The sequence below is a fragment of the Vidua macroura genome, chromosome Z, assembly GCF_024509145.1.
Source record: "Vidua macroura isolate BioBank_ID:100142 chromosome Z, ASM2450914v1, whole genome shotgun sequence".
Taxonomy (NCBI): Eukaryota; Metazoa; Chordata; class Aves; order Passeriformes; family Viduidae; genus Vidua; species Vidua macroura.
Window position 1 is genome coordinate 76585151 of NC_071611.1, and position 70267 is coordinate 76655417.

At 44.6% G+C, this 70267-nt stretch overlaps 3 protein-coding genes across 3 annotated transcripts in view; 1 reads left to right on the forward strand and 2 right to left on the reverse strand.

Moving 5' to 3' along the window:
• The first annotated feature begins 16799 nt into the window (after window positions 1-16799).
• LOC128822391 (serine/threonine-protein kinase PAK 3-like) lies at window positions 16800-29412 on the forward strand. The gene is made up of 7 exons (XM_054004089.1): window positions 16800-16835; window positions 17174-17283; window positions 17683-17827; window positions 18657-18756; window positions 19188-19384; window positions 19715-19849; window positions 29371-29412. Exons 1-7 carry the CDS (start codon window positions 16800-16802, stop codon window positions 29410-29412), a joined length of 765 nt encoding a protein of 254 aa, XP_053860064.1.
• A 387-nt stretch (window positions 29413-29799) lies between these two features.
• On the reverse strand, window positions 29800-53945 carry LOC128822392 (3'-5' RNA helicase YTHDC2-like). The gene is made up of 27 exons (XM_054004090.1): window positions 53758-53945; window positions 53023-53113; window positions 52460-52653; window positions 50644-50843; window positions 49899-50065; window positions 48053-48155; window positions 46696-46852; window positions 44409-44516; window positions 43158-43306; window positions 42641-42776; window positions 42158-42284; window positions 41124-41189; window positions 40176-40354; window positions 39928-40024; window positions 39764-39851; window positions 39583-39663; window positions 38544-38626; window positions 37554-37659; window positions 37299-37418; window positions 36672-36944; window positions 36046-36172; window positions 35393-35598; window positions 34512-34707; window positions 33296-33405; window positions 31553-31842; window positions 30976-31153; window positions 29800-29838 (listed from the first exon to the last, which is right to left on the reverse strand). Exons 1-27 carry the CDS (start codon window positions 53930-53932, stop codon window positions 29800-29802), a joined length of 3846 nt encoding a protein of 1281 aa, XP_053860065.1. The 5' UTR covers window positions 53933-53945.
• A 9216-nt stretch (window positions 53946-63161) lies between these two features.
• Window positions 63162-70267, reverse strand: part of LOC128821610 (serine/threonine-protein kinase PAK 3-like) — an 8355-nt gene continuing 1249 nt past the window's right edge. The window contains exons 4-10 of the mRNA XM_054002803.1: window positions 69741-69789; window positions 68878-68990; window positions 68132-68249; window positions 67188-67287; window positions 66550-66746; window positions 64761-64898; window positions 63162-63389 (exon numbers count right to left, since the gene is read on the reverse strand). Of these exons, the coding sequence (XP_053858778.1) occupies window positions 63297-63389; window positions 64761-64898; window positions 66550-66746; window positions 67188-67287; window positions 68132-68249; window positions 68878-68990; window positions 69741-69789 (808 nt within the window). The 3' untranslated portion in view covers window positions 63162-63296. The remainder of the gene's footprint in view (window positions 63390-64760; window positions 64899-66549; window positions 66747-67187; window positions 67288-68131; window positions 68250-68877; window positions 68991-69740; window positions 69790-70267) is intronic.

Here is a 70267-nt window from a genome sequence, read left to right on the forward strand (position 1 = left end):
CCCCAATCTCTCCTAAATGTACAGCCCTGTCCAAGAAACCCTCGGTTACGTTTAATGTCCCTGATCCCATTTCCCCTCAAAATGGCCCCCGGGGGGCGCAAAATGGCAGGCGCCACGTGGCGTCTCCCGCCACTTGTCCTCCTTCTCCCCATGATCCATCTCCCTGTGATCCTCCCCCTTCTCCTCCCTCTCTTCCCCAAAGCCCCATCCTTTTGGAACCTGACCCCTCCCTATCCTCTAGTTTTCTCACTCCTCCCACCTCTCCTCCCACCGACACCACCCACCCAAAGGTGACATCACCCAATGCCCCTCCCACTGGTCCCATTGTTGTCCCTTCCGGTCCCGCCCCTGATTCCCACGGTTCCCACGACCCCTCTTCCGGTTCCCACGCTTTGGTTTCCGGGGCGGGGGATGGTGGGAACCCAGGCCTGCCTGGTACCCTTTCTACCCTTTCGGCTGCACCGGTGTCGTATGTCCCGCAGCCGGAGGGTAGACTCCTTGCCCAATGGTCACCGATCTCTCAGCAAACCATCAAGGAATTGTGTAAGGCCCAAAAGCAATTTAAAAGAGAGAGTGAATATTTTAGGGGTTTATTAAAGGCCACTTTAACAGCAAGTGAATACACTCCGGCAGACCTAAGGGCTCTCTTCTCATGCCTGCTAACACAGACAGAGTTTATGTTATGGGAGGTGGCATGGGAGAGAGAGGTCCGAGCGGTACTGCCGGAGTTGTGGGCAAATCAAGAAACAACGTTAGATGCTGAGGGACGGATTTTATCACTTGACCAGTTATGTGGGAAGGGAGATTGGGTATCAGGGCAAAAACAGGCCGAGAAGATCCCAAGGGGGGCTCTGCGGCAGAGCTTGAAGGCGGCTGAAAAGGCATTTTTTAGACTCAAGCCTGAAACACCAATAGATGATTATGTATATATTAAACAGTCGCCTTCAGAGTCTTTTGTAAGTTTTGTAGAGCGGTTGCGGAAGGCCATTGACCTGCAGGTGCCGTGTGAAGAGGCCAAGCGGGGAATCCTGACTGAGATGGCGAGGCTCAACGCCAACGAGCCCTGCAAAGCCGCCATCCTCAGTCTGCCCATGGATCCCACTCCCACCCTCCATTCGATGCTGGAGGTCTGCGAGAGGAAGGTCAACATTTCGCAGAGGGAGCCGCAGGACCGCCACCGCTCTACCAGAAAGATCTCTGCTGTAGACGCGGGTAACATCAAGCCGCCTCCCATCCCGTCAGCCGTTCCACCTCGGCGGTTCCAGGGATCATCGTCGAAAGGAACCAACCGGGACCAGTTGTGCCATCTATGTCGACAAAAGGGGCACTGGGTGCAGCATTGCCCCTTGAGAACGGAATTTTTCGATTTCAAAAGGAGACAGGGGCAAAGGGGCTCTCCTGAGGAGGGAAATCAACAAAAAAACTGAGTGGCCAGCGCAGTCCCTCCCTGCGCAAGGACAAAAATGGGGTGGGTCAGACATCATCTGTGGGGAGGGACAAGAACTTAAAGGACCTACCTGGGAATCTCGACACTCCTACACTGGACTTGACTACCATCAAATCAATGGCTAGCACAGGAGAAGTTGGGGGGTTAGAATTCCCTTTAGGAGAACACCCAGACTATCCTAACCCCATTTTAACTATCGATTCTTCTTCTGGCTCTTTTAGGTTGGCCTTGACAGGACCTTTACATCTACGAGACAGCGATTGGCGGTTTGTGTCAGTCGACACTGAGACACCCGGGACCTGGAAGAAATTCCATTGTAAGTACATCGTCCTTGGGGACACCAAACGCACGCCTCTCGACATCACCATTGCCCCGGGTCTGGTAACAGCTGATCCGGGGAGCTTGGTAGTATGGCTGCACTGTACTCACCCTCCGGTATACCTGCCAAAGGGCCAAGTGATCGCCCAAGCTCTCCCAGTACCTGAGCTCCCAGGGGACCCCGATCATCTGGGGTCTGTCCCCACAGTGTGTTGGACTCGGGTGCTGGGGAGGGAGAAACCTAGGATTTCGTGCGGGTTGCGCCGGGGAGGCGAGTACAAGTATATGAAGGGACTACTAGACACAGGGGCAGATGTGACGATCATTCCCTCTCGGGAATGGCCGTCGCATTGGGAGTTGCAGAACGTGGCCGGACATGTGCAAGGTGTAGGGGGTATTCAATTGGCGAAACAATCAAAGAGCATCGTAAAAATTGAGGGGCCGAATGGGCAATTGGCGTCTATACGCCCATTCGTGTTAGACTATTCGGAACCTTTGTGGGGGAGAGACCTGATGGCCCAATGGGGAGTCACAATTGACATCCCGACTCCCCAGGTTTTTCGGGCGGCGGTCACTGATGAGCGCCCTACCCAGAAGCTGAATTGGAAAACTGATGTTCCAGTATGGGTAGAGCAGTGGCCGCTTAGTAAGCAAAAATTAAAGGCGCTTGAGGAGCTCGTGGCGGAGCAATTAGCCAAAGGGAATATCCAGGAAACAGCATCTCCCTGGAATTCCCCCGTCTTTGTCATAAAAAAACCAGGCAGAGACGAGTGGCGGCTTCTTCACGACCTCCGAGAAATTAATAAAGTAATTGAAGATATGGGCTCTCTCCAACCTGGGATGCCGTCCCCTGCGATGCTCCCTGAAAATTGGAATTTGGCAATAGTCGACATAAAAAATTGTTTCTTCCAAATTCCCTTACACCCTGATGATGCTCCACGTTTTGCCTTCTCGGTTCCTACCATCAACCGGGAAGCCCCAAGGAAGAGATACCATTGGAAAGTTCTCCCTCAGGGGATGAAGAACAGTCCATCTATTTGCCAATGGTATGTCTCTTCCTTGCTGTCCCCTGTCCGTGCAGCCGTCGAGGGCGTAATCATACACCATTACATGGATGATATTCTTGTTTGTGCCCCCACCGACGATCTGCTTACCCACGCGCTTGAACTGACAATCAATGCGTTGATTGCTGCAGGGTTCGAGCTTCGTGAGGACAAGGTTCAACGGATGCCGCCTTGGAAATACCTGGGCCTGGAAATTAATAAGCGGACCATTGTGCCGCAGAAATTGGCTATTAAGAATAGTATCAAGACTCTCGCGGATATCCAGCAACTGTGTGGGTCTTTGAATTGGGTAAGACCTTGGCTAGGTATTACCAACGAAGACCTAGCCCCCCTTTTCAATCTATTGAAAGGGGGAGAGGAGCCGAGTTCTCCTAGGGCTCTTACCCCAGAGGCGAAAGCTGCACTGGAAAAGGTTCAGGAGACAATGTCTGCCAGGCAGGCCCACCGTTACCAACCGGGCCTGCCCTTCAAATTTATCATATTGGGTAAGCTGCCACACCTCCACGGGATGATCTTCCAGTGGGAGATCATCCAGGGTAGAAAGAAGGACCAGGACCAGAGGGACCCACTCTCTATAATAGAGTGGGTCTTCCTCAGTCACCAACGGTCCAAGAGAATGACACGGCCACAAGAGCTGGTGGCAGAGCTGATCCGGAAAGCGAGGGTCCGGATCAGGGAGTTAGCAGGTTGTGACTTTACATGTATTCACATCCCTTTAAAATTGGAATCGGGCCAATTTTCAAAAGGAATGTTGGAGCACTTGCTTCAAGAGAACGAAGCCCTACAGTTTGCACTGGACAGCTACACCGGGGAAATCTCTGTTCAGAGACCGGCCCACAAAATTTTCAATTTGGAAGTTCAATTTACATTGTCAGTAAAAAGTATTCAGAGTAAAACACCCCTTAAAGCTCTGACAGTTTTTACCGACGCATCCGGAGCATCCCACAAGTCAGTGGTGACTTGGAGGGATCCTCAGACTCAGCGGTGGGAGGCAGATATTGCCGAGGTAGAGGGATCACCCCAAATAGCTGAGTTGGCTGCAGTCGTCAGAGCTTTTGAGAGGTTCTCTGAACCGTTTAATTTGGTCACAGATTCGGCCTATGTAGCGGGTGTAGTGTCCAGAGCAGAAAATGCAATACTGCAGGAGGTGTCCAACATCCCTCTGTACGACTTGCTCTCAAAATTGGTGAAATTAGTCTCCCACCGAGAGCAACCATACTATGTGATGCATGTAAGGTCACACACAGACCTGCCGGGGTTCATCGCTGAGGGCAATCGGCGTGCCGATGCCCTTGCGGCTGCAGCAGTTAGGATGGCCCCGCTCCCTGACGTGTTCCAGCAAGCCAAGATCAGCCACCAGCTTTTCCATCAGAATGCGCCAGGCCTGGTTCGTCAATTCCATCTTACCCGTGAACAGGCACGGGCAATTGTGGCCACATGTCCTTCATGCCAATCGCATTCCCTACCCTCTTTGAGTGCGGGAGCCAACCCTCGCGGGTTGCACAGCTGTGAGGTGTGGCAGATGGACGTGACTCATGTCGCGTCCTTTGGCAGACTGAAATACGTACACGTCTCCATTGATACCTTCTCTGGTGCAGTGTACGCCTCTGCCCACGCAGGGGAAAAGGCGGCAGATATAAAAAAACATCTAGTACAGGCCTTCTCCATGCTCGGCGTTCCGAGGGTCATCAAAACAGATAATGGCCCAGCGTACAAATCCAAGGAATTCCGAAGCTTCCTGCAGCAATGGGGAGTAGAACATAAGACCGGCATCCCCTACTCCCCGACAGGTCAAGCCGTGGTGGAAAGGGCTCACCAGAGTCTCAAGAGAATTTTACACCAACAACAGCCGACTATGAAGGTGGAGCCCCCCCAGGTCCGGTTGTCAAGAGCATTGTTCACGTTGAATTTCTTAAACTGCTCTTTTGAAAATCTAAACCCGCCGATCGCTAGGCACTTTACAAACAGTGCGCAAACCAGCCTAAAGGCCAGACCTCCTGTGCTAGTCAAGAATCCAGAGACGTGGGAGCAGGAGGGGCCCTATGATATGATAACCTGGGGGCGTGGATACGCTTGCGTGTCCACTCCCTCAGGTTTGAAGTGGGTCCCCTCCAAGTTTGTAAAACCATATATCCCGAAGCTCCCGAAGAACGATAGTAATTCCCAGGTAGGAAATGCGGCGTGGAGGAGGAGACGACGCCGGAGGTCCTCTCTTTAAAAGTTAAAAGTTTTAAGTACCTAACTCTGCTTTGTTTTAGTTTCCCCCGCAGATTTCCTTTGCTGTTGTCCCAACCTATGATAACATCGGGAATGAGCCCCATCCTGTTTGTGATGCTGCTGAACATCATACATCCCCAGCGGGCGTGGATAGTTCCTCAGCCACAGGCCAACGTTTGGACCACCCTGGCCAAAGCAATGGACCAAGATCATATATGCCTATCAACCTCCTCTGCCGCCAATCCTATGCTTTCCTGCCTCGTGGGGATCCCACTGAGATTAAATGAATTTCCTTTTGTTTTTCCTAAAAGTTCAGTTTCCCCTCGAAGGAAGACCCGCTCCTTTGTCATCAAGGAAGTTGACCCTTGGAAGGAGTGGGTCAGAAAATTACCCGTCCTAGAAACCCTTCCCCCAGAATTAGACCTGTTAGGTTCCTCAAAAGCCTTCGTTTGTATCCATTTTGCGGTCAATCCTGACCCCCAAGTCCGTCCCTTCACCGAGATCCGGCAATATAATCTAAATTATACCGCTAAATTTTGGTGCCGAAAGACAATCCACATCCCCTCGAGATCCACCCCCGACAATCGACCCCGCTCCCTTCCTAAAGGCACCTTTTTAATTTGTGGGGATAGGGCTTGGGCAGGCATCCCCCCTCACCTGATCGGAGGCCCCTGTACCTTTGGCCGGTTGGGCTTGTTCACTCCTAATAAGACTCAAATTGCTAATTGGCAAAAGAAGAATGCAACCCATCAATTGGCACGTCCCAAAAGAGAGCTAAAAGATTTGGACCCAAATTGTGACTCAGAAATCATCCATTGGTCGAAACCAAAAGGGGTTGCGGCTATCGCGTTCTTGCCATGGGTAGCTGTAGCCAAAGCATTCGGGGAATTGGCTCACCTCGAGTGCTGGGTAGCTAAGCAAGCGAATTTAACATCAGCCGCGCTATCGGACCTCCTATCAGATGAGGAAATAACGAGGCAGGCCACCCTTCAAAATCGGGCGGCAATTGATTTTCTTCTTCTTTTGCATAATCACCGTTGTGAGGAGTTTGAAGGACTGTGTTGTTTGAATTTAACATCCCATGCTGAGGACGTCCACGCCACGATAAACAAGATGAAAAGCATGATATCAAACATCAAGAAAGAATCAGGAGACTGGCTGGGGAGTGTCTTCGAAGGATGGGGACTCTCTGGTTGGGCACAGACATTACTTCGAATGGGACTTTTAATTTTGTTTATTCTGAGTATTTTAGTTATCGGGTTCAGTGTCCTTAAACGGATGCTGGTCGGCCTAATAAGTACCACGGTTGAGGTGAATCGGGTCTCCATGCCGACACCACCAGAGGGGACCCCAGAGGAGAAGCAACCGTGGCAGGAGACAGCGCCGACACAGCAGCCATGGTTTGGAGACCTGTACCCGGAATCGGAGTTTTTACCCCAGATTGAGTTTACTTCGTTTTGATTCTTAAGTTCTATTTAAGCATTCAGTTACATCCCCTTCTTTTTAAAACAAAAAGGGGGAATTGTTGTATTGTGTTTGCTATTACTATTGTAATTGTCCGTATTATTAAGATGGTTTGCCCCTGTTGCTCCCCCACATCCCTTTGGTTCCTTCCTTGTCACTCTTCCCTTAGATGACCCCTGGACTCAGCAGAACTGCTGAGTCATTCCTGTGTCCCCTCCCTGGTGCCCTGTCCATCACTCGGCAGCCCATTCCCACCACCTGGAAACTTCCATCAGGGGCGTCGAGTGATTGGGTCAGGACCCGGGACCCCTCCCCTACCTTCCCTTAATAGGTTGTTATCCCTGTCTGTTTCCTCGAAAGTTACTCCCCGGTTTATCCCTATTGGTTGTCCTCCCTTTCCACTCCCCCCTTTATAAGTCGCCGCAGAGCCCTTCTCAGAGCTCTCGTTGGCAGGCTGAGTTAGGTACTGTTGCAGCTCTTGGAGCTAACAATAAAACCTGACGTTTGCCCCCGAGGAGAGTCAGCCTCTTTGCTCAGTGTTCTCGCCGTCCCGTCGCTCCTCCAGAGGCACTCCTGGCAAGCCCTTCGGGGAACCCAAAGGGAGTGCCCTCTGCTGTCGCCGTGTCACCGAGCCGGGTCACTCGAGCGACCACTGAGTGGACACGACGGCACCGTGGGAAATGGGATCTGAACTTTCCCATGCAGGCACCATTTTCCTGGCATTCTCACAGGGACTGGGAACTTCCCTTGCTGTGAGATAAGCGCTAGCATGATGTCCCTTAGTGCTACTGGTGCAAAAGTCAGCCCCTTTGTGCACAGAGCCTGTGCAGGCTCCCTGTTGTCAGCAGAGGGAGAGGTCCCAAGGCGCAGTTCACCGCCTTGTGGGCTACGGAGGAGCCACTGTTGCCTGCAGGGACCTACCCCTCTCCATGCCCTGTCTAGGTAGCTACAGTCACTGCTTCGACTACACCCTTAACTGTGACATGAGCCAAGTTTGTTGAGAAGAATCCTGAGCTGCTCTGCATGGCAGAGACAAGGTCTGTCTGTGAAGGGCTGGAATGCAGTTCCTATTGGCTGCTCTCCAAGGCCTGAAATCCTGAGGGGAAGCCAGCTGACCAGAGCTGAGCAGGGAAGTATTCCCTGCTTCTACTCAGACACTTCCAGAGCAACTCAAGGGTTAGTTGGGACATAAACACCACCTAAACACCACCTCAACAGCCCCACACACAACAGATTTTGCCTTCACATGAGCTGTGTCTCTGCTTGCTGCTTCTGCCAGCTCTCAGGAGCCAACTTCCCTGCTCCTTATTGCTGCTTTGTGGTTTTCCCTGCCCATTCCTTGCAGGTCCCTCAAGGAGAGGTCCTCGCCAGTCAGGACTCCTCGGTCCAGGCAGGAGAGGCGGAGCGGCAGGAGAGCACGGATAGAGTGCGCGGCGCTCAGGAGTTCAGGTATGTGTTAAGCTTTCTCGCTTCCTCTGAGCAGGGGTGGGCGTTGCTGGGCTTTCGGAGGCCCAGGGTCGAAGAACAAATTTGGCTTTCTCATAGTTTGATTTGCTCAGCACAGCCAGGAGAAGGCAGCCCAGGGCAGGTCTGGCTGCCGACTGACCTAGAGCATAGCTGCCTCCTGGGACTCACTTCTTGAACCTTGACTAAAAGCATTCTGAACTAGACAAGAGTAAAAACAAGGGAGGTTCAGGCTGAGCTTAAGGAAAGCAAAGCATTGACCTGGAAAGACAATCATGCAGCAGAACAAGTGCCTCAGAGAGCATGTACAGATTCCACCCCTTGAAATTTGGAAGCCCCAGGTGCATAGAGCCTTGAGCAGCCTGTCCAGATGCTGACCCCAATTGCTTGGAGCTGAAGACTAGGCTGGAGGCTTCCTGGGGTCTCTGCCAGCCTAAACCATCTTGGGATCCTGTGATTATTGAATTGGAAAATCGTACCCACCACCTCCCCAAGCTGCAACTTGCAGGCTCTTTCCTTGTTTCACTAGGGAAAGCAAGAGTAATTGTGGGACTACTCATTTGGACTTACCAAGAGGGTCTTAGCCAAAGAAAAGCTTTTGCAAGTCCGGTATCCACTGTATGGGAAAGGAGCGTTAGACCTAGCAAGCAGGAAGCTGTTACGCTGAGAGTACCTGAGCTTTCTGCAAATGTTCTGTGGCTTCTGGAAGCTTGTTTGACTTCCTCAGTGGCGACTCTTTCACCTGCACGAATGACAAAGAGAGATGCTGGTCTAGAGAGGGAATTGCAACATTCTCTTGAGGTGGAAGTAGAGGGCTGTTGGAAAGCCCCGAGACTGCCTTATGTGGGGCATGGTACGTAGTGCTGGTTTTGCAAGGAGACTGTGTTGCAATTAAAGGCTTGTTTGTCCGTCCCCTTGTTGTAGATGGAAGCAGTTGTCTGCATTTGAGGGAAAGCACCATTCCTCACTAGAGAGGGTGTTTGAAGTGGCGGCACAGACAGCGGAGGAATCACAGCCTCAGAGGGATCTGCTGAAGGAAGCAGTTCCTCTGGCAGCGCCAAAGGTACACTCACCTTAATCCTAGGCAGCACCTGTGGGAGAGGGATTGGTCCTAGCCAGGCCCCCCTGAATGCTGCTTCTGGCAGCAAGCTAAGAGCGAGACTGTGTTGTTGTTGTTCCTCTTGAAAAATGGTGCCCCCCCACTTGCAGGTTTGCCGCCCGCAGCGGCCAGCCCACAGGGGTCTGGAGAAGCTGCTCCAGGAGTTCTCTCGCCAAGGGCACGCACTGTCCCAGGTGTGCAGAGAGAAGGCGGTGCTGGCACAAGAGAACGCTGCCCTGGAAGCCCGACTGGCAGCCACGGAGCGGGACCTACGAGGCGTTTCAGAGCAGCTGGCAGAGGCCAGGTAAAGGCAGGGAGGGGACATGATTGAAGGTCTGGAATTACAAAGGTGGTGAGCATTATGTCAGGATTTACTGCCTCCTGTGTGCTCTCTTGATGTTTCTCAGACAGGGAGGCAAAGAGACATGAGAAAAAAGTAAAGGATACTGTGATCTGAATGTTATTTTTCTGCCAACTCAAGCTCTCCAAGCTCTTTTGGGTGCCTGCTTGGGACCTCTTGCACATTCCTGTGAAAAGTGCAAAGCAAACCAACTTGGCACTGAATTGAGTACCACGGAAACCGTGCAGATGTTTCCTGAAACCAGAAGTTTCCCTCTGGTTTTGCTTTCTCCTTCGGTGCATCTAAACATTATTTTTTCTTTGCCAAGTAGTTTGACATGGGATTTTCAGAATTCAAGGCTCTTACATGGGAATGTTGTGAGTAGGGTGCTGATGCTTCAGCTGAAGATGGAAGGAAAAAAATCTTGAGACTCTTCAGAGCTCACTCTTGTGGAGTATGATGCAGGACCTAGAGTAGCTTAATAGCAGCAGCAGCAGCAGCAGCAGGGAAAGGTCTTGTGACTTCTCAACAGTCTCTAGGGATTCTTGCTGAGCACTGAGCCCACTAGTCCACCCACCTCTGTAACCTCTGTCAAGGTCCCTTTGGCTGGTCCTTCTTCCTTTTTAAAGAGTGCCAAGTCATTTGGGCACTACTGGCTTAATTAGCCATAAATAAAGGTAGCAAGTGTTCTTGTTCACAAACTTCCAATGATTTAAATGGCAGGATACCTGTCCATCTCTCCCTTTCCTACACAGTTCTTGTTCAGATAAAAACCTGGTTCTGGTTTCCTACTCATGTTGCTAGAAGCTGGAGGTTTCACTCCAATAATATCGTTTGGTGAATTCCTTCAGTCCCTTTTACTTAGAGAGTGCCTGGCAAACAAAGTACCTATACGTACACCGTGGATAGCATGAAACATTGACGGGTCAGCCAGGAGAACACTGTTCTGTCCCCCTGCAGAGGGACTTGGAAGTGCTGATGAGCTGAGGGCTGTCAGCAGAGGCTGGGCTTTTGCTCGTTGGCAGAGACTTTGTGGGCACAGCCACCCGTGTGTGATAAGTCAGGCAACGGCAATCTGAGCTTTGTCCGCTGAGCTCAAACTCAGCTGGGCTTTCTGTGCTGGGCTAGATCATGAGGAAAGGCTGCCCAGTCACCTGGAGGGGCTTGCTTTGCTATTTGAAGTGGTAAAATTGTCCTGCTGTACCTGAGTTTCCATGCAAGCTGTTTTCCATACTAAGGTGTAGGGTTCTTAAGGCACATCATACTGGAGAAACTGCCCCTGTGTGCCAGGAACAATTGCTCTTCGTCTTCACAACTTGTAGGTCAGAGAAGGAGAGCCTGCAAAGCAGCCTGCTGGAGGCTCAGCAGCACGTATCAGAGCTGGAGATAGCCAGGAGCCGTGTGGAAGCCCAAGTGCGCACAGCCACGCAGGCCAAGGAGGCGATACTGGGTGAGAGGCTGGTGTGCTTTGTTTCTGGGGATCGCCCTGCCTAGTGCAGCTGCTGCGAAGCCAGCTCTGTCTGCAGGGCTTCTGAGGAGTGAAGGAGCTGAGGGCAGGTTCCTCCTGGCCTGAAAGTGAAAGGGCTTAAGGTCAGCAGATTCCTCTGCTTGTGTAGTCTCTGACTGTTGCCGTGTGTCATGTTTGCAGAGGATGTGAGGGGCCTTCGTCGTGAGCTGCTGGCTGTAAGATCTCTCAGCAAGCAGCAATGTGAAGACATGGCTCAACAGCTCCGCTGGGCAGAAGAGCAGTGCAGCAAGGCTCTGAGACTCTGGCAATCTGCTGAGAAAGCGAAGGAAGAACTGGTAAGAACAATACATCCCTGAAGTTTTCAGGCAAGTTTGGAGGGCTGGCTTAGCAGAAGAGCAGCCTGAGTCTGTGACATGGTCGCAAGCATCTGCTGTAGGCTACACGTTGCTGGGCCGGGCAGCAGAGGACTTCAAGGGCTCCTACTTGAAGGCCTGTGAAGACCCAGAGGACAATGCTGGGACAGTATATGCAGCCACAGGTTGAGCACGGGCATAAGCCAAGTTCCCCAGGAGGCTGGGTGGTCGCCACCCAAAGCATGGCAGCGAAGGGGCAGCGTCTTCCCCACAGCCTCGTGCCATGCAGCAGACTGCTGCTGACCTTGCTGCCAAGTGCAGTGCCAGCAACTGGCTTCCTTGCTTTCTGTCCTTCCACAGTGGACAGAAGTCTTCCCTTTGAGCCTGAAGCAGTTGCAACAGGCCCCGTGTTGCTGGTATTTCAGCTGGTGGCCTGTCTTGTGACTGGGTCATCGAGGTGCTGGCCTCGTCCTCGTCCTGCAGTCCATCTGCAGCTTTTCCTTGATCAAAGGGCAGGGGGAATTTGAGAACAGAGTCTCTGAGAACAGACAGAAATCCTGAAGAGAGGGGGGCCAGGAAACAGGCAGCCATCAGAGCAGGGAAGGAAGGTGACCTCTCCTTTCCTTACACGTGTTGGGCCTCCTCCTAGGTTTCTTGTTAGGGCAGGAGTGCTGGAGGGCACAAAGTCACTAGTGTGCACTCTTCAGGTACGGGGGTTGTTGCAGGGATGAAGCTTCCATTTTTTTCTTTGGGGAGCATTGCTGGGACTTCATCTGGAAGTGTGTCTTCCCTCATCAGGCACTGGAAGCACAGAGCCTGGCAGGCTCCAGTGCTGAGCAGCAGGCAGAAGAGCTAGGATGGAAGGGTTAGAGCTGGGTAGAGAAGCAGAAGGAAGTGGCTGAACACAAGTGCTTTTGAGAGTGCAAAAGAGGAAACCTGAGCGAGATTGCAGATGCCAGTAAGATTCCTCTTGACAGAATATCAAGCTGCAGGCAGAGCTGCAGGAAGCTCAGGGGAAGATGAAGGCCATGGAGAAGAGGCACAAAGAAGAAATGGAAAGGATGCATAAGGTCCTGCTGCAGTACAGCCCAGCTGAAGAAAAGCAGGTGAGTGAAAGAGCAGGAGGCACTGCAGTCGTGCAACAAGTGGTCTCTGCCCTTGCTGCCTTTCCCCTGCAGAGCAGCAGGTGGATGGGGGCAATGTCTCTGACCGCCATGCTCTGTGGTCTCCATGGCAGCTGGTCAGAAGGACACTTACTGGGCCGCTGAATCTCAGCTGCTGCCCTGGGCAGCAGGGCTAGTGCTTTGGCCGGTGGGCCAGCAATCCTCTGAATGTATTTCTGCTGGCCTCTTAGTGCTCGCTTTGTTTTTTGAGGGGTTTGCTCAGGTGAGCATGGTGACCCACACAGATTCTGAGCAAGTTGTCCCTGTCCATGGTGAATGCAGTCCTCAGAACGGGGTGAAGTGTGAAGTTGTTCTTTCCCTTTTGCACTCTCTACTACGGCTGACTGTGACAAGCTGTGGTCTCTGACTGCTGGTTTGGGTTTGACTGGAGGTGGAAGAGTTGGCAGCTCAGCTTGCAGCCTAACAGCACCAGTGCTGTTCCTAAGGGCTTGCCTTTGAAATGCTCTGTCTGGGGCATCTCTGCCAGGCACCTTTCTGACACACACAAATTTCTTGTCCCAGATGGACGCAGGATCTGCCATCAAAGCTGCCGCTGCAGCAGCATCCTCCGAAGAAGCCTCCTCTCCGCAGCCCGAAAACCCGAGCGTGAGCAGTTCGGCCCTCTCAAGCCGGGAGAAAGAGAAGCAGTTCCTGAAGCTGCTGAGTATGTCCTGGGGATTTCTTGTGCCATCGAGCAGCGCATTATAGTGTGTGCCTCAGCATGAGCTGTAGCACATGTTCTTCCTCGCTTTGGTGTCAGACAGACCTTTTGGACTCCCTACAGAAGCCATTGTTGTGCTCGGAGGCAGCCAGGGAGCATTTGGGGCGTTCCTTTTGCCTTTGAGGGCAGCTGGGCGTGGGTGGGCTTTGCCTGAGCTTCCCTGTGCAATAAAGACAAAAGCAGGGATTGTGTCCTGAGCCGCAGTAGCCTGCAACCTATGCAGTGACCGAGTGAACATGTGTGTGCTAGTCTGGCCAAACTGATCAGAACAGTTGGCTTCCTAGATTCCCTTTAGACTCCTGACTTGTCACCAGTCATTGGAGACAGAATACATCAGTGAATTTGATTGGCTGTGCGGCTTGTTTAATGCTGGTGTTGTTTTTATGACTCCTAGTACTTCTCCTATTCCTTCTACAGTTGTTTTTGATAAGAATCCTCCATTTTGGTTAGCCTGACCTCCTTGAAATGAACATCAGGCACAATTAAGAGGGGAAGAGGTCTTTTCCCTAAAAGTTAAAAAATGATATTCTTAGAAGAATCTTGAGGAATCAGAGAGGAAGAGTTCTTTTCAAAGTGCCCCAAAAGAAGCAAAACAGGATACTCTTTTTACAGTCCCTCTTTGATATCTTAGTTGTATGCTTAGGAAGATGCATCAAAGAAAAAAGCCTCTGCTGCATGTTCCTCTGGTACCAGGCACGCTGTACTGCTACTGCCTGCTGGTAAATACTCCTGGAATACTAAGCATTGGCCTCAATCCCTGCACAGATCGTACTCTAGGAAAGCACACCAAGGCCTTGCTGATTCTGCAGTACAACTGAGTTGCTTCTTGCCACTGGTAATAGCTGCCAGTGCAGTGCTGTCAGAGAATAAGCGGTCAGGTACAGAACAGAGCCCGGTTTACTCAGCGTCTGCCACCAGCTGTTGGGACAAAAGGTGGATTGATCTACTGCTCCAGGGTCTGAAGTCAAAGACAATCATGTTCTGTCTTGAGTGAGGTCAGCAGCTTGTAACGGGGCTCAGTCTGGCTCTGTCTTCTTCACAGTGGCTGTCAGTGGCCATTTGTGGGCTTTGCCGAGCTTTTTGTCATACCTGCCCTGCCACTGACAGCTGGTGTGACTGCAGAGGCTGGAGCCTTCCTTAGCTGTGAGGTTGCAGCTGCCGTCCTGTTGCTGCAGCTTTGCCTGGACTGATGAAAGGATCAGCATCTCATTTGTGCAGGTGTCTGTGTCACGGCAGCGCCTGAGGAGCGGCGCTGTCCTTGTTCCCCGTCTGGGCTGTGCCCATTTGGGAAGATGGGGCACGTGGGTGGTGTTCAAGGGGCTGAGTCCAGTGCCAGTGACTGCTGCACGCCAGGCTGAAGACAAGGACTTGTAGTTCTTCACTAAAGGGGGAATGGGCAAAGTCATCTTCAGAACTTAGCCTGCTCATCAATGAAGAGGGTCCTAATTCTTAGAGCCACTGTTCTCGGTTATAGCATGAGCTGCTGCTCTCTAAAAATGTCAAGGCATTCTTTAGGCAAAATGCCGAGAGGTCGAGAAGTTGCCCTCCTCTCCCGGAATTCACTTTGCAATATTCTTTCTGCCTTGGTGCCTGTCCTTTTCTGGTCTCTGTCTGCTCTGATGCTTTTTCCATGGGCTTAGTTTCCTCTCAAGGTAACCCTTCAATGGAGTGTGGAGAATCAGGCTCTGTGCAGGCCAGGTGTGCTGCAGAGCTGCCTGTCTTGCTGGGGCTGCTGTTGTTGTTCTTGTTGATGTGAGTGGAACTGAGTTTCATATCTCCTGGAAGTCAGGATCTCTGTTTTGAAGTGTGCTTCTTGCATTTTGTTTTTCAGGGCGTGTGGTGAGTGTGGGAGATCCAGAGAAGAAGTACACTGGATGGAGACCTATTGGCAGTGGGTGAGTGCAGCCACGCTTACTTCTACAGAACCATGGGCCAGGTATTTTGGTGCTGCAATATCACATGGGAAGTCAGGCAAGCTGCAAGCATCTTCAGCCCCTGTCTTTAGTCTGTCCCTGTCTCAGTGCTGAGGCAGTTCAAGGCATCATGAAAGATCACTGGATGCTGACGACATCTTGCCTGCCTCAAGGAGCAGGACCTGGAAGCCTTCCTGTCCCTCAAACATGTGGCGCCAGTTTGCCTATTTTCCCAGGAGACATGGTTTTGTATGATTCAAAGTAATTTGGCCACACTCATGAAGGAAGAAGAACCTGAGAGAGCAATGTCCCACCTGATAGCTGTCAGATAGCAGCTGTCAGTAGCATTTCTTAGTAGTATTTGGCTGAAAACAACATTCCGTGGTCAGGAAAATAAGAAAGGCTGTGTGGTGTTGCCTGAGTTTGGCAGGTAGGATGAAAAGAGAGTGGTGAGAAGGCCCAGCAGGACTGTATGTTTCATTGCCTGGAAAGGCATGCCACAGGCACAGATGCCAGAAGGAAAAGGCGAAGAAAACACCCGCATGCACAGTCTAGTGTGTACATTTGAGATTTGTAGCAGCCCTTTCTCTTCCGGTTGCACCCAGCTTTTCCCTTGGACACTCTGCGTGGCAGAGGGCTGCTGGGCTGCTGTGCCTTTGGCTGAAGAGTAGACAAAGCCCGGTGGTTTTGAGACACTGCAGGCAGCAGAGAGCTCCTGCCTGGGCTGCCTTTTGCTTCTCAGCACTGACCAACTTCTCTCTTCTTGCCACTGTTCTGTTTCCAGGGGGTTTGGAACCGTTTATAAGGCCTTCAACGCTGCCACAGGACGAGCAGTAAGTGCCAACAGCCCATTCAGATTTTGCAGCCCTTGAGTGCTTTCCCTTGTGATGTGATCCGTGGCCAAAGCTTTGGGCCGCCTGACTCTTTGCTGCAAAGGCTGTCCCACAGAAGCAGCCTGTCCAGAGGCAGGCTGCAAAATGCATTTGGGACAGACTTTGTCCTCCCTCCCTACCTGAATGAATGCAAGGATGGCGGTGGTGCCTTTCGGAGAAGGACACGCTGGCTTGGACTTCCTGGATAAACATGCATAGATTAGCAGATGGCAAGAGCCGTCATTCCAGCCCAACTCCTCTTAAGCCCAGGTTCAGACACAGATAGGATTTCCCATTGTTTTCCATCACGTGGTTCAGTTTGAAAATATAATGCAAGTCCTAAAGAAGGAGAGATCTTGCCTGGAGCAGAGTTTTGCCTTTCAGTCCTAGGGAACCTAGTTCACACACACACACACACACACACACACACACACACACACACACACACACACAGAGGCACAGATCAATGAGAAGAAATTGATGAAGAGCCTTAAATAATACAACCTTGTGTTGATCCTGTGTTGAAGACATGGTGTCTTGGAGAGTGCCGCTGCTCTTTGGGACGATAAGTTCATAGTCCTTGATTCTTGTTTTTGGCTCTCGGCAAATACAACTGCATCTTTCTGGTAGTTCATTATCCACCTGCAGTGCTGCGCTCAGGAACTGCACTTGGAGGGAGGTGGAGGAGGCGTCCGAAAGCCCGAAGCCCTGCTTATGACCTGCCGTGCATCCATAGGGTACCACATAAAGGGTTATTCATTCTTAAAGCCACTAAAGAATTACAAATGACAATAATTCCACGGTGTAAACCATGTTCAAGATTGTTCTTCAGAGTTGCGAAACCCAAACTGAAGAAGTTAGGATGTGCTAGGATTGTAACTTTACTCTGAGTCGCCATGGAGTTCTTTTTTGGACAGCATGGTCCCCGTCATGTAGGTGTGTGTTTCCTTTGGCACCCAGTCAAGAATGGCAGCCATCTCCAAAAGGCTGGTGAAAGCCCCTAGAAATGCTAACGTATTTCCAGTGGTTTCAATTTACCTTCACAGGAGCAAAATTACTTTTGGCTTGCAAAACATGTGTGAATGATAATAGTAGTGATAAACAAAGCCTGTTTGAGAAGTCTGCAGGTGCAGAGAGTGCTGTTAGCTCTTTGTGGTTGATGGTTTAGTGTCCATTTCTACCGAGGTGACAAGGCATCCAGGCCCGTGAGTGCATGGAGTAAGAGGCTGTCGTAATGTCCACTCCTGATGGCTTTTCAATGTCATTGTAGGTGGCCGTAAAGCAAGTTAATCTCCAACACCAGGGCTGCGAGGATGTGTTGAAGGAAATCTTGGTCATGAAGGAATATAAGAACCCCAATATTGTCACCTACCTAGAAAGGTAAATATTCTGGCAGAAAATGGATCTTTCAATTAACATCAATCTAGTCCTGCACAAGGCATGGGAGGAGATTGCATTTTGTCCCCATGAATGCTTCCTGGCAGAAATAGCTTGGAGATCGATCTCAGAAACCTGGCTCTCTTACTAAGCCAGCAGCATGTTTCCCAGGCTCTTGCCTGATTAGAAAACCTTTCTCTTTCTCTCTGACTGAGCTGAGAATACCCACAGCCTGCTTTTCCACGGATGTGCCTTCCTCATTCAGACGGCACAGATGGCATGCACTGGATAGCCTGGGTGGAGTGTGTCTTCATTTGATTCCGTCTTCATTTACCAGTGACCTGGAAACAAAACTCAGCTGCAGTCTTTCCTTCATCCGGCAATTCTGCTGCTCACATTCAGCTCAATTCTGTTGCGTTCATCTTGCAGCTACCTTGTCAATGAGGATGTCCTGGTGGTGTTGGAGTATATGGATGGAGGCTCCTTAGCTGATGTGGTCAGCATGAAAAGGATGGCTGTAGGACACATAGCAACAGTGTGTCGGGAGGTAAGGGGTCCTGCTTGTGCTTGGGATGGCTTGGACAGGCTCGTCCCTCAAAAGCGCTGCAAAGCGAGTGATTCCATGTTCAGAGCTTTCTTTCTGTGTTGCTCTCATGCTTTGGAGAAGAAAGAGCATTGGGAGTGAACTGCCTGCCAGTGTCCCTGCCCTTACTATAGTCTGTTCTTTACTCTTCTAGACCATTGTTGAACTCCCTGTCTCGATTTCATTTGTATTTTCTGTTCTGCACTTTGCCTCTCCAAGCCTTTGCCCAAACCCTTTCTGCATTGCCTTCTTTGCCTGTAAGTGCAAAGGTGCTGGTGTCCAAGTTTTAAACCAGCAGCAAAGCCAAAGAGAGACTCATCTGTCACAGTCCCAACTTCAAAGGATGGCACGGCACCCACCATGCTGCTTGCTACTGAAAACTGACAAATGAGCTCCTTTCAAGTCTGCTGTCGAGGAGGCCCTATAACCCTTGTCCTCCAGCCTCCCACCCGACAGTGATCCCCTTGGTACCCAAGGCAGGAACTTTTTCTCCTTTGGCAAACCATTGCTTGTCCTCCAGACAGGGAGAGCGCATCCAGTGCAGCAGGGATCACTCTGACTGGCTTTGCAGGGGACAGTCTTGAGCAAGGACTGATGTTTCCCTCTCAAGCGCTAATATGCCTTCCCTTGGAAAGATCCTGCTCTCCTCCTCGTGTTGCAGCAGCAAGCACTTCCTCTTGCCAGCGCTCACTGCTCCTTTGAGATCTGTGAATCTTCAGGAGCAGTGTCCTTTTGGGTGTGATGAAATCAGATCAGGCTAACATTTGGCCTCCTGTTTCTTTTTCTCTCCCAGTGCCTGCAAGGCCTGGCTTTCCTTCATGCCAACCAGGTGATCCACAGAGACATCAAAAGTGACAACATCCTTCTGGGCCAGGATGGCTCCGTCAAGCTGGGTGGGTGTTCTGGGTCAGGCGCAGCGCTCCGGGGAGGCGGTGTGGGGCTGCTTTTGAGCGGCTGCCGGGTGCCCAGCAGTGGCGCTGGTGAGAGGGCAGGGAGCACTCTGGGAGCCCAGGGCGCAGCTGTAAGGGGCTGAGTGGTCTAGAGAGCAAGAAGGTAGCAAGAGTAACTTTGGTTTGTGTGTGTGTTCCTTCCAAAGGGAGACAGTTACAGTGTAAACGTTCCAGTGCCTGAGGAAAAGCCAGGGTGGGAATCCTGGGGTGGGGGGGTTGCTAAGTGGACAATTGCCCATGTCCTTGGCTGCAGCCCTGAGGAATGAGAGCCCAGCTGCTTTTCCAGCTCGATTCAGCACTGCATTCTGAGACGTAGAGTGAGGAAGCCTTTTCCTTGGTTCCCTACTTGAAGCAGTGTTTGTTTTTCTCCTCAGCCGATTTTGGCCTCTGTGCTCCGCTCAGCCCTGAGCAGAGTAAACGGAGGTCGATGGTCGGGACCACTTGCTGGATGGCACCCGAGGTGGTGAGAAGAGAGCCATACGGCCCCAAAGTGGACATCTGGTCCCTTGGCATCGTGGGAATAGAAATGGCCAAAGGAGAGGCTCCTTATATTCGGGAAACCAGTGAGAGGGTAAGGTGCAAATACGCTCAGAGAGCGGTGTCCTTCTCCTGTGTGTCCATTAGACAAAATCCCATGCCCACAGCTTAAAGTGCTTCCACCAAGGCCCACTTTTGAAAACGTCCTTGGGGCTCGCATCAGCTGTCAAGGCAAGACCTGTTGCAGCTTGGAAGAGCTGGGGCTGCACTGGAGCCTTTTTTCCTTTGGGAGGGAAGGCTCATCTCTAAGCATCTGCTAGGCAAGAAATTGCCACTGCAGGCTGGAGCTTAAAAGATGGGGTCTAGGTGAGCACTGAAGGATATGGAAGAATCACGTAGAGTCTCATGTTTCCTTTGGCTTCAGGCTAACTACCTGATAGGCAAGCAAGGCGTACCAGACCTGCACAAGCTCAGGCTGCCCTCTGGCTTGTGTGAATTTCTGGGCTGCTGCCTGCAGATGGATGTGGACAGGCGAGGCTCTGCCAAGGAACTTCTGCAGGTACAAGGCAAAGCGGCTGCCGCCCAAAGAGCTGTTCCCTGTCAGGGTTTGTTCCTCGGCCAAACTCCAGGGCTTCCGATGGGCCCCCCCACATAGCAATATCCACTCTGGGTGCTTTTCCAATGAAAACCAAGCAGGATCCAAGACTGGTTGAGATTAGAAGGGTCCGGTGAAGGTCATCTAGTCCAAAACCCCAGTCACTGGCAAAGACATCTTCAAGTGGATCAGGTTGCTCAGGGTCCCATCCAAGCTGACCTTGAATGTTGCCGGGCTTGGGGCTCCTCCCAACTCTCTGGGCAGCCTGTGCCAGTGTTTCAGCACTCTCCTCGTAAACGCTTTCTTCCTTAGAGCCAATCGAGTGTCTTGTAGCTTAAAACCATTTACACTTGTCCTCTTACAATTGGCCCTACGAAAAGATTTGTCCCCATTCTTCTTAGAAGGCCCTACAAATATTGAAAGGTCTCCTTGGGGCTTGCTCTTCTCCAGGCTAAACAAGCACAACTCTCCCAGCCGTTCCTCAGAGGAGAGCTCCCAGCTTCTGGTCATTTCTGTGACCCTCTTTTGTTCTCAGGTGGTGTATTCATGTTTACCTGGTAGCAAAGGAACTGAAGTATTGCAATGCCAGGGACGGGGGCTTGAAGAACACAACAAAAGCAGTCTAGAACCAAGCGGTTCTAGATTGGTCCGTGGGAAGGCAGGGGCTGTGGGGGAGCTCACTGTGAGCATCCGAGGGCACTCAGCTTGTCCCTCCTGCCCCAGCCTTAGAGGTTTCTGCCAGGCAGACGGGGACAGCTGAGCAGGAGTTGTGCCAGCCCCATGTGCTGCCTGGCCCGCTCAAGTAGATGAGAATTGCTGTGGCTTTGCTGCCAGGTTTTGTGGCAGACAAGGAGCTGGTGACCAGGCCATTTCCTTGGCTGTTCCTGCTGAGAAGGAAGATGGCAGCCAGCACAGGAGCGGGGGGCATGCCAAGGCAGACACTGCTCTTCCTGCAAGCCAGAGCTCAGCCCATCTGTGCCCTGCTGCTTGTGTCCTTGCTCCTGGCTTGCTGCTGAAAACCTGCGTGTCCAGCGCTCCTGAGAACAACACGTGCGGTCAATAATTTCAGAGCCCTTGGGAGTCTCTTGAGGACTGCCCAATGCCCCACATCTCTTTTGGACACTCAAATAGCCCATGTCTGTAGAAAAGAGGAGCTGGAATAAGTGTGTTGAGTTTCCTGAAAGGAACAAAACCTTTGGACAGCAAGCAGCAATCCCACAGTGCTGTCAGGACAAAAATGCCAGCAAGTGATGACACCTTGAGGAACGGACTAGTGCAGTTCTGGGCCATGTTTGCCTGTGCTAGCAGCATCCTGGACATGAAGGCTCATGTGCTGATGGTGCCCTCAGGCCGCCTATGTTTGTGTATTTCTGGGGGCTAGAGGAATCCAGCTGGACCCTGTTAGGAAGTCAGTTTGGAAAAGAATGGTTCCTTTTTCCTTTCTCTCTTTTAATTTGGTTTGTTCCTTTTCCCCTTTGGGCAGCATCCATTTCTCCAGTCAGCGGAGCCTCTCTTAAGCCTCTTCTGACAGCCTGATCGCTGTCATCCCTGCAGCCAAGTCATGCAGGAAGCAAAGGAGATGACAAGGAGCACTTCAGCACTTGGAGAACTGAACCTGTGAGAACAGGTAGAAATCCTGAGGGGAGAGGGGCCAGGAAACAGGCAGCCATCAGAGCAGGAAAGGAAGGTGGCATCTCCTTTTCCTCTCACCTGCTGGTCCTGCTTTTGAATTTCTGCTTGGGACAGCATTGCTGGAGGGCACAAAGTCACTACTGACGTGCACTTTTCAGGTGGGGGGTGGTGTGAGGCATGAAGTGTCCACTGATTATTTGGGGAGCTTGGCTGGCACTTCATGTGGAAGTGTCTTCCTCCCCTCACCAGGAGTCAGAAGGGCAGCGTCTGGAGGCACAGCAGCTGCTGGCACAAGGGGAAAATTTCCTGGCAGAGGTACAGAAGGAGCAGGAGAACAGGCTGCTTGAGATGATGCAGTAAATTGCCATCATGCAGCCTGGGCAAGAAAAGATAAGAACCAGAGAGAGTCAAGAGGCACAGAGTGTGAAAAGAGAGTTTGTGTGTTGTTTTGGACTCCTCTGGGCTCCTTCTGGGCACTGTTTCTCTGGACACTGTCTGTCTGGGTGGCATTGTCTCTTAGCTGGCCCTTGGCAAACAGTGCTGGAGAGATTTTTGTGTCTTCAGGGAGCGGTCTGGTGAGAGGCTACCAGAGCGCAGGTTTGAGGAAGGCAGGAATGGCGCTGCAGGCCCAAAGAGAAAGGGAAGCCCAGAGCTTCCCCTCAGAAGGAGGGAGGTGCCACGGGAAGCCCCTGCAGAGCCAGGCTGGAGCTGTGGGAGAGGGCTGGCTCTCAGGCTGCTGAGGAGGTGCCTGAAGCTGCTGAGTACGTCCTGTGCATTCCTTGTCCAGTTGAGCAGTGTATTATAGTGTGTGTGCCTCAGCATGGGCTGTAACACACGTTCCTCCTCGTTTGGTGTTGGGAGAGACATTTTGGACTCCCTACAGAAGCCACTGTGGCACTTGGATGCAGGCAGGGAGCACTTGGGGCATTCCTTTTGCCTTTGAGGGCAGCTGGCAGTGGGTGGGCTTTGCCTGAGCTTCCCTCTACAGTAAAGACAAAAGCAGGGATTGTTTTGGGAGCAGCAGATGGCTGTGACCTAGCCAATGACTCAGAGAAGGTGTGTGTGCTAGTCTGGCCACACTGATCAGAACACTTGGCTTCCTGGATTCCCTTTAGACTCCAGACTTGTCACCAGTCTTTGGAGACAAAATACTTCAGAGAAATTGATTGGCTGTAGGGCTGGTTTCATACTGCTGTTGTTTCTATGACTGTTTGTACTTCTATTATTCCTTCTCCAGATCACATGGGCCCCTGCCATCTAAATCCCAACTCTAAGGGCTTTTCAAATGAAAAGGAAGGAAACTTGCAGCGAAGCAATCGAGGAAGCAGAAGAGATGACCAGGACCACTTCAGGATTACTTCCTCCAAAGGCAGCTCGGAGCTGGACTCACAATAAAAGTCCTATACACCCTCAGGCCTTATTTTAAATGATGTTAATATCAGCACAGTGATGGCTTGGTTTGCTGTTTGGGTTTTTTTTTTACTTTAAAAATATACTAACATTCCCAAATGACCTTAAACTGCTAAGGGTGTTAAACTACTGAAAGAATCCATTAAATGGTACAAGAAAAAAAATTAGAAGTTCCCAGCAGCATACCTGTGCTCTTGCATGAACTTCTACAAGGATATTTGAGTCCTGCTCTTCAAGATATTGCTTTTCTTTCTGCCTGCAATGTTCCTGTGCTTTTAACTGTTCAGGCATTTTCTCAAAAGCCTCCTCCTGCTTCTGCTGAAGGTTTTTTATAGTGTCAGTCTTGTGCTTGCAAATGTATTCTAGGTGAGATATCTGTGTGACAAGAATTTAAGAAGAAATTATTATTTACCTTTTCACTTTGAGTCAAGCACAGACTATTCCAGCAAAAAATCTAAACTGTAATTTCTTCAAAATTTTCATTAAAACTAAGTAAAACCCTTGCACAGCAGATGAATTACTTGGTTCTCAAAACAAAACTGAAATATATTTTGAAACAAAATATTTTATTTGGTTTGGGTTCTGCCATCCTTTTACCACCTTGCAGATATTTGTCACCTTCTTTGTAGGAAACCTAAGCCAGACACTTCGAACATTTTTTTAAACAACTGTATTAAAATTTAGTATATTCGTAAATTAATAATCAAGTATATCCTTTAGAAATTTGTGATGATTGCAAGCAATAATTAAAAAACAGCGTTTAATTTTTTGTTTTATTTGTGGTTTTTGTTTGTCTTTGTTTGGTTTTTGTTTGTTTGTTTTTTCTTTTGTTTGTTTTGTTGAAAAGCCAAGACATTCCAGATTATTATTAAGTTTTGAAACAATTTCAGGGAATTCTAGCATAGAGAATGTTTTCCTTACAAGTAGCTCCTAAGTTTACGATGTGTTTTCAACAAGCATGAAGGGATTCACTCTTGTGGTTTAACACTGCACCTCCCATGCAAATTACATGGAGGAATGAACCAAGCCAACAATGATCTCCAAATGCACATACCTGCACTTTGTTACTAGAAAATATCAGCAAGACACTTCCAGATAGATCACGCTGAGCTGTAGGAAAAACGTTTGGTGCAACACAGTCTAAAATCCCAGAAAAGCTGCTAAGTACATGAGAAGATCCCTAGAGACCTCACAATCAGTCTCAGTAACAAGGCTCAATCAAAAAGCAAGAACAGTAAGACACAAACCCCACAAACACTGCCAACAATATCCATCTCCTTCCCTTCCCATGTCTTTCCTTCTCCCTTTCCTCTTTTACTTCAAAAGAGAAATAAACCAGAAAACAAAGTGGAACCCTGAAGAGTGGCTTAGCCACTCTTAGCTTAGTCTCAGGACCCAGCTGATCTATTTAGAAAGGGTTGTTTGTTTTTTTTTTTTTTTTTCCTAAAAATACAAGGTTTTCTGGGAAGAAAGGCCACGTAAGCTCACTTGCATTAATATCACTCAGAAAAGTACAGCTCCTCCTTCACACAAATACTGACATGTTTTAGATGTCAGGTATTTCTATTGTGTTTCTGAATAAAAATGCCATAATCCGAAAGTTGCAATTAAACAGAAAACCTCAGACTAGCAATCTTTCAAATAGTGCATCTGAGTCGTAAACACATCATTTAAAGATGGTATTCCTGGAGAAAGTGTATTTTGCCTATGGATTATGGTAAAATAAAGACTTGCTTTATGACTGGAAATGACTACATTCTGTGAGTTTCTTCATCAGTAAGATGAATTTATTATCCTTGAATTAGGTGCCTGTGGCGGGTATCAGACAGTCCTTTCAGAATGTCCTGCACAGAAAGTGGAGCTGAGAGACTTGATGCACACTCCAGTCCCATCTAAATGCTCACAGCAACAGCATCAAACTGAGCAGTGGACCAGCCATAATTACTGGTGTTCATTTGTTAATGTCCAAATCCTCTTGGGGGGATGAATACCACTCCTTCTTCTCCTTTGTAACGAGACTGCAGTGTGCACAAATGTCCCTGAGCTCAGCAGAGGCAGCTGATGCCTGGGGACACTCAGCCTCTCGTTAGCCTTGTGGAAGTTCAAGATCAGGGCTTCAACATTCTCACACAAGAGTGCACAAAGCCCTGTCCAAGGTAACTCTTCCAGGGCGACGTCTGAATGTTTGGCAGGCACATGGGCGTTTGCCACGCTCTGGTATAAGTTTAGGAGGATGGACAGCACCCTCTGGAACACAAAGAAAAATTAATTGCTGTAGCTGGGCAATGCTAAAATCAAAAGAGATGCATCATATGTGCAGTAGCGGTGCTGCATGCAGCTGAAAACAAGCCCTCAAAGTTCATTCTCACAGCTTTACAAAATTCCTCAGTTCATTTCTAATGATTGCAGCCATAACATTGCATAATCTTACAGCAGAGTAAGAAAAGAGATTTCACAAAATTTATCTAATTAGACACAGTATGTCTATAAAGTATGTGGATAAATCCCAGTGCTGTCGGGGCCACAGCCGTGACCTGGCACAGATAAAAATTTCCGTGCTCTTAGTGGATGCAATTCATTCTCCCTTGTTAATACTGTGAGGTGCATTCCAACTGTGCCCCCACACAACTGCACAGCACACAGAAAACGGTCCAGTTGGCTGGGCAGCACAACACACTCTGAATTTGTTTAAAAATTGGTTTTGCATGGATTATATACGATTAAATAGCTGGCCAAAACAGGCCTACAGCTCCATCAGTCAAACTCCACAAGCCATGCCTCATTGCTTTACAGTGATTTTAATCAGTGGCAGAATAAATGGATTCAGGTTATAAATAAATTTCAGCTACAACAGCATGCAGTAGAAATTCAATTCTTCCTAATTTTAGAACATACAAGTGACATAGAAACTTTGATTAAGCTAATAGAAAGCTGTTTCTCAAATGCCATGAGGACAAAGTATGTAAACCACCGTATCAGTACAGTCAGAGATCAAGATAAGATTCTCAGACTAGAGTGGAAAGAACATATTCAGGGAGCATAAAAGTGGTATACAAGATGAAAAAACACTGTATAGGTCAGGAAAGCAGGAAGTGAACATGAAGGGAAGAGAACACACTGACATTTTCACACAATTTTGGCACGGGTATAGCAAAGACCAACAGCAATATATTATATGTTATCTATACTTAGTTCCTGCTACAGTCTTCTGCTTTTTCATTTTGGGAGGCAAAGTCAAAGCTGTCTCAATGGAGTAAACAGGATCACATACAGGCACTCCTGCTTCCCAAACAAATACAAACAGCTTTGGGAAAAATACAAACCCATCGAAGGCAATAAATACCTGATTTCATAAGGGAACCACTAAAAATGGGGGAGGTGGATGGTGGGCACTGCTGCCCTTGGAGTCGTGAGGGGAACCCTGCCCACACTCCATCCCCACAGATAAGAAACACTCCCCTGGGGAGCACTCTGGGGTATGGAGAGGACGTAGACAATATGGGACTGGTGTAATTGCACCAGTTGGCCGAATTATGTTCTTTTCAAATTGGTGTCACATCTCTTCTAGGAATTAATTGGGCCTGCGTGGCTTTAGACCATAGCTGATTAGATTGCTTATAGTAAAACTGAACACACAATGTTGCTTTGGAAGACCCCAGTTCTTGGGCTTCTTGTGGTGCATGTGGTAAAATCTTTGTCCACTCATCCCAGGTGCCCACAGGGTTGGGCCTCTTACCTGTATAGGGATAATCTTTGGATGCCAAAGGGATTCCCAGCAGGCATGGGGATAAAGGCTCTTCCACGCTGCCCATGGCCATGCAGAAACTGTCCTGTTGTAAAGACTTCACAAGAGTGACCCATATATTTTGCTTGGGCTGTTGGATGATCCAGGCAGTGCTGGTGCTGACAATGATCCAGGGCAGCCTCACAATCATGCTGGAGAGCATCTTGATGTTTGTCTGGGTACTGGGCTGTAACCTAAAAATTGTTACAATAAATAAGGCACCTTATTTATTGTAACAATTACATGAATCCCTCTCTCTCCCCTTTTCTATGTGCATGCCTCTATTCCACGTTCCCCTGTTCCCCCTTCCTCCACTCTGCTTTCCCCATTTTATTAGTTTAACAAAACAAGGAAGGGGTCAGGGGAAAACATATGGAAGGCTAAAACTGAGTGAAACTAGGAGAAAAGGGAAAAGGAGATCAGGCAAAGTAAGGTATTGGTATGAATGTAAGTAAAGAAATTAGTAAAAATATCATCTTTGATATTTTACAATTAGTAGACGGGCAACAATATATCCAACCCATGAGGGAACAGGGAATGGAGAAACCAGGGGTCAAAGAGCCAGAAGTCCATGGGCGAATCTGTCTTTTACTCCCAGGAGGACTACTCTATGCTAGCTAGTCACTGCCATGGCCAGGGCAGAAGACTTGGGAATTGACTGAGAGAGGACACTCTCTCAGTGTCCAAGGAAGCACCCTGTGCTGCCTACAGGCTGACACTTGTATCTCTGACTTGCTGCGTAGGCCACAGGCTTACCCTGGGCTCTCGTCTTCAGTTGCTTTGATTTTTCATAAACAGGCCGGAGCTTTTTAAAAGATCCTAGCCTCATTTTGCCTGTTTTTAACATTTATGTTTACGCTTTGGTTTAATCCCTTCATAAATGGGGACAAACATAGAAAAAGTCCCATAAAACAATCCAAAACTGGCCTGGCCAGGGCGGAGCCGATGAGGCGACCGGCGGGTGGCCGGGGAGGGGGAAAGGGGCCTGGCTCGCGGCAGGACCGCCCGGCCCGGCCTGGCCGAGACGGGGGCCAGGGCCCTCCACCTCCTCACCCATCGCAAGAGACAGTTCCCGGGTTTTTTTGTCTTTAACATGCGTGTTTCACAGAGCCGTGTCCAGCTTCTCAGTGGTTCAACAGACTGTCACTTACAAAAAAGCTTTGCATCACTTCCCTGAATTTCCTCCCATTCCCAACCAGGACGCCCATCCAAGTCCACTGCCTTCCCAGTCCCATATTCAGAAAACATTTGTTAACTGATTGTTATGAATAATTGATGTAGTTATTGACTTCCACTATTATTGGCTTTAGTAAATTCTTCTGATATAGTACAGTTAAAAATGGGACCACACTCCCGGTACTAAAAGTGATTTCAGCATTTATTATAATAAAAAGGCCTAAAGCAAGGGGGCCCGCAGGCCGAGCAGGAGCGTTCCTGTTGAGGATGCCGCGGCGCTGGCACTGGGTCTTCTTGAACAGCCATGTCCTCAATGTTCCAGGTGGAGCGGCACGAATTCAGTGGGTCAGATGCCCCTTTTTATCCTGTTTTTTGTCCCTTTGGATTTGTTTCTTTTTGGATCCTTCATTTGCATGAAAGTTTAAGGGGCTTCATTGGCCCATTACAGTTCTGTCCAGGCTGGCTGGTTTCACTTGGGGGGTGGTGCACTTTACTTAGGTGTGTGAAAAATGCATATTATGTGATTGTCTTTTCACAAATATCAAAATGAATACTATACGTGTTATGTTGGAAAGTTATGTTAATTAACTTATTAATTTTGTATTAATTTTTTTAGTGCTGTATTAATCCTTTTAAGTAGTGTGGTAAATATAGTTTTAGGCTCTAAGATAATATTAAAATAGAAACGATGCGATGTAAGATACTTTTTTTAACTAGCTCAAGGAATGGATAAGATCATCATGAAATTCTTTGCACAGAAATAACAGCAACAAGACACTAACATTTCAAAAGAAGAATTATTGCCTCCTTATCAGGAAGAACCAGACTTCTTCCAGACTTCTTGGAGCCAAAACACTGATTTACAAGATGAGGGGGGAAGTTGACAATAACCAGAAAATACCCTTTGTTTGGAAAGAATTTGTGAATAATGTATGAGATAGATAAATATGCAACAGGCATATTGGGTTTGAAGGGTTAATCCTTTGTTAGCGAGGTATGCTTTTGTGGCTTAGTGCCCAAGAGCATACGGATGTCTGTTATTCTTTGCTTTTTATTGTCTTTTGTTGTCCTAACTTTGATTCTCCAAATTCTTATTGTCCTGTTTTTATTACTATTCTTTACTATTAAACTTCTAAAATTTTAACACAAGTGATTGGCGTTTTTCACAGGTGTAATACAGTATGCTGAGTACCGCGTTTCTTATAAATACCCTTTTAACCCCTTTTACCATAACCAAACTAACAGCACCTGCTTAACAATTATCAACTATTTTACAACCCTTTCTAACCTATTGTTAACAATTCCCCCCTCTAACTATTTGATCAGGCTTCTAGCCTGCATCAACCTTTTAAAGTTCCACTTCTACTTTTCTCAGTTGCTTGTGGAAAATGAGATGTTCAAGCATATCTCTGGCATTCTGATCACTCTGTTCTTTTATTACGGTTACTTTTTCACCATTTTTCCCTTCCACGTTACCTTGCAGCATGATGCTGCTTTGGACAATGCTGGTTACTATCTGGACTAGACATGGAATTACACATGGTAGAAATATTACACTTGCTAGTGCACACACCACAAAGAAGACCAATTTCTTCCACAATTTGCCATTCCAGGTGAACGAGTTGTCCCACTAATCAGATTCTCCAAACAAGTGTTCCAACACAGGTTAGTTTTCTAATATTTTGAGTAACGTTTTTAATTACATGACTGTGGTCATCGATCTCTAGGCAGCATTCTGAAGTATTAAATTTTCCACAGATCCCTCCTTCCTCTGCGAGGAGGTAGTCTACTGCCAATCGAATCTGGTAAATTACTGATCGCGTTTGCTGTTGCTGCTGTTTAAGAGATCCATGGTCAGAGTTTGATTTGACATTATTTCAAGCACTGCTTGTAAATGGATTCGACTGAGCACTCACACTGGGCTGTTCCACTCGCTGATCACCACATGTCGCTGTCGAGGTGGTCGCGACACAAAGCAGAGACCACACGCAGTCTCTGATGGCAACTCTTTATTATCGACAGTGGCTGACCTTTTATATACTTTCTAATTGTTTATACTTCTTCTGCCCCAACTATTGGCATCAATAAATCAACATAACACCACTGGTGAAAAGTAACAGTGACTTCAGCTAACTTTCTAAAACTACGTTGTCCAGCTACGAAGTTCTCTCCTTATCTTTCTTCAATTCCTCTCTTCTCTCGGTCTCCTTGGTAACAGCCTTGGAGAGAGCTCCTTATCAGCTTCTTGCTTCTCAGCTTCTCCTCGCTCCTTTAGCTGACAGGCCCGCCGTTAGCCCCTTCCGCAGTAATTCATCCATGAGGGGCAGAAAACAAGTAGAACAGAATAGGATTTAAAAGTCTGGTGATTAATTAGACTTGGTTTAAGTCTGACACACCTTGAGATGACACCAAAATTAATCATCCTAGAGTGCAGCCTACAGCCCACTACCCGCATTTCTGCATTCAGGAAACATAGTTTCTTCCTTTTACACTGTCTTTATTGAAAAGCTGAAAGATTCAAGAGGAATTACTAAATCCTCCAATGAGTCCATGAAGTTTCCTCTCAATGATCTCTTTAGTGCTACTGCAGTCTACTATTCAATTATACAGGGACAACTACCACAATACTCTCATTAAAAATGCATGCTTTGTTAAAATAACCATCACAAAAACCCTAATCAGTCATAGTAAGGCAGAATCCAAAAACTTCAAAGTGTGCGTATAATATACTCATGTAGTTGGAAAAAACGAATACACGTTTATTAGAACAAGTTTTGTTTTAAAATCTCATTTTTTCTACTTTGCATAGCTTTACCTCAGCAGTCCACAAATTATTTTTGCTGTATTAAACTAGTGAAACAAGGATATTTAGTCTAGATTTTAAGTTCCAGAAGGAAGTATTATGCAGCTGTTATAAATGGAAAGTTTTATCAGTAAAATACCGAATTGCAGAATGAGATCAGCAAGAAATTCTATTACTTTGTATCAGTAAAATTTAATTTATCAGTAAAATACCGAATTGCAGAATGAGATCAGCAAGAAATTCTATTACTTTGGAAGAGCAGGGTGATATGTTAGAGAACTCTACCTTTCCAGACACTGGAGAAGGAGGACCAGCACAGGGGCTGGAACAGCTACTGCTCTCTGCAGGCTTCACTGAGGACTGAGCTGGTTTGTCAGCTGAGGATCGTCTGGAGAGCAAAATGTCTTTTTCTTTGTACTTCTTTGGCTGGCGGAGTGCAGGAGAAGCAGATTTCACTGAAACCCTAAAAAGGACATACCTTGAGTTTCACAAGCAGTCACTGAACATTTTACATCGACCTGTCAGCTACTGCATGACCACACGTATTACAGCAACTACAAAATCTATTAAACCCTAACTAAAAATCCCATACTGATCATGCATTGCTTTTTAATGCTACTGGTAAACCTCTTCTGCTACTTCTCAAGCATCACAATTCATGGACAATATTCCTGACTGCTCTCTCAAACAGCAGGCCCAGGTATGAAACACTTCTTTATGGGATTACAAAGCAGCACACAACAGTATAACACCTTTCAACTGTATTTCCATGGTTTCCACCTCCTATGACTAGCAGAAATTTAAGTGAAGCTTGTATACATCAATTGCAACCTACAGTGAGCGGAAGACCTCAACATCTTACTTTTCAGCATGAGAGGAGGCAGACAATTCAGTTTCTGTTGAGCTTTTTCTGCTGTTGGTTGACTTCCATGTAGATGCCAAAGGAAGCTCTTCACAAGTCACAGGTCTTGGTCTCTGGCCAATTCCTGAAGGCTGCTGCAGACCTGCAGACTGTTCTTCAGCACTCAGAACAGCTGTAATTGCTCTTACAGTTGTTTCATCAGCCTGAGACCACGGCTTAGAAGGAGCTCGCATACGACGCAGGAACAAGCTGTGCCACTTCTGCCTGAGTTGCAGCAGCATACCAGCAGCCTGCAGTGAATTCCAGTTCTGTTAAATACTGATGAAAATTAGATCACACAGGTAAGAGGACCCTGTCTTTTTCACAGCAGGCAGCACCTGGCATTCTAATATAAACAGGGCCCACAATGAAAGGCAAGACTAAGGTCTTGGGGAAGGGGAATAATCCATATTTAAACTAAGATGCTGACTTACTTTCTTTGCCTTGGGTGCAAGGTAATTTTTGAAACATTTCATTTAGCTCTGTACTAAACTTAGCTTTGTACTGTAAACCCACAGACTTTTTTTTTCCTTTTTATCTTCTGAGAAAACCCAATCCTTTCATGCTTTATGCCCTTCCTCTCAAATCAGTCTCTACTCATGCACTCTTCAGTCATACTTGAGGGAAAAGAGCTCTAAGTGACATTTTTCTTAAAGAGACACCTGCTCAAGTGTGATGACTAAGTTCAGAAGACTGTAGTCTAATTCCCATGTTATCAGAAATGCTTCCATTGTAATCAGTTTTTAAAAATTACTCTTTTGGACACGTCTAGGAGAGACAGTGTTATTATTAGAGCTGGTAAAGCTGTATGTTTCATGACCCATAAACTACCTCCTACCATCGCCACAGCTCCTCAATGACATAAAGACTTCTATTTCAAAGAGGTTTTGAAATTTCTCCTTCCAAAATCTGACAGCAACTTTCTTTCAGCAACTCCAGCTTCAAGTGCTCCTTTTTTGATCTGATTTTGGTTATTCTCTCAGAGAAAGAAGAGCACAATATGCCAATGTGACTGTTCTCTCAGCTCTTGTTCAGATTTTGGCTATCCCAGCTCATGCTATGGCCTGATGGAGCACCATGCAGGCAGGACAGGAGGCCAGAAGGAGCAGAAGGGCCCTTACGCAGCCACTGTCACCTGCAGCTTGCTGTCCCTTGCAGCCATTATCTTTTGTCTGGCAGAATCTCTTCAGAATCTGCTGACCTGTGGAAAGGGACAAATCTGCCAAGCTCAGACATTTAAAACAGCGCACTGCCCAGAAAGTTTGTGAAGCAGATCCAACAGCATCTGGACTGCAGAGGCTTTCCTGCTCCCTTGTGTGAGAGACAGGACACCCACACCAAGAGGGAGGAAGAGGGGTGAGCACTCTCACTGTTGACTTAGGTGACTAATTATTTTCTTTCTTTTTGCTCACAGGTAAAAGAACAGAAAGGTATGGGTGGTAGGTGATGAAGCATTGCAGCCCGGATGTTGAATACACGAATTCACGTGACAGACAACTCTGTGCCAAAGGGGATTGAAGCCCTTCAATTCCTGACGAGCTCGTCAAGTAAAGGTTAAATCACAGAGTACATGGTTTGAGAGACCCAAATGGACCATGACGTTCTTGGAGAAAATTCTGGGCTACTCAAATGTTACAAACACCTTTTCATATCTTTTTACAATTCTTCTACATGAAGCAAGCCCAGGACTAATTTCTTTCTTACTTCAGGGTCCAGTTTGAGATGGAGCCATTCATCCAGCTTCAGCAGTGGCAGATCAGCAGCTGTTTTGTCCTCCATCTCACTGTCACTGCTATCATTAGATACCCATCCCCCTGAATTAAAGACAAAAGGTGCATTAGCATCTCTATATTATTTCTGCTTACACACAAAAACCTGCATACTACTGTGTTACAAGCAATAATATTTTTCCTTCTAAAATTGACTTTTAAATGTAACCATTTGTAAAACTACCTCTTCTTTTCTGCAAATACACTGGAAAGTCTTTGCTCCAGATAGCAGCAATCAAGTAGCCAGACCTGCTGAAAGTCCTGCTATGTAAAAACCTGTACTGATATGATGTGACTCAACTCATGTACCTTCCCCAGTATTCACAGGCCACTATCCAACTTTTGCCTAAAGCTGTTTGCAAAACCACACGTGGCTCTATTTCCTAGTAAAACAGCAGATTTAAAGACCTAGTAAGGAAATATATATATACAGATATGGCTATTAATTAGGATTCCTGATTTTTCTAAAATGCAATTCAATCAGCATAAACACTACTCTAAGGTTCACAGTTTAAAAGCAAGACAGGAAAGCTTCAGAAATAAGTTGGACTTTTAGTTTGATTCAAACTATGACAACTAGCTGCAGTTATTTTTGCTTCCATTCCAGCAGGACTCAATTGAAATGAGGAAAAAAAGGGAAATTTCTATATCTTCTCTATTACTTAGAGTTAATAGTGCAGTTACCTGACATTAAAAATTATCAATAGAACCTATCTTGAAAATGTATGTGTCAGCTAGAAGCAACATGACTTGTTTGCCATATTGATTGTTTCTAAATTATTCTTGCCATTTCAATAATCTGGTTCAATGTATCAAATAAAGTGGTCTGTAGAAAAAGAACACACATACTACACTTCTCAGTACCAGTATGATCATTAGACATTGTGGCTGCATTCTTTCCTTATGAACTATACTGCAGTTTCTGATACCCTGGAACTGTGTCATTTATGGACTTGAATATGTAAGGAATCCCAAAACGGAGAGATTTCTTACAGGACCGACAAACTCTTCCTGAATAACTACAGGAATTATAACAGCGCTGTTTCCAGAATCAGCCAATATATGTATTAAATATTACTGAAAAGTAAGCTTTCCTTGTCACACACTGATGGACAGCAACGGAAACATTCCAAATCCAGACTCCGGTGTACCTCGAAAGGATGAAGATGCCTGCAAGGCATTACTTGGCAGTCTGGCTGGTCCACAGAAGAGGGACACGGTGACAGGTGTCACAACAGAGCAGCACCTGATGTTTGCTGTCCTGTGAGCTGCCGTCATTTCATCGTATATAAGCCAGTCTGTAGGGAGGGCCTGGATGGCTGCAGCTTGTCCATTTGCTGGGGCAATCTGTGCAAGAGCAGGTAAGACCAGGCTATTATACCCTCTACCTGTAATGAATGTAAATTTGAACGTATCTCTCATTTTATCCACAGACATTGTGCATGCCTCAACCTGGCAGTGTTCACGGCCAGGCTGGGGGGGCTCTGAGCAACCTGGACTAGTGGAAGGTGTCCCTGCCCGTGGCAGGGGTTGGAATGAGATGAGCTTTACGGTCCCTTCCAACCCAAACCATTCTATGATTCTGTATTTTGAGAAATAAATACATGTATAATTAGATACATATAAAAATATACATGCAAATAAAAAAGCGTGAGAGAATTCAACCAGATTCACAAATTATCCTACCATGATAAAACAAAATATTTTGCTTTAAAAAGAAATGTTAAAAAAAAGTTTCAGAGAAAAACTTGCTTTTAAGAGTAGGGATCATTATATCTTTAAAACAATTTTATAACTGGGGCGGTTTTTTTACCATTTTGCCTTGTTCCATCTAGAGAAAGGACTAATTGAAACAATGGAAAAATGAAACAACTCCAATTCTCTCAGCTGAGTAGAACAGTATTTTCTAAAGCTGTAGTGTTAAATGCCCATCGTGCTTTTAACGTACTGACAACTAGGAAAAGACATTTCTAAAACATGGGAGAGATTTTAGTGCCGTGTTTTTTGAACTATGAATTCCAAGTGATTTTACCTTTTTACACTGAGACTGGCCAAGAACAGAGGTAGGATGAAATCGCACTTTCTTCTCCTTTGGTTCAGTCAACAGCAGGCTTTCTCTGTCTACATGCACCAGATTGGGATACATCCCAGCCACTAAGGCAGCTTTAATCACAGCCCAGTTCTCAGAGTTAGCATTAACATCTCTAATATCAGCTCCTCCTCTGGCTCTCACAAAACCTGACAAATGAAAAAGACAAAACAGCACCACGTTAGCTTCTCTTTGGTTCTCAAAAGGAGTTAGAAACTAAAGGTGAAATAAACGACTTAATTGTTTCATTTTTCACCACTGCCAACCTTAACAGCAGCAAGAAGAAACCATTACACTGAAATCCTTCCTGATAAGGGGTTTCATACTAACACAGAATATTGCTGTTTTCTACAATTTAAAGACATTTCCTGTGGGAATAATTTATTAAAACATGAAATGCAGTGGCATGTGGAGATGAGGGTGCTTTCAGTTAGATCAGCCACACTTCCTCATCTACACCATACCCTGCATGAATGTGTACATGGAGGTGTATTTCAAATTAAGTAAGGAAAATTACACCAGTGAACATGACTTTTGTTACAATTTCTAAATGCCTGACTTTAAAACAAGGTTAAAATTGTTTCCAACTTCTTTACCTGAGGCTCTAAGCTGGCCAAGCAACTGTGTTCTCATTCCTGCAATGATTTCCATTGTGGCTTGGGATACGAAGTTCTTTTCACAGAAGGCTCTCTCCCAGCCGTCACTGCGGGCCTTCTGCCATGCCTGACAACGTTTTTACATTTGCCTATTAATTTGAAGGGCTTAAACTAAAACTGCATTTTTTAAAAAAGATTACATTTATGTCAATAAAATGCAAAACCTACTCCAAAAGTTAATGTATCAAACCAGATACTTTTTTCTGTTCAAGAATTAGATTCTCTTTACGTGTTCACTAGAATGATGATTATGTCAAGTTAAAACAAGAAATAAAGATCATTACATTAAGATCATGATTTGAAGTTCAGTGTAGTAAGATATAAAGAGGCACATGGTTAGAACATTTAGAATTTTATAAGGTTTGAAAATATCAACAAAACATACTACAAAAAGGGTTCCCTCAATAAAATTTATTGAGTCCAATACCCAGGAAAGCCACTAGGCAAAAAGAAAGTCTTCTCTGAGTACTTAAGCACAGTCCACCACTCTACATCCAAGTGGCTTGGTACATTTGCATTGCTTGGCTGGTGTGCTGTGATCAGAACTCTCTGAAATGAAATTCTACCTGGAAAGCCCTGAGCAGGGCCATGTGGTCACTGAACGTCCCGGCAGCAAAACGCTTCCTGCACAGCACGGCTGCTCGCTTTTGGGAGGCCAGCGTGGGCAGCACAAAAGGGTCTTGGCAGGCAAGAGCACAGGCAATGGTCAGAACGGGGTCCAGGCACTTCAGAACTACAGCATACAACACCATTTTACCGAGGTGTGGCTCTACAGGCAATTCAGTGAGGTGATAACCAAGCTCAGTGAGATCTTCCCAAGGGTCCATGGCATCTATGGTCTGTTTATAAACAAATGAACAAACAAAGGAGAGGGGGACGGGTAGGGTGGACAAAATCACTTTACAGAGAAAGCAGAAAGGATGTGAATACTGGACATTAACTAGACTTGTTTCCAAACACTAAAAAAGCAAGTGAAACTATTAACAGAGACAAGACTTCAAAGCACTCTCTTCCCTTGACATGGAAAACCACATCCCCACACACAAAATGAAAACAGACAATAAACAAAAACTCAGAACATCCTTAGGTAATTAAAAACGGCTTCAGTACAAACTGAAGTCAGTAAGACAGACTGCTACACCACAAATTTGGGATCAAACACAATTACCATCTAAACCTATTCCTTCTCTGACCTTAAGCATATGCACAGCATTTCTCACAGTTACAGCAGGCGGAGGATCTGGAGCTTTCATAAGAAAGTCTACAACTGGACAATTAATTGGAGTCAGAAGTTTTGTGTACAAACAAATCTCCTGCAAGGTAAAAGGCAGAACAAAAAAGATTACCAAGATTTGGAAGCAACCCCAAACCCATGATTTGTTGCAATTAATAGTATGGTTTGAGGACATTGTATTTTTTAAAGTTACAGTTTCTAACTGAACATGCACCTGAAGCGGCATTCTTAGAAGTTCTGGAGACTGAAATTCCAACATATTCTGAAATCGCAGCCTGCTGAAGAGACGAAAGCAGACTCCAGGCTGACAGCGCCCAGCCCTTGAAAATAAAATACGGGAAGTGGTGAAAATGAGGATTTCTTTCTAAAAACAAAACCTAAAGCCAACAAAGAGACACAGAAACTCAGAATGGAAAAGAAGAAGCAGTTCTATGAAGACAGTGTTGTCAGTCACATGCAAAGTGAGAGTGTTCCAATCGTGAGTTATCTTTGAGAGTGTGGCAATTTTTTATGGTAATTTTAACCCAACACGGAGAAATCTGGAGAAAGAAAAACAAGGCTTATCTAATGTAAAGTGCTGTGGGGTTTTTGCTAACTTAAGACCAGTCCAAATCTCAATCATCCTTTGTTGTAAGGAATCAGTTGCAAACTTTATTTCTTCCTCTCACATCCCCCAAACAGAAGTGATGCTTGGAGTAAAAGGCAGAATAAAGATTAAATAACTTGTGAGTGAATGAGAGACAGCCAGCTCTCTCATTGATATACATCTATGTGCAAATGTGCAGCTTAATGCCAGTATGACTGATTAAACAGGCATTTGTTGCTACACAAACTTCTGAGCCCTCACCCACAGTGTTGGGAAGAATATAATCATGGCCTGTTAAGTCATGGATAGCTTGGAGAAAGTGAAACAGGCAGTCCTCTGCCCACAGACAAGATGTGAAAACACCCCACTGGACACTGTGACTGCTGGTGCTACATGGGAGAAAGAGGAAGGAGAACAAATTAATGGGGGGAAAACAACCCAGACCTTTGGGAAATGCTTGAGCATCACTCTTCTACAACTTGGGAAATTATTCCAAGGAAATACATACTGACCCTACACACTGGACTAGGCTAGAAACAGTTACTACATTGTGTGCTTTATTCGAAACACAGATTGTGGATATCTGCAAAATGGAAACCAGTATGAGGCATTTATTACCTGCCTTTTCTCTGGACAGCACTGGCTTTTGAAATCCAGCCCATTTTTAGCACTGGAACACAACTCTGCACATCAAAAGACTTCTAGAAAAACAAAGAAAGGAATATAAACTGAAAACTCAATAGGGTACATGAAATAAAAGTTACTAGTTATTTAGATTACCAACAGAAGTTTCCTAAAAAGTATGAAACACTAAGAGATATACAGTAGCTTCTGCAACAAAGGTACCTTCTCAGTTTCAAGTGAATTTATGATGGTATCTCCTTTGTAGTATCTTAATGCTCCACAGTTTGTGAAAGTCACCATTTTCTAGTCAATAGGTAATTGCAAGTCAGTAAAAGCTATGTCAAATCTGTGTTCTGAGATATCACAAAGCAGGTAAAACTACATTATTATACCAAATAAAGTTTTCCTTTTTATCTCTCTTGGAAATTACCTACTTGTTTTCTTAAGACTGATGTACAATTACAAAAAAAACCACTTTATGAGAACCTCAGAAATTTGGTGTGCATATCACCTATGAAATCCAATTTCATTTTCAAAGCTGTACACTAGGTCTTAAATTGCCTCATTGTGTGTTCTCACTTTTCTTGAACAAGTAATTAGGAATGGGCACTGAACACAGCAAAAAAAACTGCTTAAAAACTTCATGGATTATTTTTGGACTTGATACAATAGTAGGACAAAAGGAACTCCCAGTGCTCTCTAAGTCTCAGGAAGGTGGTGGTCTAAACTGAGGACTTGTTTTAAAAATCCAGCAGAAATACTAAATTGCAAAAGAGAGAGATCCATTAATACATGAACCTAGATTAGCTTTTACAAGGTTTTTTAGACAGCTAGCTATTTACAGTATTTGTCTTCAAACAAATGGATGTTGAAACTTTTCAGCGAGGACTGTTGCCTGACAGGCAGTAGCTCTCAGCTAGTAAAAGCTTTTTTTCATTTTCATGTAAAGTAAAAAGAAAAAAAAACCAAGTTCCCCAAAGTTTATGCACTGTGTGTTTTAGAATTGCACTAGGAAAATTTAAGGCAATCCTACCTCTTTCACCTTGCCTGAGTCAATGACAAACACCACATCATTGACTGTTATGCTGGTTTCTGCAATATTAGTAGAAAGAATCTGCAAAGCAAAAAAACCAAAACCACCAAAACTAGAGTCACTGTAAAAGCAAAGGCAAAACAGATCATTGTAGCATCGGACAAAGTCCTCTAATACTTGCAATTTTGCGGATGCCAAAAGGTGGAGTTTCAAGCACTTTCTTCTGATCCAAAGTCTGCACACTTGAATGAAGCATGAAAACTTGGTATCTAATGCAAGACAAAAGGAACATTTTAAGGCTCCTTAAAAGAAGCAATGAAAAGCCACAGCAACTAAAGGTTTTACCTGTGAGCATTAGCAGCAAATCTCTTGTCATCCAAAAGAATGCGGTCCCTGAGGCTCACTATCTCATCATACCCAGGAAGAAATATTAAAATTGCTCCTAAAAAAGGAAGTGGGTTTGCAAAGTTAAACAGAAAATTCAAATACATGTCGACTAGCACTCAGAAGGTTTTAATGTTTGGGGATTGCTGAAAAAAGAGCACGATTCATCAGAAGCCAAAGCCACAACAGCTGGTTAGGTATTTACCTACCTGCATCACAACTATGACAGATGCTGTGAAGTAAGTGCATTATCAGATCCAGATCCACTTTTTCATCATCAAAACTGTGATGATAAGCTGCCAGTAGTTCTCTGTCCTCTGCACTAAGGTCACTACCACTATTTTGGACCAGGGAACTTTCATCCAGATTTCCAAATGCAAATGAAGCGCTGTAACAGAAAAATACACCAGAGTCAAGGCTGCCCCTTCGGGTTTGCATTGAGCCATCAGCTCAAACTTAGATCACGACCAACACGACTATTGGTCTTGAATTCTAATGCTGAAGTGTAGCAGAAGGGAACCACCATACTATTGCTGTTCACTGATTTCAATGTTAACCCAACAAAGGATGCCCTTTCATTTATTAGTGCTAACTTTAGGTTTCTTCAACTTCATTGAAACACAACCATAAGCAAATGAAAGTGTAAAGATACTTCTCGTTCATCTGTTCAAGGAAAAATATTTAAGAGATACGTATTCTCCAAAAATTTCCCACTAGCAGAAACTGCACTAAGAGAAATTATAATAAATATAATCTTTACAAAACACTACCTCAACTATGATAACTGTAAGTTAATCAGAAAAGCATTCTTGAATGGCCTAGTGTACACATTACTTCTGTCAATTTTCTTTAACATGCCTATTGCATATAAAAAATATACAGATAAAAACACATGACAGATTTGTTTGCAAAGTAAGCATGTGAAAAGAAAATGGCACATAGCATACAATTAGCAAGTTGTGCAAACATAAACAATACAATACTGAGTACAAACTTGTTTGGTTTTGAAATTCTTATTCTTAAAAAAAAAGGTATTGCTATTCAGTCCAGATTTTACAGCATGAAAAGCTAAAACCTGTTCTGATTAAAAGAACACAAACCTCAGATTCCCCATCACTATCATATACAACTCCTTCTGCAAAATAGCTACAGCTTACCTGTAGGATTCCAACAGATCAACAACCTCTGTCTGTCCAAAGTGCCTAGCCCAGTCCACAGCCATCCTGAAAGAGTTGCACAAGTCGTTTCATTAGATTTTTCACTTCAAAAGATGAAGATGAAGAGCACATCAGGTGAGGCAATTGACACCAGACTTTTGTACCCATTTCTCTCAGTTATCTCTCAGTTATTGCTGGATCTTCAACTTCCCATTTGAAATAGGTGTTAACAGCTATCTGACTTTTAGGTAACTACAGTTCTTTACCACAAAAGAATGTCCTTGTACACAGGAGCACCGGCAAACATGCACAAGGAAATGAGGAGGAAGGAGGTGCCATTCCTTTAAAAAGCCCACAACAACGTGCAGAGATCAGACCTGCCTGTTTGCAGTACCCTTGAAGTCATCTCCAAAAGTCACACCCCAGGCTTAACATTTGGCTATTTCAGGTCTTTCAGAAGCTGTCCTCCTCACAATGCACTTCACTGTTTTACACCTTTAAACTGCATTTCTTCCCAAGTTTTTCAAATGTTAGTACCAGATATCGGACCCCTGGAATCCTAATTCTTATCATTCCATACTACAGTTACAAACTGTACTTCCCTGCTTAGATGAAGACATACTCCATGACCACAGAACTTGAGCTTCTACAGATTCACAAATATTTTTACATGCTACAACATATTTAGAAACGTAACAGAAAGATCTTCTGATATAGATACTCCATGAAAATACGAACTGCCAAACATTTTGGTCCAATTCAGTAGATTACAGTTGTTCTGCTAAGCAGTGTCTTAAATAAGACCTACTGAAACAAAGTTTATAGCTCATAATCAAGACCATGTAATTAAGAATTCAATTCAGAATTTACAGAAAACAATGTGATTAACAGGAGTTAGAAACTGTTTAGGCTGTCAAAATCTACAGTTCTTACAGCAGTGTCATAAGTTAGTAAATTAATTTAGATGTTAAAGAATTTTCTTTCTTTCTCCTGTATTGACAAGTAAATCTATCTTTTGGTTTCTCTGTTTTTACCAGCCATTAGATGATTTGCAGTGGATACTTGCTCCCATGCTGATCAACTGTTCTACTTGACTCAAAAAGCCTCTCCCTGAAGAAATCATCAGAGCAGTCGCACCAGTTTCACTGTGCCTATAATCAACTGAGAAGTAAAACAAAAAAATCCAGCAAACCCCGTAGAAATGTTATTTCTTCATCTAAATATAGTACAAATATTGCTTTCAAATTCCAGCCCAAAGAGAATTTGTTTCCTCACTTTATCTCTGCAGTCACTTCATGTCAATTCCACACTCTTTTAGAAACACACTTCTGTCAATACTTGAAAACAACATCATCAACTAACTAAACAACTCATTAATTCTGCTAGCCCTATCCATTTTTTCAGTAGGCATCAGAATGTAAAGGTAACAACATTTGAAACTGGAGATAAAAGCAGCCATAAAAATCAAAGTAAATTTGAGGTTGCTTTTTTCTTATGTAATAGCACATGAAACTTACCACTGACATTTTCAGTTAAAATAAGATTTAACACCTGAGCAAACAAATCAGTATCTTTATGCAACCAGATGTCAGAAAGACAGGAATCCATTTCTTTTACTATCCACGGTTCAAGGCAATTCACATCTTTTTCAGTCTGAAGATAAAAAACAATACTGAAAGATTAGTCTCTTCCAAGAGTTGTCTTCATTCTCATACATTACCCACAAAGAATTTGAATGGTAATTTTTCCCAGCAGCAACCAGAAATCCAGCACTCAGGTATCAATGCATTGATTTTGTCAGATGCAAGTACTAACACAATGGCAGTCGAGCCATTTGATCTGAGGAAAAGCTGTGTACAACCACCCTAACTGAAGAGCACACTTCAGCTACAGCAGTTCACCCCAATCAAGTAATCTTTAAAATAGGTTAATATCCCCAAAGACTCTACAGAACTACCTGTAGAAAACAGATTTTAAATGGCTAGTAATACAACACAAATATAAATGTCTCTTCCAACTAAAGAAAAAACTTACCACTTGATTAAATACTGTGTCACCACCATCATCCAACCATTTGTACTCCTCATTTGCCCTTGGAACCGATTTTTGTCTCCGAGATGTCCTTTTGTTACTGTTGCCTTGAGCTGAACACCACTCAGCAAGAGTGTACTTCTGTTTCTCTTCTAGAATGCAAAATATTCCCCAAGAAAGTTTGAGTCATCTTTATTATCCATTGTTTTCTACTAAAAAAGACAGTTCCAGCAGGTCCAAGTTTTACCTATTCAACCTCTCTTATTTAATCTAGAATGCTACTACCAGTCCAACATAAATGACATGTTTAAGGGTACCCAAAGTGCACACTGCAAACAAGGGCTATAAGAACGAGGTAAAACCCACCACTTTGGTGTTGAACCCCCCCAAGCCTCCATTATTTCAAACTACTGCATTCAAAGGGTCTTCCTTAAGTAATCACCTTCCACACAATCTCAGCCCAGATCTTTTTCCAGAAATGGAATGCTGAAGACAAGCGAGACAGTCCCTGCTGTCAATATAAATAACAACTTATTTTTCTACACAAGTGGAAGAAACATTAGAAAACACCAGTGTCTTAACTGAACTTTTCTGCCCCCAGTGATCAGAGATGAGCACTGTGATAAATATCCAGTTAGGACTGTATGTTATAGCTTTGGGGTTTGCATTTTTTTTTTTTTTTTATTTCTTTAAATAATCACTGGGATCATTACTTTCAGGTGCCAGGAAAACTTCTGAAGCAGTATCTACTTAATCAACTGAAAACCAATGATGTTTAGCTCAAGAGTGTTAACACAAAAAATACATCCATGCCTGAAGAAAGCAGTGAAAAATGTTACTGAAGGGAACAACTTGTCCATTTAGTGCAAGATTGTACAAAATCCTGCCTGCTTTAATAGCTGCACTTTAATTTGCACCCAAAGGTACAGAGCATCCTATGCTTCTTTAGTATTCATGTGGGCACAGCCCCCAGTTCTCTATAACTCTACAGCGTAATAATTAGAAAACAGATGACATTTATCAACTGAAAGAAAAAAGAATGCAACCACCAAATCAAAGTGATTTTTTTCATTAATTGCATAAACTATTTCAGTAATGTAAATACTGAGAGCTTAAAAATACTTGCTGTCATCTAATCACATCTCATTTAATCTCCTGACTTTGGAATTTTAACCGAAAAGAATCCTGTTAATTGTTTGTTCAATCAACCAATGATTCTCATGGCCAACCCTTACAATTAACAAGTCCACCGACCTTGCTGCTTCTCTTCTTTGTACTTCACCATCTCTTTGTTTGTATACCCAGTGCTTCGTAAAATGTCCTCCAGAAACAACTCTTTAACTTCAAAAGGCCTCCCTTGGACTAAAATAGAAAAAAATCCATAAAAGGTTATATATTCACTAGCTTCACTTACAGCATTCATTTTTTCAAAAACTATCTTCACTGGAGTTTATTTTTCTCAGAATTATACAAAACAAAACATTTCCAAAGTAAAATGCCACCTTGTTTCTCCTCAACCTCTTCAATTTTATCAAGTGTTACAGCAGGAGATGTTCATAAGACTGACAGTTATTCATTTGTTTTTATTGAGAAAAAGAGAACAGCCGTTTTTGTTTAGGGTTACAAACAAGAACTCGCCATGTAAGCCTGCCACCTGGATTTTAAATTTCATGAATTAATAAGCAATTAATACAGCTTTTTGCAAGGTTCCACACGGAGACAGTACATCTTTGTACTGAACTACTTTCTTTTCATCAGAAGTATGTGAGAAGAGATTCTTGTCTCCATGTCCTCAACTTATTCAGCAAAGCTGAGCTTTCTTTACTGAATACTTCTTGACACATGAGACATCCCAGTGGCCTCTCCCTTCTCATAATTTATCCTGATTTCTTTTTCAACAAGACTGTTTTCTAGACCTTATCTGTGGACATTAAAGGATGCTTTTTTGCATGAAGAATTCAAATCTCTGCATTTTGATTTCTTGTCCCTTAAGCTGACTCAGGATCACTCCGGATTTTCCTTCAGAAGGAACAATCCACAATTCACACACTTTTAGAAGCTGTCACAGAGGAAGCCTTCCAACACTGAGCACAAGCTCTGTGTACTACAGCAATCCACAGCTACAAAATGTTGGTTTCTGTGGTCAGGATTTTGTCAGCCATAATGCTGAAGGAGAATCAAACCTTTTACATTACATTAACAGACAAAGATGCTTCTTTTAGTTCTTAAATTCTCAAAAAAAGAAAAAAAAAAAAAAGTGGGGGGAAACCATCTTTTCAATTGTTATTGGCCTGTTACATAACCAGCACAAGCACTGTGGCAAACTGGAGAGATTGCCATCAGAATTTCCAACACAAATTGACTGATCTGAAAGAACAGGAAGCTGCAAAATGAGTAAACTGGAAAGCCACACAACAATCACAACTGAGGCTCTCGCTTGCAAAAAAAATTCAGAAAACATGGAAGCATGTGTAATTTCCAGATTCCTGTCTCCAACAAGTTGCAAGTCTTATTTTACTAGGCAGAAATTCAAAACTGGGAACTAAACACTTCCATCTGTAAAAAAAAAATTAGGAAAAAGAGGTTTCCTCTCACAAACATTTGATAAAATAAACCAGTAAGCAATCCCACTTCCTAAAATTGTTGAGATTTTTTTTAAAAAGGCTGACATGCAGAGAGTCTACCTGATTGTCAAATAAAGCATTTCTCTTAAAAGCTACTTTACATTAAGTAAAGTAATGTAAGCTTAACAGCTTACATTAAACTTGGACATTATTGTTGAAAAAGTAAGAGGATTGCAAGGTGCCAGAGCAGGTCGCCCATGCAGAACAACCTTCAAGCCAGGAGTGTGGGGAAAAAAACGCAAACCCACAAAACCCCCCCATCTCCCACACATTTATATTTTGCCTCTACTAAAGATCAGTCACATGAAGTTAAAACAGCAATAATGGTAACTTTTCTTTGCATTTGAATGTAATCTAACTGCAGGTAACTGAGTCTGAACACAAACGAAGAGAAACTGGATGTCTTTTCTGAATATTCACCTAGATGAAGGGCTACTAATTTTCTTTAAATCAAAGAATCATGTCATTCTTTTTTCATGTGAAACCCAATCTGCCTGAGCCTGTATTTCTGAGCTGAACAGCTACAGTTAGCTGTGTTTCATCCAGCAACCAGTAACAACCTTCACCAAGCCTGAAGAGTGAGATTCTACGGGAATGTATTAATATGTATCACACTCATGTAGCTCCTAAGTCCTGTATCAGCATGAAGACAGCACTTCAATAACCTCTTCCTACTTCTTCAATTAACAGTGGAGGGGGGCAGGATGTACCTGCATGTACAGAACTCCCAGTGACTAAAACACTTCACTCTGAACGAGGTGCAAATAGTCAAGAAACAAGAAACCTGAATACACAAAGAACAAGGATTCCTGGAACTCTCAGTGTATTCACCATGTGCTTTTACTCAGAATAGTTTGTAAGATCTGTGAGTCTCAGGGCAGGTATACTCAGATTTAAGAGTTAAGATCAAGACTTACTATGTATTACTGGGCAGCTTCCAAAATACCTAATAAAGAGATTTGTATCTACAGCAGCACCAGAAAGAATTAGTTTTAAATTATGCTGGTTTTGCAGCACATCTCTCAGTTTTATTAGCAAGAAGTCGCTGAACCTATCCCTCTCATGTACTTCATCCTGTAACAAAAGGAAAAAAAAAGAGATAAAAAACCATCATAGATTCAGGATCACAACTTCTGACAAAAACAAACTTTTCTAAAAAAATAAAATACATGATTTGGTGGCACATTACAGAGGCCTTAAAATGTGTAAGTCTAGTTTAAGTAATAGGGTTTTATTTAAAAACTATCCATAAGCAAAAAAAAAAAAACACTTCAAAAAGTTTTTATCAGCGCTGAGTGCATTGCCATGCTGAAGCTGTACACACCTTAACTTTAGAGGCTAAAGTGAATATCTGAGACCTCTCTGATTTTGTATTTAAAGCCAAATTTCAAGAAAACGCCACAAACCACAAATCCTACAAATCTTATTTTCATAAATTCTCACTTCACCACTGATGAGCATTTAAAGAAATGGATGACACCACATAATCAGAAAAAACAGACAGATTGCTTAGACAAGTCAAAGCCACACAAAGCCTATAAATTAAGGCACCTAACTGATTCATCATCTTTGTCATTCTTCTGTTTTGATTTCTATTATGAATGAAGGAAACAAGGACTCAAAATACAAGGCTTGTAGGCTGACATCAAGAATGTATAGATCATTCTCATGCCTTTTTAACTTTGATAAACAGGCAGGCACCTAAACTTATCTTTTAATCTTCAGGACTTCAATCTTGCCATAAGCATTCTAGTTCCCCTTCCTTATTAAATTCCACAATAGGAATATTAGCATACTCATAAATGAACACATCTGAATAATTTGTTAGCCATTAGACTCCACATTATCTAGAAAACTCTGGGCAAACAAATGGACTGAAAACCTGGTAATGCTAAAACAAATGATAACAGAAATTCTGAGACAATCACATTGAACCACATCCATGTAAGCCTCCCTAAGGATTTGCTGCTGACAGGGGAAGTTCCGAAAAATTTACACTTCTGTCTTTCTCCACTCCTCCTGATTCCACAATTAATCATTGCCATGAAAATAAACTATTTTTACAGGAAAAAACACAAACACGCAGAAAAACACCAAACTCCACAAAACAATCATGCTACTCTAAGGACTCAGAAAGTCTCTGAAGCTGATTCATCTTCTACCAAACAAAAACACCTAAAGTGCTCAGCAAATCTAAATAAAACAAATGAGGACCTCATTTTCCAAGGCAATACATATTGCCCCACCCCACATGAAAGACCACAGGATGCTCACCACAATAACATGGGTCACGGTGGAGAGGGTGCTGTCTCCTGCCATCAGCGTGCCAAGGAGCATGTCATTAGTGCAGAATGTTACCAGTGTCTTTGGAGAAACCCTATGGAACACATCACACAGACAGCTCAGGGGCTTTGCACCATTTAAAGGCAGCTAGCTTTCCAGGGATCAAAAATTAAAGCAGCTGCTGACCACAAGAGGAATTACAGTTCTCTCCCCAAAAGACTCCTGCACACCACTTGTTTTTAACCGGTGCCTTTTCCCACACATTTCCTAACAATTTGTAGTGCTTGCGCCCCAAAACTTTGGACAACAGATTAATTGAAAAAATAAGATTCAGATTTTAATAAATAAGGAAGTAAAAGAGAAGCATGAAGAAATTCTGCATGCTCTCACTGCTCTTCTTGAACTGCTGCCTCTGTTGTGCAGCTTTTCCTCCCCTGTTCCCCACTGTCCCAGAGGCACTGCCACCATCACAGATGGGCTCAGCCTCGGCCACAGGCAGGTCTGTCTTGGCTGGCACCGGCTCTGTCACACACGGGAGAGGCTTCTGGCACCTCCTCACAGAAGCCTCCCCACAGCTCCCAAAGCCTTGCCTTGAGGACACAATACAGTACAGCTGACTAAATCACAAAGTCATCTGCTTCATCCTCTGCTCCTTCAGAAGGTCAAACTACTGAAATGTTACAATTCTATACTGAGAGAAGCTGTCCCAATAAAAACAGCAATTGTCACTACTCCCTCTGGTACTGCCATCCTAAAAGAAAACCTTAAAAATTATACTTCTGTCTTACTATAAACACCTCTAAACATCTCCATTCCAGATTTTTTTTTTGTCCACAGCTCAAAATATTGTTATTTCTCCCTTTTAGTGTTTCTCTGCAGCAATTGTATTGATTCCTCTCAAGCTGGATTTCCTGCACTGCTTCCAGCAATTCTTCCATTTTCACCTGACTTTGCTCTTCTTCTGCCAGCATAGTACTTCCATATATTAATTATCCAGCTTATTTGTGATACATCTTCACCAGCTCTTCTAATCTCTTTATATCCTTGTGAGCTTTCGTACACACATTTGAATTCTTACTGCGGCTTTGTTGTTCAAGCGCATTCATTTTCATCAGCTGTGTGTTATCTTTGTTCACTCAAGCAACACAACCTTTTGCCATCTTCTGGTCACTCATATCCCAACTGCTGGCCCTTCCCTGAAATGTCATTTGGCTACACAGTGCAAAGATGTAAAAACCCCACACAATCCATTCATGCTCTGCTTTACAGACAAATTCATCAAGTGATACTGAAATCTCTACTTTTACTTCACTTCATGTTTTAAACACAGAAGCTGAAGAAGAGTAAATTTAGCCCAAACTAGACTGATCAATAATGCTCATCTTCATCAGTTGCTTTCCAATTTTGTTGTTTTCCCTTTTATGACTCCTATCAACTCACACTACATAACATTTCTTACAGCATGCTGGTCTTCACACCTACCTTCAAAGCTTGCGGAACTTTTGGATCCACACTTGTTACAAGTAGAGAGGGGGGAAGAAAAAAAAATAAAAAAGAAAGTGTAGACTTGATCTGAAAATCAGACAAAGATTTCCTTGCATACACTCCGCAGAAGAAGTCAACATAAAATACCTGAGATTCAGTTCTATAAGACAACCTACTACATGAAACTGCAAAACACAGCAAGAAAGCCATCCTTTTCCCTCTTACGTATTCCTTACCTGCAGTAACATATCCCACCTGGGAGGCTGCAACCCAAACACACTGTAGTTTACCTGTGCACAAGATGCACAAGACCAACACAAGATCAACTGGCACTCAGAAATACCATTAGTACCTGCTTTCTAACCGGATCTGGTAACCAATTGTCTGGCCAATCTTCTCTCTTCTTTCTGCTGCCACTCTTTCAGCCACAGCAACAGCTGCTAAACGTCTGGGCTGAGTACAGAACACACGACAGGCAGTTCCATTCTTGTAGCAGTCATCAAGGATAAATTGAGGAATCTGTAAAGAAGTGGTTCAAATTTACTTTTTGAGACAGTCACAGCTTTGTGAGCACAGGGAAACAATTTAACTGCATCTCAGTATTACACATTGCAAAAGACTTTTCATTAGGATTATCATGGCAAGCATACCTGAAGTAGTGGAAAATAAATTTCTACGTATAAACTCTTTAGGCTTTTTTTAAAGAAAAAACTTGCAGTGTCTCCCTCCTGCTTCAGAGAAATCTAAAAAAAAACTCCTGTAGATAATCTCTCATTTTAACACAAGAAATATTCTGGGTACTAAGAACAGAACTACCTTAGAAGAAAAAGGCCTATACAAACATCACTTTCCCTTCAATATTTTGTATTGTTTTAATGAAAAAATTGTATCAACCAGAAAATTGTGAGGAATCATTTTTGCTTTTAGTACCTATCTACTGGCTTAGTGTTTTAAAAGCAAGAAAGTGAATTGGAACAAGATTTTCAATCATACAGGAAAAGAAAAGCCTTAAAATAGCATCAAAATATCCCATATCACAAATATTACACAATTGTCATAAATACTGTTCTAGTTTTTATTTAATTAAAGAAACATACTTGCGTAGTTTTTCCTGATCCAGTCTCTCCTATGATCAGAACAATTTTATTGTCCTTTATTATTTGGACAATTTCTTCCTGTTTTTCAAGAACTGGTAGTGACTGCCTGAAGGAATCAAACTCTGATTCCCCTCTTTCCACTGGGACCTGGGGGATACCATCATTAAGTCGAAAAGTTATCTTGTTTACTTCTTTGTTTTCTGTGAAGACAAGGTAAAAGTTTATTTATGCAGGTACAGAGGAAGGTCACAGAAAAACACTGCTCAAAAACTGTACTGAAAAATTAACATTGCTGACTTTTGATGCATCCCTGTGGGTAGAGTGACAAACCCATCACACATTTAGAAGTCATATTTATAGCAACATGTCCTCCTGCAGTGCTTGAAATAAATATCTTTCAAAACAGTTATTACTTTCATAGGTATTTTGAACAAAACCAGACTCTTCCAGAGCATTGCTCCAAGTCAAAGAAGCCCACAAAGAGCAAAAGGAGAAACAGAAACTAAACCAGAGAACACAGCCCGGTGGATTTTGGTGGCCCTTGTATCTGCGCCCACATTTCACACCTGCAGTTCTCCCTAGAAATACACACTTCCAGGGGTAAGCCTTGAAGCTATTCCACGCCTTTGCCTGAAATCATACTAATGCAAGCATGCTGTATCAAGAGTCCTGGCCCCCACACAGCAGTGTGATGTGTTACAAAGCAGTGCATAAGTAGCCAACAAACGGGCACATCTTCTGAGGCAGCTACTTCACATCCATCATTGCAAGTGCTACTCTCTAATTCCTTGAGAATTATCTTCCAGAAGAATGAAAAGCTTGCTGTAAAGTCAATGATACATATTTAATGTCAGTAACAGATTCATATCCTAAATTTCAACCTCTGTTGTACCAAGACAAACACAGACTAAGAGATCGGGAGAACTAAAAATACATTCTTGAGATGCGGAGAAAGGCAAATATTAGACTGCTCATTAACTTATCCCTTACATTCCTAAGACATTGCATTTCAGTCCTTGCATTATAGCTTCCCTCTGTTCATTAAACAATCCTATTAAACAACTGAAACAATTGGAAATAACAGCAAAGGAAACACTTCAGGAACAGACACCACCTATCAGAACCATGCCATTAAACAAGGCATATTGGTACAAGTGTTTTCTGTTCACTACACCCATCTCTGCACACAGAAACACACTGTAACTCTTCCACTTGTAGCTGCTAAAGCAATAATCTAGATTAAAACCTTGCTTTTTTTAAAAAAAAAAACCCAACATTTTATCAGAAGTTTGTCTTTCAGTGAACTCTTCCATATTCAAGAAATCAAGAAGTCTGGACAGTAGTCTCTTAAGGACCAAATATATTTTGTAGAGATGAAGAAATAAAAATTAAAATTCTTCATTTATCAAGGACATTAATTTCTACAAGCAGAACAGACAACTTCATTTTCTCATATGGGTGCTCTTACAGCAGCAGGGGAACACTGACTCTTCAATCCCACCTCACAGAACTTTTATGGAGCCACATTTCAAAATGTGCTTCCAAAAAGGTTTGGCTGGAACTGCCTCAAAGATTCTAAAGTAACACAACACAAGGTGGACATCACCATGTGCATGATATGACTTCCCAAGTTCCTCACAGCACCAGTTCCAAAAGACCTTAAAAGTAAGGAAAATTAATGCGTTTGCAAGAAGGTGTCTGTTAGGACACGAGAGGGGACAGAAGAGAAAGAGGTTTCTTTTGTCTTTGGGCTGCAGGTGGTTTTTCCAAGTGGTGGCGATGGACAAGTCCAAAGCACAACACACGCCCAACGTACCAGATTCAACAGCACAGGCATTTCCTCGCTCTGTCCTTGGCAGGAGTTCCGTGCCTTCCTTATTTGTGACGGGAAAGCGCTGAATCAGACTCCGAACAGCGTGTTTCGTACGGAGAGCCAAGCCACAAGTCATGCCTGCGTGTGCCTCTGATACATCCTTCTTCCTTACAGTCAGGTAGCGATTGGCTCCTTTTCTGTCGGTGGGAGAAGAAAACATATTTTAGGAAAAAGGAACCTGCTCTAGGTTGACTTTGATCTGTCAAGGTAGGAGATGCTATGCAAAATCTTTGGGAAAAAAACCAGAAATCACAGTGAGAAGCTTTTTTAATGGAGCCATTAAATCCACAAAGTATAAAAGCAAGCTGTCCCAAAAGGCATGTCACAAGCTTTTCCAAGCATGCATACAGCAATGAACACAGATGCTCATTTCTCTTTTACACTTTTTTCTCTAATACTATTCCTTGCAACACAGTTGAGTATGTTGAAAACATCAGTCAGGTTATCATTAGTCTTGAAATTCTATTGGTCTGCACCAAAAACCTGAAAATTGTACCCTGACTTACCCTTTGCTTTTAGATACCAGTCCAAGAGACTGACAGAGACGGTGAACAAATGCTCTTTCAGTACTAGTGAAGCTAGAAGGAAATTCCATCTCTAGAATGATAAATAATAATGAGAAAACAGTAACAATGCAACAGGCACTAATCTTGACAACTCAGTGTTACAGAACCACAGAATTGCTAGGATTGGAAGGGAGACCAGCCAGTGCAACCCCCTGCAGGGTCACCTGGAGCAGCTGACAGAGGAACACATCTAGGGTTTGGGATGTCTCCAGAGGGGCAAACTCAGCGCTTTCCCTGGGCAGCAGTTTCAGTGCTCTGCCACTCTCAAAGGAAAGAGGTTCTCCCTCATGTTCAGGTGGAACTTCTTGTGTTTTAAGTTATGGCCACGGCTCCTTGTCCTGCCACCAGAAATTCTGCACCGCCTTCCTGGGACTCATCTTGAAGATCTTCATATGCATTAGTGAGATCCCCTCTCGGTCTCCTCTAGGCTTAACAGGACCAACTCCCACACCTCTCCTGATAAGAGATGCTCCAGACCTCTCATCTCATCTCAGTGGTCTCTGCCGGACCCCTGCAGTGGCTCCCTGTCTCTGTGCTGGGGAGCCCAGAGCCGGACACAGCACCCCAGCCGTGCCTCACTAGGGCCGGGCAGAGGGGCAGGATCCCCTCCCTGACCCGCTGCCAGCGCCCTCCCAACAGCCGCAGGCTGTCCCCGGGCCGGGCTGTGCCGCGCACCCGCCTCGTCCCCGCTCCGGAACCGCTCCAGGGCGAGCTGCACCGCCATTTCCACCACCTCGTCCACGCCGACCTCCCTGAGGGCCTCGGCCCGGGCGCGCCCCGCGGCGCCGGCAGCCCAGTCCCCCGCAGCCCCGCCGGGCTGCCGCCGCAGAACCCGCCTGTGTCGCGACATGGCCCCGACACGGCCCCACACGGCCCCACAAGGATCGGGGGCCGCAGCTGCTCGGCCCGAGGGGCGGCGCTGGCGGCGGGCGGGGCCTGCGTGGAGTCACCCACAGCCCCGTCGGCCCGAAGGGAAGGAAATTGGCTCTTTTCCCGACGGTAGGGCCAAGCCTGCCTAGTACCGAGGTATGTGTATGGCTGTGGCCAAAACGTGGCACTGGTGCCCTGTCCGGTCATAAATCACGTGCTTTAATTCATGGTATTAAACGTAGCTGTGGCGAGGGTCATCTCGGCCCTCGGCCTCCTCACTCTGTAAAGTGTTACTTGCCCTTGGTTTTGGATCGTCTTTTCCTGCTGTCCTTTGACTCCACGCTGAGGACACGAGGTAGAAACTAAACCCAATCCTCTTGGGCTTGACACAGGGCTCGGGATTGAAGGCTGCTGCTTTGGAAACATCATCGGTCAGAAGGAGAGTACTTGGAAGAAGAACAAACTACTCCTCCGTTTGAACAAACATCCTCAGTTGTGAACTGAAGTGAGCAATTAAATAAATAGAAGATAAACACTCACTGTCTGATGCAGCTGACTGAAAAACAGCTCTTAAGCCACCTCTACCAAAGCTTTTACAAGACTAACTTCAGCATAATTCTGCACTGAGAGATCACACTGGAGCGGAACAATTGATCTGTTCTAAGGTTATTTTTAAATTTTTTTTCAGTTTTCAGTTCAGCTATCTGACTGTGTATCTTCAATCAAAGTACATAATGCTAGGTCCTCATAGCTGTTCCTGTGACATTCAGTACTGCCACCGCAAAGCACATCACAGTTATTATGGAAAATTAAACACTTCAGCTGAATAAGATGAGCATTCCTCTTATCATCCTTGGTATCAAGAGTAAAAAATGAGAGCTCATAACTAATTTGAAAGAGTCACATCAGAAATCTTTAATTATGAACCCAGATCTCTTAACAGTTTTTGCCTCTTAACAGCATCATCTTGCCTTTCTATAGACAAAAAGCCCCATGATTCTGAAAAATGATTCCTCAGGTTCAATTCTGCTCTCAGTTTGCAATCCTGTAAATACAGCAGGGCACAGAGATAACTAACTGTTGGGTTAAGTCTCATCTACATGGCTGAGACTGGCGTCAAGCCTGAGTGCATCCTGCATAACAAATTCCTTAATACATGCCCTTCTTCTTTCACTGCTTTTTTGACTGTCCAATGCTATTAGAAGGGTGAAAAAAGAGGAGAGTGTGGTCAGGCATGCACTGCCTGCTGCAGCCCTGCTAAATACTGAGTTGCAGTCTGCACTCAGAATATGAATAAGCAAAGCATTGTGCTTACCCAGGCTCTTAGACATGGAGGTTTTATTCTTTATACGTATTCTCTTAATAAAAATCACTAGCTGTGGTTTTTCATATTAAAAATAACAATCTGTAAGGATTTAAAAATTCCGTTTTCATGATTGGCCTCAGAAATACCTTCGGGCTAATGTTGACTCGAAACAAATAACCCCTGGAATAAGAATGATTTCCTTGTATTAACATATGTCCAAATACCCATGTATTTTTTATAAGAAGAATTAAGAAGCAGCACAGTTTTATGCAAAAATACATCTGCATGTTTAAATACAATTAGGTATTCTTATTTTACCCTCCCTAGAGGCACTTTTGCTGGCTTCTTTTCAGTTTGCAGAACATTTTCTCTCTTGTAAACACTCTTATGTTCCACAAAAGATGCCAGTTCTACCAGAAAAAGAACTGCAAAGGAAGTTAGTGAAACAGTATTATCGATTCTGTACTGTGTTCGATTGTGTCAGGTTTGGCTGCAAAATAATTAGTCTTTCTGGTTTTTGTTTGTTTGGGATTTTTTAAAGATTTTAAGTGCTGTAAGACTTCGTAGCTGTTGAAATATGATGCAAGGATCACTGGTGAGCCAATTCTTCAAGACCAAGTTAATGAAAGAGCACAAGATTTAGTTCTCTTTTCAGTTCCTTGATTATTAAAAAAGAAAAAAAAAAAAAAAAAAGGAATTCCAGTATGTAGGGGTTTAAGCATTATAGTAAATTTGTAAGCAGACAGCTGTTGGCTGCTGTGATCATTAATGTTGCCATGAAGTAAGTTATGTATTTATACACATTTAGGGAAGTAAGACTGATGTCAAATTCTATTGAGAGATATTTGTTTAATAAATTAACTGCAGTGAAAATGGGCATTTCTTGCTCTACTGCACACTCCTGGATACACTGATCCATTGATAGTTCCCCAGACCTTTGGCTGCTGATGCGGGTGATTGCCTCTGCCCCATTTCTGGAACCTCTCCTATCATCTACTGACACATCATTCCTTACTTCTCTGTCTTTTCCACTTCCCTTACTTCAGTTCTTATTGATTTTTGAGACATCAAGGAAAAAGCCTTTTGATCAGTTCTGTCCTTGTAAAACAACCTCTCTCAGGTGCTCACTTGCCACAGTGCAGAACTTGGTCTTTGTCTCTACAAATCCATTTCCCACATCACTGCTGAACTGAACTGAGCCGCAACCCTTCAGTGCCCTCAAGGCATCCAGAGAGTTCAGCAACGACTCCAGAAGGAAGGCTGGGAAGAGCGTGATTCCCAACAGGGTCAGATATGCCCCAGGTCTTCCCACAGCTTTCTCCACTACTCCTCACTCCTAAATTGAGAAACTCTAGTTTCCAGGGTGAGCAAATGACAGAGGACAGGAGGGAGAGTTGAATGATCCTGTGCTAGCAGATCTTTCTGTGTCTACAACATGTTATCAAGGCAGCATGAAAACTGCAGGGATCCCATGTCTTGTGAGCTTAGGAGTAGACTGAAGGCAGAAGGATTTCATCCCCGTCATTCATGTGCTTGTGTCTTTGCTGAAACGGGAACTGATGTGCTCCCTAGGGAGATTAATTTATCCAGAATGTAATTTCCTACTAGAATACTGTTTCACTGAAATATTTTGATGAAAACAAAACCTATGTTGCAGAAATTTTCTGGAGCACAGAACAGATTTACCTATTGCAGTCATCAGTAGCTTGCAGCAAAAGGTTTTGAGGTTACCTCCTAGTCACAGTCTACAAAAAGACCATTTATCTTGACATGTGCCCCCACTTTTTTTGACCAAAGTGGTATTTTGTTAACAGAAATACAGCTTCAAATAGCATACTTTGGCAAAAAAATAGTGGGACTATTCAATATCTTTGCTTACATGTATATATAAGAAATGAGGAAATGAACTTCTAACTTTCTGTATCCAAAATGTGGATCCTTATCTAAGATCCAGGAATAGGAACCTGTCTGAATAGGAGAGCAGTTTAGGATATTTTTGGAAAAAGGGGAAAATCTGTTCTCATTTCTATTAATCATCATCATGACAAAAAAGTACACTTTTCAGAACAGTTTTACAAGGTGGTTGAGCATTTATAAAGGTGAAAAATTATTAGGAAGCTTCTCAAAAGAGGCATTAATATTCTATCTAAAAACTAATATTCTCTCTAATGTATTTTTATTCCTCGATTAAAAAAAAATCTTTTGAATATACTGTTGTAAGAGTTTTCAAACAGCTCTACTTGCTAAGAATTCCACAGCAAAGGCTGCACAAGACTTATATTTCTAGATGGAGCTTTAAATCATAGATCTGTGATGAGAAGTGGATCTAAACAAACTAATGTGAAGAGGGTAATACACTGACTTCAGACACAAGATTTTGATGAGAATTTAACCTAGCAATTTCCTAGCTAAACCATTACTCTGTTAGCAGCAGATGCAGTTTGCTGTACACAGTGATGTTTTATATAACATTAATTTGAACTCACATTATATGTCTGTTACTTAAAATCTTTAAAATCTTAAAAATCTTTTTACAATGAAGGTTAGTAAACAAAGATGGTCTTTATCTGAAGCCAACTGAAACACGGTATAATCTCTCCTTTGACACCATCAGGCATTGCTTTTGATCATAGTGTACATAAAGATCTTCAGTCTGAATACCTAAGCAGTGGCAGCACTTAGAATACCTAACTCTCCCATCTATCTTACAGCAACATCAAAAAATATGTGTTTTGTAAGTTGCATTATAGAAAATAAATTATGTTTTTAATTTCATTTCCCTAAAAAAAAAAAAAAAAAAAAAAAAAAAAAAAAAAAAAAAAAAAAAGTAGGTTTACATAGGAAATTACTTCTATTTAGCCCTTATATTACCTGGGCATGCTTTATATAGGCTAGGCACAGATTCAGATCTGAGCATACCTGCATCTTAGTAGCTTGGTATACGTGTGCAAAGTCACGTTATGTGAGTGCCTGGTGGCCAAGCCAGCTCCACCCTGGTCCCGTGTCCCAGCCTGCCCTTTGTTGTCCCAGGGAAGTGTCTGATACCCTGGGCTGATCTGGCTGCCATGGCTGGGTGGTCCTGGCTGCCAGGCCCTGCTCTGACTTCCCAGGCAGCCCCTGCAACTTCTGGCTCCCCAGCCCCTCGAGATTGTCATTGTAATACTGATACAGCAAACCATGGATTGGGATCTGACCTGAGCTGCAGAGATTCAGGTGATGAGAAATTATAAGTTAAATTGTATTATAAATTCCCTACCGTGCTAGTTACAGATTGTACTATGTTGACTCTGCTTGTAGAAATCCTGTGCCATTCTAATAATAAATTCTCTTCTGTATCAATCATAACATCCTGTTAAGAAAACAAAGTTTGAATTGTACCTATGGTTTAGTGCTATCCTCACTCTGCCAATATCCCCAAGAGAACCCATCTGTGCTGGGTGACAGTGTCACTCGGATAACCCTGACATGTCTATTAACTGAGAACCTCATGGAGCAACAGGGAACTTTTTAGCAAGTGTGTGAAAAGGGCTGGATGTAGTATTTAGGAAATTGAAAGAGATGGTATTCTGGACAGTTGGGCTCTGGATGCTGAGAAAGTTCTGCATTGCACACCCTGGCTACCTTGCTCAAAGGAATGTTACTAAATTAAAACTTCTGCTTGCAAATTAACTTACTGTTTTATTAGTGGGTTTTGAAAGAGATTAATTGAAAATGCTAGGGCTGAATGTTATCTAGAAGGAAGTTCTTCCATTTTTTTGGTCAGTTGATTTTGGTCATTTGGCATCTTTTTATGCAGTGACTTCAGCTGTTTTCTACTGCAAAACCACTTCTAGGTAAATTTGGAGAGGTTTACAGTGCTTTTCTTTTTCTATTGTTCAACATCTGATTTGAGGTAGACTTGACTTTCAGAGATCACAAGAACTTAGGTGTCCTGTTGATTTGGTGAAAACTCCGAAAAATCCAGCATCTCTGGAAATCAGGTGTCTCCTGCTCATCTTTCAGAGATGTCTGATTTTAGGTATATCAATGTTGGAGATTAAGTGCAGCTAGTAGTGCTACAGCATTGTTATTAACGTTGGCATTGACTGTCTTGTATATGCTTATTTGAATTTAGAAATCAGGGCATTATGGAAAATTTATATTGTGCATTATAAATTATATTGAAAAACGAAAGATTTATTTAACTTACATAAGAAGAGAAATACCCAACGGATTGACAGTTAAAACCCCCAGTCTTAAACAGAAAATATACAAACTTTTTAAATATTTCTTTTGCGAAATATCAAATCTATTTTTCTACTCACAGCAGTACAGAACTCTCACTCCTTGCCCTCCTTCCTTGTTCTCTTCACAACTCTCTAGGCACCACATACCCCTCACACCAGGGATGCTTCAAGTGGAATTGTACTTTCTGCTGCACAGCATAGTTTGTCTTTTAAATGTGGGGGTTTTGCCATCTGCAATTCACATTCTTTGCTTTGTTATCAGGGAAAGTCAGAAACCACTGCACCAGGTTTTCTTGGGACTGGTACAAATACAAAAAAGTTAACTACAGCTGATGCCCAGAAGGAAAAGATAGCAGGAAAAATTCAATTCAACCAAACCAAAAATTGTTCACAATGAGCAGGGAGAAGATAAGGAATGGGTGAATTTCTGATCAGCTAGTGTGTGAAGCATGCATCTAAGATGAGAACAAAAGATAAAATGTTATCTAGATTAGAGGAGAAGTGGGAGATTAGTTTAAAAATTGTGAGAACTGGCCAACTGTGAGGCTTAGTTTAAAAATTGTGAGAACTGGCCAAATGTGAGGCTTAAGCAAATAGCATCTGAAAGGATAGGTGCAATATTTTCTGCTTTAAATGCCTTGGAAGAGTATGGAAGTGTGTTGGCTCCATACTACAGTGCCCTGGTCATCCAGCAAGAACTAATGTGAGCGATGTAATTTGGAAATCTGCAGAGACTGAGACCATATGAGACCAGTGAGTGTATGCATGCTTAACTTGCAAGCAGTTTTAGTTAATAAAATGCCAGAGGAACTCTTTACCTTGTAATGACTTACGTAATCAAGGTACAATAAATATTAACAATTAGAACTGTTGCCATCAGTTAATGTACTTTAAAGGCACTGTGCAATAAGTGTAATAACTTTGCTGGATTTATATATTCATTAATCCCTGACAGTAACAAGAAAGATCAAGATGTTTTGTGGCATGAACTGGATATCTTCAAAGACTTCATTAATAGGAAAGGAGTAATACCTGATGCTATGAGGGAAACTCATATGTCCTTAATAACAAGGTCTCTTTTTTTCAAACACAGAATTTGGTTAGGAAAAAACTTAGTTCACCCAAATTAATCACGTGACATGATGGAGTAAGAAACATAATGTGTTATGTAAACTGAAATGCTGTTGTAGACTGTTTCAGAATAGCTGTTTCCAATTAGAGAGAAAACAGATTGGTGCTGGTGCTGTCACTTCTTTTCACAGGGGACATGAGGCCATAATGAGCCAAGCAAGATCCTGCACAGCATGGCAGCAAAGACATTTCCTCACCGTGGCCTTGGCACTCCAGGGCAGCCCAAAAAGGGCCGAGGAGTCCTGTGTGTAACCAGGAGGGATGGCTGACATCACTGTGGGTCCCAGCATTCCCCAGTCCCTTGCTGGCCATTCAGTGCACACTGGGGATGCTGGGCATGTGTGGAACATGGGGATGGGGTGCACACAATTAAAGGGGGGCCCCAAAGTGGAAGGAGTGGAAGCCAAAATTGCTGGGTGGAGACCCCCAAAACAGAGGTGCGATATCCCAAAATGGAGGGAAGAACCCACAAAATTGGGGCAACGCCCCAAAAAACCACATGAAGCTGTTCTCTCCCTCCATTGTTTACCAACAAGAACTATCTACCAACTCTAATTTCAGCAAATAATTTCAAGTGTTTTAGCTGAAAGTCATTCTGAGCAAACTTTGTAGAAGTGATCACAGAATCACAGAGCGTTCTGTGTTGGAAGGGATCCACCGAGTCCAATTCTGAAGGGAATGGCTTGCTGGCAGGGTCAGCACCAAAGACACCCACACCAACTTAAGGAAGAAGTGTCATTTCCTGTAGGGCAAAGCAGCAAAGAAGTACAGAAGGATAAGCTAAGCAATGCACCCGATTATTGCTACAAAAGATTGCCTGTAGGGATGAAGAAAGACACATCACCAGTTACCCTAATACTTGACCATTGTCCTGACACACACGTCAGCTGGGGATGCCCTGTCACACCAAAGGATTGGAGAAGCACTCCCAGTAACGGGGAATTCCTATGTGGTTCGCCCACCCTCAGGCCAGGCTGCCAACTTTGCTGTGAGAAGGCCCAGATTTTATACTGTTGAATAAACAAGCTACCATAACTTCTAGTGCAGGCACATCTGGTTTCATCCTCCTCTTGGGCAGGGCTCAGGGAGGAACCAAGGGAGTTTGCTTTGACCCTCTACCTTCAAACACAGCCAGATAGAGATGTGATAAATGAAGATGATTTGTGCTAATAATTGTAACTATATTGATATTTTAGAAAACATTTGTTAAAAAGTAACAGGGGAAAGCGATATGTCATTAGCATCACAAAACAGATGTTCGCAGATGTTCATAAGATCCAGGATGGAGTATTGAGATATTTTAGCACAAACGGCCATGGGAAGGACAAAGTTGGGAAAACCTCCAAGAGTGGAATCGACATTGAGACAAATAAAAGTCCAGGCAGCTTCTTCTGAGGCAAGAACAGCCTTGAAGACAAGTAAGTTGATATAATTCCAGATAGAGAACCCAAAACAGGAACATAATGCTTACTTATGTAACACCAAGCTCCATGTGCATGCACAACCTGCCAGGTTATTCAGAGGACAGCCAGGAAGACCATCGGCCTTCATCCAAGAAGACCCCTGAAGAGTCCAGAAGACCCCCCAGCAACAACGGGAACATGCGCTGTGTAATATGGTGACGTAGACTTCAAGAATCAAAACTGGGAGGAGATTTACAGGAACTATTGATGAATATGTATTAGCATACAGTATAAAAGTTGTGCTTGGATTCTTTTGCCTTTTGTACGTGCGGCAGGGTGAGAGGTCCCCCCTGTCCCCCGGTTGGTTTTGCTTATGCTTTATCAGAACCACTGCCAAATTTCTATTTGTAACTACTTCATTATATTTGATTTTAATATTATTTTATATTTTTTTATACCTCCATTAAAATTGCTGCTAAAGTTTAAATCTTGCAGTTTTTTGAACTTGACATATGGCACCTCATTCATGACACCAGGAAGAGGCACGCAGGGCCGGGCTGCTGCCTCCTGCAGCTACAAGGGCCTCCTGGCAGCCTGCCTCTGCCGAGGCTCAGGCTGCTCCGGGCTCTGCCGGGGCTCTGCTGCGGCTCCAGCCCGGGCAAGGCCGGGCCCGCTCTCACCTCACAGTCGCTGACAGCTCTGAACCGCAGGAGACCTTTCAGAGCACCCTCTCTGATCTTGCTGCTTTCTCAGCTGAGCAAGGCTCTCCTCCAGCCAGAGACATTGCACTTAGGGATACAAATCCAAATGGCAGGTGCCCAAGTGCTCTGGAGTCACAGCTGAAGGCCTGCATCAGCACAGGATGGTTTGGCTTCCCCACTCCCCCTTTGGTTTTTCCTGCAGATGCCATTGCCATTTCTGCCTCAACTAGAAGTGCCCCAGATGTGCCAAAAGGGACCAGTGGGCCGTATTCCAAAGGCAGTGTGGTCTGGAGAGGATGAATGAAGAAGAGCCTTCTCCACTTACAAACCATACCAAAGAAGCCATAAGCGTGTCTTAGCACCAATCAAAAACACCGGGCAATTCAGAAGGAAATGTTGAGTTTTCTGAAGGGGTCAGAAGGAGGGGAATCTTCCAAATGAGTTGATGCTTCAGAAACTTTATTTAATTCCAATCCTACTCTATAAACCTATACTACAAAACAACTCAATAATCCTACTCTAGAGTCCTACTCTACAATCCTACTCTAACTTGGTTATGGAGATAATATCTTGACTGTTAGATTCTTGTCTTCTTCTTCTTCTCCTTCTTCACTGAGTTGATGAGTGGTACCAGGGTGGACGCTGGCTTGGCTGATGTTACAAATGGATGCTGTCCACAGGAAAAAAAAAAAAAAAGAACAGTGAACCATGACTTTCCAAGCTCAGTGCTTCACAGACTCAATCAGGATTCCTCTGGTACTTAGAAAGACCCAGAAAGAGGAGTGACGGGGACATCTGCTCCCCTGTCATCCTGTGCAGAACCTTGCCATCACAGGCAAACCTGGCCCAGAATCCCACTTATCCCTTTATTCTGGTTTCTCCATCTAGCTGGGATTTTTGCCCTGCCCGTGCTCTAGAAATGGTGCTTTCTGTCCCTGGGGTTTCTTCCTTTCAGGAAACTCCAATGACCCACATAGGTCCCTGTCTTTGAGAGACAGGCACCGTGCTAATTTCCACAGGGAGACAGAGCAGTGTCTACCTTTCCATGCCCTGCCCCTCCTGTGCTGGATGGCACCTTCCTTCCCAGCAGGGCCAGCCGAGTGGCGCTGGCTGCTGCAGTTCCCTCTCTGCCACACAGCCTGGCAGTAAGCCTGGGCCAGTTCCCCTCTGCCTGAGCGTGCCAGGCAGCAGATAGGGCTGGGACAAGTCCCTTTCAGCTGCCCCTGTCTGCGTGCCAGAAACCTCTAAGGGTGGGGTGGGGGGCAGAAACCAGGGCCCCTCAGAGGCTCACAGTGAGCCCCCACAGCCCCTCCTGCCCACAGCCAAATCTCTCCAGACTGCTCTGCCAGGACTGGCTTCCTTGGGTTCCTCCACCACCATTTCATGACTGTGTACCTTGCATTGCTCTACTTCAGTTCTTTTGCCATTCGATAAAAAGGAGCACCCCACCAAATTACAAAACAGGGTGACAGAAACAGAGGACAGAGCACCTCTCCTCTGAGGACAGGCTGAGAGACCTGGAGCTATTCAGCCTGGAGGAGAACTGGCCCCAGGGAGACTTCATTGCTGAGTTCCAGTACTTCAAAGGGGATTCTCAGGAAGTAGGAAATACCTTTTTTAACAGGCTCCGTTGCAATAGGACATGGGATAATATTTATAATATAAAATGGGAATTGAGTCAGATTAGATCTAAGGAAGAACTTGTTTACTTGGAGCATGGTGCCACACTGGCACAGGTTGTCCTTAGAGCTGGTAGGTGCCCCATCCTGGGTAGGGATAGGGCAAACATTCCAGGTCAGGTGGGAAGGGGCTCTGAACAACCTGATCTCTCCCTGCTCTTTGCAGGACACTTGGACCAGATGACCTTCACAGGGCCCTGCCAGCCCAGCCCAGCCCAGACTAGAATTCCTCACCGTTTTCATTTGAACAACATCAGGAGTGGAGGTTGGGAGGAAGGAGGCTCATCTGATGCCTTGCACTTCAGTGGAGCAGGAGCCCATCCCTCAGACACTCTTTCACCTGCAGCCCCTTTGCATTTTACCTGCAGGAGCTCCTTGGCTGACCAGCGCCGTGCCGCGTCTGTCCGCAGGCAGTGCCTCAGGAAGTTACGCAGGGAAGACGAGAATCGGTTGGGCTGCCGCAGCTTTGGTGTCCCTCGTATGGCTATCAGGAGTTGAGGCTGGGGAAAAAGGAAACATAAGGCTCCAGCTGCTTCTTTCCCATCTGTAAGTGCTCTCTCAGATCCCATTGTTTAAGCTCCACTCTGCAGAAACTGCCCTGGAGAGACCCAGAGATGACTTTCCTTTACCAACCAAAAACCCAAACCCCGATGCAGCCACAGCTTTTCCAGCATTCAGCAGATCTTGCCTTGGCAGCTGATTTCATTGACTGACCTAGTTAGTGGGAACTACATCAGCAAAAGCACGTTTTGCTTCTCTGAGGATTTGCACCAGCCTGACAGGCTATTTGGAAGGGGGAGTTTGTTCTATCCATACTATTTCCAAGGATTATTACATGAAAGGAATCTTTGCAGTGCTTGTTGGTCCCTTTAGCACAGCTTCCATGAAACAAAAATCATCGAGTTGTTTTTTTTTTTTTTTCTCCTCTTGAAAAAAATGCAGATGCAGAATCCATCTAAAATAGACTGAAATAACAATGGAAGGAGGCCTGGGAGTCTCCATGAAAATGCCCACCACAATAGTCACAGCTCTGTGCTGGTGGCACTGAAAAAGATGGTGACCAAAGAGACTTTGTTACTTTCTTCTTCATCCCAGAGGAAAATTTCCTTTACTTTTCCCACACCCCCAGAGGTCACAAAGAGGGTTTTATCCTGTCTCTCTGCAGCTGAGCTCAGCCACTGGACATGGTGGGGAGCTGGAGTCCTCACTGTCCTTAGAACTGTGCAAGCCAGGGGTGGCCCTGCTCCTGTGGTAAAGGAACACAGCACCGGCGTCAACCGCCCACGTTGGATCCCAGCCCCAGGCACCTGGCTGCAAGTTCATCAACTTGTTAAAGTACCCAGACACAGCCAAGAGTTTAGTGTACAATTCTAACTGCAGTCGGAGAAAAACACATCCTAAACTTATCCAGGCCACCCACACGCATGACTGAACAATGTACAGATGATTTGAAAGCCTGAAAGTTTTGAAGACCCACAGGATTGGGAAAAGATGCTACAGTTTGGAGGAAAATTGATGTGCTGTGGTAAATGAAAGGAAAAGCAAGCAGAACTTGCTTGGGCATTGCTTTGGTGGTTTTTTCTCCTTTTTATTCTTTTTTCTTTTTCTTTTCCTTTTTTTTCTGTCTTTTTTCCCTTTTCCTTTTCCTTTTTTTCTTTTTATTTTCTCTTCCTTTTCCTCTTCCTTTCCATTTTTCTCTTACTTTTTCTTTTTTTCTTTTCCCTTTTCTCTTCCTCTTCCTTTTCCATTTACTTTTTCTCTTTTTTCTTTTTCTCTAAAATTGAAACTAGGAAGATTCAATCTCCATTTTGAAGGATATTTATCACACATCCAACCATTCCACTGAAAAATGCCTTTTCTTCAGAGACAGAGCTCCAACATTGTTCAAAAAGCAAGTGAAAAATGTCAGGCATGGCTGGAGGCCAAAATGGCAGGTTTCTGAACTGGTTAGGTTTCTGAACTGGTTACCTTCCTCTTCCCTTCTGATGCAACCAAATCGACAGCAGATGCTGATGTGCTGCAGGGACATTTTCAGAAGGGGACCTTGGTGGAAGTGGTGCCAGCAGATGGCAATGGGATTTTGTCCAATGGCACACTGACCATGGGACAGGTGACAAAGACAAGCAGGATCAGTGAGTATTTGCACCTTACCGAAACAGGAGTTTCATTCCAGTAAGGAACTTCTCCTTCCGCCATTTCGATGCCCACGATTCCAAGAGACCATATGTCCACTTTGGGGCCACATGGTTGACCTGTCACCACTTCAGGCGCCATCCACCCAGAAGTGCCGGCCACTGAGCTCCGTCGACTCTGCTCAGGGGTGAGCTGAACAAAGAGGCCAGAGTCAGCTGTGGAGAAAAAAACAAACCATGAAAGCCAGCTCAAGTTAGGAAATCAAGCCAAAGAATTCCCCACTCTCAGTCTAAGAATGTGCTGTTGAGTCTCCTGGAGAACTGTCCATGCTCTGTTTCCTCAGGGCTTTAGACAAGGAAATATGGAATTGGCCACTTCAAAAAAAAAGCCTCATTTTTTAGACTACCTCCAGCCTTTTATTTTTCTGAAGCTTTACATTGTAGCTCCCTCCCTCTGGAAGGGACACACACAGAGCAACGCCACTCTTGACTCCTTGTTCCTTGTCATACTTCTGTGCATGTTGCAACTGTGCCCACAGTTTGTGTCAGGGTTCCCTGCACTGCCACCAGCACCATTTTTGGGGAGCTGGCAGTCACTCAAAGCAGCCCCACAGCCCACGTCCCTGGAATGCTGCACCTGACCAAGAATACACTGACCCAGCTTGACAGAGCCGTCGGTCCTGAGAAGGATGTTGCTGCTCTTCACATCTCGGTGGATCACATGGTTCGAGTGAAGAAAATCCAGGCCTTGCAGGCACTGAGAGAGAAAACAGAAACAGGAGGGCAAAAATTAGCGATGTGATTTCATTACACAAGAAAGGAAACAGCTCTACAGATTGCCTCTGCAGGGGAATGGTGAGTAATGGCAGAACAGAGTGCGATTGTGAGGAAGAGCTTGCTGCTCCACCACTTGCAGAGCAGGACCTTTCTAAGGAAAGGCATGTCAGCTTTTGAAAGAGCAACAGCAGCTGCTGTTGTTGTAGACTGTCCCCTGCAAACCAGCCAGCATGGCTGCTGCTGCTGTGGATGTGCTTTCTCCATGCAGAGGACAAGTGAGGGTTTTGCCAAGGAAGAAAAAGTCCCTCCCTTTGGTGTGAAGTGGATCACTTTGGGGTGGGAGGCTGCATGACAAAGGTTTTGTTGCTGGCCTCAGCACAGACTTGGAAGTATCACAACAGTCACCTTCCTGAAGCAAAGAGCATTTTGGCTGCACTAGTGTCCTTTTCAGTTGAGGACTGAGAGAAATGAGTCTTTTTTCTTTGCTGATCATTTCAAATGCTGCCACCAGCACCTTTGTTTTTACAGGCAAGGAATGCAGTGCAGACAGGCTGGAGATAAAAGTTTAGGGAGGCAAGGTGGAGAACAGCAAATACAAATACAAGAGACAGAGCGAGAATACAACAGCAGGAGATATGAGTACAAGAACTGAGTACTGTGAGTGCAGGGGCACTGGCAGGCATTTCACTTGAGAGGCTTTTACTTGCCCATAGCATACCAGCAACACAGAAACAAAGCTTGGCACATGAAATCACTCCAGGTCGGAGCCCTGTTTCCCAGACAATCCTGCCCACACCCTGGGCAGCACAGGTGGGATTGCTGACCTCCCGACTGATGGCTGCCATCTCGTCTTCAGACAGGTGGGTCTCGCTGATGACATCGCTCAGAGTGCCTCCGTCCATGTACTCCATGACCAGCCAGCGTTGCCCATCCACACGGTAGCTGAAAGAAGGAAACAAGAGCATGGAGATAGACATGCATGGCTAGGTTGTTTTCTTGATTGATTCTTGTTTCCAAGTCCCTTTGTGACTAGGACAGAATGAAAGGAATAGACATTCCCTCTAGGCTGTGCATTGTTTGCAATCTGTCTCAAGAAGAAAGGCACAGCTGTGAAAAAAGGAGATGTCTTCAATTGCCAGCAAGTAAAAACTGCAGGTTAGGAACAGATCAAAAACCTGTCAAACTGCGTGTTTCTGGAAATAAGCACCTAGTCTTCCTGGCATGCAAAGTAATGGAAAAGAGGGGACACAATCCAAGGGAAATCCATGTTAGTTTATCTGGACGTAAGAGGACTCTTGAAAAAAATCAAGCCCCAAAACAATGTGGTGGCTGTGAACTTACAGGCTATTGATTCAGTAAGATATGACAGATGCAGGTTTTTGAATCATTTTCAAACTCTGTGTACCAGGGAAGACTCATGCAGACAAGATGCACTCTCTTCCCATCCACTGGAGATGAGCAGAGCAGTAATATTTAACCAATAATTACAGCTCTATTTTCTGCCAGTGAACAAAGTGGAATTTTACCTTGCATGTTTGCAATATGTAAACAAACATTCACAACAACTCACCTGTCTAAATAGTTGACCAGGTTGGGATTCTTATTTGGCTTCATGAGCATGAGTTCATTGACTTTTAGTTCCTTCTTCCTCAGTTCTTGGAGATTTATTTTCTTTATGGCCACCTAAAATGACATTGAAAATGAGTAACTTGAGAATTTGGCAGCACAAGACCGCAAGGCACATGGAGCGAGTGATTTTGCAATGCCACAGCCGAGCTGTGCCAAACTGCCTTGTGATTGGGCATTGCAGTAATTAGGAACTGACATTGCAACAGCCCATTTCTCTGCTCCCTTGGAGGCCACTTACAGGACACGTGGCCACTGAGGTTTTGCCTTGTCCACTTGGTAACTGTGGTGTCTCAGCTATCACCCACAAAGCTCTGAGCACACTCCCTGCTGCTTTGTCTGGGATTCAGAAGAAGTAATCCATGCCTTAATACTCTGTGGATATATTTTGGGCTATGGGCAGGACTTAGGGCTTTTAGGGACGCCGTGCAGATCTCTCCCTACGTGCAGTTGCCAAGTGCGGCACTGCAGGTGGCTAAGGAACTACCAGTAACTTTCAGATGCATTTCCTGGCAGCCAGAAGTGAGAATTCAGGACTCTGAAGCTGTAGCCCCAAAGAGCAGTGAGATGCTCAAAGGCACCACCTTTGTTTTAGCAATGGAGAGCGAATGACCACATCCTTCTCTGAAAGGAACTGCTGCCCTCCTTGCCTTCCTTCTGGCAGCTGAGAAGGACAAAGACTGTCCCAAATGTATTTTGCAGGCTGGTAGCAGTCTGTGCTTCTTGTGCCTTTTCAGCACAGCTCTACTCAAAGCTCCAGCCACAGCTGCTCACACCAGAGGACCTGCGGGAGATGTTGACATTTACCTCTTCTCCTGTGGCATTGTCAAGTGCTATGCAAACATCTCCAAAAGTCCTAGAAACAAAAAAGCAGCAAAGAAAGGAGAAGACATTTAGATCTTGCAGTGAAAGCCAGTCCACAGAGGAGATCTCTGCTGCAAATGCCTAAAACCTGCCGGAAGCAGGCGGGCTCTGCCCAAAGGCAGATGATGCATTTTCCTCTCAAGTGCATGGGCACTGGGCCTGTCCCTGAAGTGTTGCTGTTTTCTGCCTCAGCTCCTAAGGAGAGCTCCTTCTTTCATCTTGGGTTTCAGGTTCTAAACTGTGCAGTTTTTATCCTGACCATGGAGTATTTCCTTCAGCAATCTTTTGGAAAGAAATGTTCCTGAGAACTGTTATCTGACAGCTATCAGGGAGTAGGTTGCTCTTTCAGGCAAGCACGTTTCTTCCCCTTTTATTAGTGTGGCTGTATGATTTGGAGATATACAAAAATGCTCAGGAAATTAACACAGAACTGTCCCACACTTGTGAGACAAGGAGATCTTCCAGGTCCT

Excerpts from the sequence above, each read along its gene's own strand:
- LOC128822391 (XM_054004089.1), top strand. The coding sequence starts at position 16,800 with ATGGAGTTCTTTTTTGGACAGCATGGTCCCCGTCAT. Across the intron at positions 16,836-17,173 it reads GACAGCATGGTCCCCGTCAT|GTGGCCGTAAAGCAAGTTAA; the intron begins GTAGGTGTGTGT and ends ATGTCATTGTAG. Across the intron at positions 17,284-17,682 it reads ATTGTCACCTACCTAGAAAG|CTCAATTCTGTTGCGTTCAT; the intron begins GTAAATATTCTG and ends GCTCACATTCAG.
- LOC128822392 (XM_054004090.1), bottom strand. The coding sequence starts at position 53,932 with ATGTCGCGACACAGGCGGGTTCTGCGGCGGCAGCCCGGCGGGGCTGCG. Across the intron at positions 39,664-39,763 it reads CTTTTGGCATCCGCAAAATT|ATTCTTTCTACTAATATTGC; the intron begins GCAAGTATTAGA and ends TTTGCTTTGCAG. Across the intron at positions 37,419-37,553 it reads TTCTAAGAATGCCGCTTCAG|GAGATTTGTTTGTACACAAA; the intron begins GTGCATGTTCAG and ends TTTACCTTGCAG.